The sequence below is a fragment of the Rousettus aegyptiacus genome, unplaced genomic scaffold (genome assembly GCF_014176215.1).
Source record: "Rousettus aegyptiacus isolate mRouAeg1 unplaced genomic scaffold, mRouAeg1.p scaffold_m13_p_8, whole genome shotgun sequence".
In the NCBI taxonomy this organism is placed as follows: Eukaryota; Metazoa; Chordata; class Mammalia; order Chiroptera; family Pteropodidae; genus Rousettus; species Rousettus aegyptiacus.
The window spans coordinates 46,873,260-46,945,348 of record NW_023416311.1 but is presented as its reverse complement, the minus strand read 5'-3'; the positions used below and the strand labels follow the sequence as shown (position 1 = coordinate 46,945,348).

The 72,089-nt window shown below is 35.7% G+C and overlaps 1 long non-coding RNA gene across 1 annotated transcript; it reads left to right on the top strand.

Annotated features, from left to right (window-relative positions):
- The first annotated feature begins 26,535 nt into the window (after positions 1-26,535).
- On the top strand, positions 26,536-70,513 carry LOC107497395. The gene is made up of 4 exons (XR_001593797.2): positions 26,536-26,644; positions 31,290-31,471; positions 63,045-63,152; positions 70,426-70,513. It is a non-coding gene; the product is annotated as an uncharacterized LOC107497395 (long non-coding RNA).
- Positions 70,514-72,089: the final 1,576 nt, after the last annotated feature.

Below are 72,089 nucleotides of genomic sequence, written 5' to 3'. Positions count from 1 at the left end.
AATTTTGTAAATCCATAATCATCAGTCTTTTTTCTGAAAAAGTATTGCATAAAATAGGCTAAACTATCATATATAGTTACACCTAGGGTCAGCTGAATGGCAGGACAGTGGCAGGGAATCTTCGAGTTCAGTCTCTTTATGAAAATTGTTCACTGTGCCTGGAAGAGTTACATGTCAATTCAGCCTTAAAGAACACCTGGAGTTTCTCTGCCAGCAGTATGAAGAATTTTTTTTTTTTTCAGTTGCCTAGCCTCTTCTTCAAGGATAGAAAGAGACACATTTACATAGCTCCTATTTTTCTCTTCACTCCTAAAACAGATATTTTTTATGTGTGAGTAAACTGAAAAGCATAGTCAATTTTACTTGTCTTCTGCCGCACATATGCACACATATGCACACAGTGTCCTTTAGATAACATATGGTGAATTAGTCTTAGTAAAACTGGGTCTTTAAGGAATAAAACAAAAACAAAACAAAAACTAAAGGCACAAGCTTTTTCCAGTTCCATTTCATCAAATTTGCTGACATTTAACTGAACATTTAATTTAAAAATGGGCTAACAACCTTATACTGTTGTCAAAATTTTGATACCATTCATAAAGTTATGTGGGAATGTTTTGATTTTATTTTCCTTGGCCTCTCAACAAAATATCACTATTAAATTTAGCTAGTGAGTGTGATCTTTGTACCTCATTACTCTTATTCCAGTTTAATTATTGTACAAGCTTTTGTAAATGACTCATATGCTCAGTATTTCAAGCAAATGCAACCATTTTTGAATCTCATGAGAAGTGCCTTGTTTGTTGTTGACATTAAGCACATGTGTCATGTCATTAGAAAAAGAAATATACCTAAGAAAACATTACAAAGTTAGTAACTCAGGGCACTGGTCCTCTTGAAATTTCAAACTACATAGTTTCAATTTTTTCTTCAGTATTAATATTGTAGATTATTGTAGCTATTTTCATTTTTCATCCTTATCGTAATGTGGATCACCAAACATTTTCTCCCAACTTACACTTTTTTTTTCTGAGGATATCAGAGATTATTATTCAAGTCATTCAAGACAAAAATTACTTTTACATGAAATATACACAAATATCAAAATAAAAGATTCTAGATAAGTAATTATGAATCATCTAGCTATTAGAGGCCAGATTGCCTCGTATCAGTCATGTCTCTCTTCTCTTTTTCATTGAAAGAATCATTTAATAATTGGAGGTACTTTGTTCTAAATCAACTGATCCATCTTCCAAATTTCAAGCTAGAGCGTACACAAAAAAAGTTATTTAATGTTGAATTCAAAGAGACTAGTTGATCTTTCAAGTTCATACACAGATTTTAGCATTAATTATTTCAATAGTCTGCATATATAGCCCTTGGCCTCATAGGCAGGTTGACACTTCAGTTCAACCTTGAATTTTTTCCAAAGAGAGTAATATTTTTTAAATAAATAATTAGACATAACTACACTCCAAAAAAAAAAAAAAAAAATCATGCACCAGAAACAGACCAAAAATAGGTTTAAAAGTAGGGGATGGATGAATCTGTGGGCCTGTGCAGATTCAAGGAGAGAAACAAGGAGAAGCATCATTAAACTGGGCTGCTTGCCAGTAAAAGGATTCTGACAAAACTCTCCATTGCCTGAGGCTACGCTTAAATAAAACTGACCCATCAGATCTTGGAAGATCAAAAGACTTTTCCTAGGCAGAACCTGGGGTATGCTGTTCACCAGCTCAGTGTTGTGGTCTGGGTCAGGATCCAAGTGCAGGGAAAACTACCCCAAAACTAGAGGGCAGATAGTAATGAATCTGGGGGAAAGGGGAAGGTAGATAGATAGGCAGGAAGGACAACTCAATCATGCTAAATTTAGGAAGGATTATTCCAAAGCCCCTAGGGATTAGCACCAAGAAAATGAACAACAAAATCTATACATGACTTGTTCACTACCAATAAAATAGATTTAGAAATTGTTTTCAAAATGACTCTAATAAAAGTTTTTGAGTTCCTTATTAAAATAGTTTTATCTTTAAAAAGTGAAAAAGTAAGAATGAAACCAAAATAGACATAAACAAAGCAAAAATAGATAAATAAGAAGCAGCACCAATAAGAAATTTAAGACAAAAGCATTTACTTATTTTTAAAAAATCTTTATACTAACACTAACAAAGAGAGTCAATCAATTGGAGGATAACAATAACCAATCCACTCAGAATGCTGCATCAAAAGGTAAATGGATTGATATGGTCCACCAAATGCAAATGGAAGATAGACTATAAAGAAATATAGCTGAGATTTTCTAAGATTTAAAATGCAAAATGTATAAATAAAAATAGGTCCAACCTAGTCATGCCATGGTGAAAAAAACAGAACAATAAAGAAGAGAAAATATTACATCTCAGTAAGAAAAGAAATTATCTTTTTAAAGGAACAAAAATTGGCATAAATCTTACCTGAAAAAGTACTTTACTTAGTTTGTTAAATATCCTTTCCAGTTTTTCAGTTAATCTTTGTGCACATTCTATAAATAATTGTTTATGTTAATGTAGCCAGTTTTGTTTTGATTTTATTATAGCACATGAACACTAGTACTTTTACAAAAATAAACAACACATTTTACCACAGCTAAAATAATGTAAAATTGAATATGATTGTTAAATATGCTTCATCAAAATTAATAATATCTTGAATCTATTACTGGTCATTAGAAACTCAAACATAACAACCTGGAAGGCACAGCAGTCTGAAGATGTGCTTCTTTGATGTAAATTTAATCATTTTTTTTTTTTTTGTTACTTGAGAGCCAATTATTGTGCACGGTTGGTCTATATTATAGCTACAGCCTAGTAACAGTATAGTTTTAGATGAGAAAGTATTTCTAAGCACAACCTAAATATTCAGATATGTATAAATTGGGGGTGGTGGAGAGAAACATCCCCTTAGATTTAAGGGCTCCCTGTTTTAAAGTTTGTTTTTTGGTTTATTTATTTATTGTTTAGTTGTAATAGATCTTTCTCCAGTTCTAGAACTTGTAACCATTAATGACTATATCTTTCAACTGGGAATAAATGCTTTACATTTTTTCCCCCTAAGATAGGATAACCATAATTAAATTTCTTAACAAAACAACTATGCACTCACTAATCAACAGTTTCTTAATATGGTTAATTGTAAAAATAACTATTGGGGGGAGGGAGATTGAGAGTTATTGTTTGACATGTATAGAGTTTCAGTTTAGGACGATGAAAAAGTTTTGTAAATGTACAGTGATAATGGTTGCACAACAATATGAATGCACTCAATACCACTGAACTGTATATTTAAAAGTGGTTAAATTGTAAATTTTATGTTATGTGTATTTTACCCCAATTTTAAAAAAATTAACTTTGGGGAGAAGGTAACAATCGAAATTTTAAAACAACAGGGAAATCAGAGCTGCCTGTTTTATTCAAAGAAGTGACCGTTTAGGATGAGAATTGTTTAACAAGTTCCTGATTTGTGATAGCCCTAATTGATGTTTTAGCTATGCCACTGTTTCCCAGTCTCTGTGGCACTTCTCCAACAGAAAATTTACCTCAGATCAGTACATGTCACCAGTGTTTGTACAGCTCTAGCTTATCTGCTCCAAATTAAACTGAAAACTACTCTGTCATTTCTTTTAACCTTTGAGTTTGAAGTAATTCTAAGAACTTTTCTCCCAGCAACTGTCTCTTCCTCCTGGGTACCATGCTACAACTAGGCCTAATCATAGAATTCTAGGGTTGAAGAATCTTAAAAATCACCGTGATCTTTCCAACATTGGCCACAGCCACTCAAATACAGTCCTAACAAACAGTGTAGATAGTGTTGTCATTTAAAGCTCATTCTCATAATTTTACCCTTCAGGATTTGTTCTAGAAACATCAGCTTCAAATATAAATCTATCAGACTTTGTATTAAGGCACATTTCCCCTTCTCTTGCTTAAAATTGAATGGGGGCAAAAATTAATCACCTTCTTATTAATTTTTTACATCCAGTTTTTGAAGGTCATTGCTAATTTGAAATCAGATACCAGCTGTCTCTTCTACAGCTAAATAACTCTGAACCTTGTTCTTCGAACTTCGACACATATGATTAGATTTCTGTTCTTATAAAGTTAGTGACCTTTTTGTTTGTTCCTTTCTTTCATACTTTTATTTCCCTCAAAATATGGAGGGCATAACACTAAACTACAGGTATGATAATTCTTTTATTAATTTCTGTATTTTCTTATACCCTAGGGTTATGATAATTTTTATGAGAGATTCTACTATAGACTTATATATACCTTAAGAATCATTGTATCTCTAAGAACAATAATACTCTTATTGTTGATATTTACATTTTCCAGTCATTTCTACTATTTGTATTGATTATATTCAGCCTGTTATTCCAGATTTGACCACTAACAATCATCTTTTTCCAGATACCAAATAATTTTTAAATGTAATACTGATCTCAAAGGAGAAAGTGGTATCAGTAACATTTATTGATCGCACATATATGTCAGGATAGCTTAAATAAAAAGAAGAAAGATGGTTTATTTTAACATCTTGCTTAATTGCAACTTTTAAATATAACTTACTGCTAGTAATTATCCACATGATGGATATTCTCAACATGCGATTCTCTGTGTATCAACTTGCTACTCTGTTTTTTTTTTTTTAATCAGGTTACTAAGTAGAGGCAGTTTGAGTATGTATCATATATTAATTGTATATTTTATACAATAGTACAGCATCTATTTTATTAAGCCCTTCTATTTAAGAAAAAGCTATACAAGAGTCAAAACTCTTCTTCATTATTTAGGTATAGTGAAATGTACTCTGTAGTTCTGTCAATTTAGAGAGCAAGTCCTATGTATCCGTGGTTAGGAATAGTTTACTGAGGTATAAAACCCCTCAAAGGAGGGCAAAAGCATGGTAATCATCATAATCGAGACAATTTTAATAGTAGAAATGCTTCAAAAATGAGTATCTTACAGCAGGTAGACTCTCCACAACCTGCAGCTTATAAATAATCTCTGACCTGATCTGGGCTCCAAACATCCCCAGTTAGGAACAGCAAACCGTATCAAGCAAAACAGATAAGATTCCTAAGCAATGATGAGTAAAAGGAAGGGAGAGAGAGCATACCCGTGCCCCAGCAAACCTAACCAGCCCTGTCCCCCAAGGTGATGAAATGTGTGACTGTCGCAAGACTCAGTAATACTGTTATAATTGGGATGTACAGGGAATAGATGCCAGCTGCAGAAACAGTATGTGCTTTGACAAGGAGTGTGTTGCAAGCTGCTGCCAACCTGTGCCTGCTGCCAACTCCACTCAGCTACAAATAGAAATGATGATGCACAGTGGGCCACAGCTCTTGTAGTAGCCTTCACCAACCACTGCTTCAGGACCAAGCAAGATCTAGAATTCCAGCATAGGCATGGCAGTCTTCAAATTAGTTACACAATTCAGAGTAGTACTTCTCAAAAGATGTGTGCAGGTCACCAGCATTAGCTTCAACAGAAAAACTTGTTTATAAATATGCAGATTTGTCACCCATACCCCAGACCTGTTGAATTAGAATCTCTGAGGGCGAGACATTTAAAAAAAATTTTAAATTCCCTAGTGTTTCTTATGAACAATTTGGTTTACAATCCAAGGTCAAGTAAGCCAAATAAGAGATACCAAAGCACAAATCACAAAACCATATAAAGTAGGAGAAAATAATATTGGCTTGCGTTCTTACTATGTTTTGCAGTTTAACAAGTGCTTTTATAGGTAACCTCATTTCTCCACAATTATATTTTACAGAATAGACTACCTAGGAGATCTGAGTTACTTAAAATTAGAAATATAGTTTAAAATTTTTAAAGGATCAAGCATATAATAAAGATATTTTAGTAATGTCTACAGCTCTTTCCACTCTGCTATTCTGACTCATTGTAATAATAATTATGACATGAATAAATAAAAAGAAAAAATGACAGCAGCCCTTCCTGTGTGCCAGACATTGGGCTAAGATTTTATGTTCATTACCACATTTAATTTCCATAACAATACATGAGATGGTTTTATAGCTGAGGAGATTAAGGCTCAGTAGAATTATATTAGACTGCCTGAGATCATAGAGCAAGAAATTATGGTGCCTAGATCCAAATGTTTCACCGACTTTAAAGCATGCGCTCCAACTGCTCTGCCATATAGCCTCCCTAGTCTGACTCACTCAATGTAGCTCTGAAACTTTATTGTTCAAAGCTTAAATCTGGCTGCACTTCCTCACAATAACCAGTGTAATCAGATCTAGCCTGATGAAGTGAATGAACTCAGTGACTCCCTCAGCACTGCAACCTCATATGTTCATTTATTAACAATGTATTGACTTCCCATTTGGTGCCATAGATTGTGCTTGTCATGGGAAACAGAGATACACAAAATGAAGTTGGTGCACTCATGGAATTTACAAAGTGGTGTCAATCTAGAGCTATACCAGTTCACACTAGTCTCTACTTCCCCTGACCAGAAGCCCATGAGCTACAGATTTTTCCACTACTCTTTGTTAATAAAACATGATTCTCCCATGCTCTTGGCTAACCCTTCTCCTGGTGAATTTTAGCAAACCTGAACCTTCACTGCTGATGGTTTGTAATGGGCTCAGGTGCTACATTTACAAAAGGCTATAATCATTGTATCATCATTGTATCAGTCAGGACACTTTCAGTTGCAGAACAACAAATACACGAATTGGCTTACATGAAGAAAGAATTTTTAGACTCATAAACTGGAAAGTTCTAGAGATTTTCTAGGTACAGCTGGATTCGGGTAGTCAAGGAATGTTGTCGGAAAGCTCTCATCATCCCTAGCAGCTTTCCTCTGTTAGCTTTATTCTCTTGCAAGTTCTTGCAACATAATGGCAAGATGGCCACCAGCAGCTATAGTCTCACCTCCTACTCTGTTTGTAAACGGCAAGGAAAGAACTTCTTTTTTTCATAAGTTTTAATAAGAATCCCAAGTTGAGTGCCATTGACTTGGCCTAGGTGACCTAAAAGGTGTAGCACTTTGATTGTTCAGGTCTGAATCATATGCCCCTAGGAAATGAGTTTGGCTCTGCCCAACTACCTTGGTTGAAAGCTGAGAAGAGGTGCTTCCCCAAAGACAAAATAGTGCTATTATCAGAAATAGATGCTGAGCAGGGAAAAGCAATAGATACATATTAAAACTATTTACTATGGACTTCATAGCAATACCTTAATATATAGTACCAGTTCTAGAAAAAAAAAAAAATTCAGTACAAAAAGCAGGAAAATAGGGGGAAAGGAAAAGAAACAGGGAGGAAAATAGAGGAAATAAATATTTTATTTCCTTCAAATATCATCAAATAGACTACTATTATTTTATTTATGCAAAATATGAGCCCTCCACATGGGAGAATGGTCTTGGGTGACCCCAATAAAGTATATCCCAGTAGATGGATCAAACTGACCTCAGCAGAAAGGTTCTGTTGAATGTGATTATATATCTCATATGAGAAAGAAGAGAAAAGTTTAATTCAACAAAATTTTCAGGTACTTTGAAAATAGCAGGTATTAGGTCCTTTCAGGCAAGAACTCCAATTATTATTATTTTTTTATTTCTATTTCGGTGTCCACAGCTTTTGTTTGGGCATGGTTCATGTACCCACTCTCTCTCACTAGTGGTGTGGCCTTGGGAGTTATTTAACCTTTTTGTAAAATAGAGATGGTAAAATAGAGCTGTCTCCTTAAGCTCCTGTTAGAATTAAATGAGTTAATTCAGGGAAAATGCTTAGGATAGTAGTTGCCATATAAAAGACATGTTACCTTATAGTTATTTTAAAAGCATTCTTGGCAGAACTTAACAATGAGATGTTGCATCTGTGTGGGGCAACCACTGAGTTATACAAATAATCATATTTTTGCCTCGAATTGTTCAAATACTTTTATTAATACATGTTCTATATCGTAAGAACTCAAGGTCAGCAACAGCTTTAATCTCAGTATTTCCCTCACAAAACTTAGCATCTTTAAAAATTTTGTTCTTTAGCTTCCACATGTAAGTGAAATCATATGGCATTTGTCTTTGTCTGACTTAGTCCACTCAGAATAATACTCTCTAAGTCCATCCATGTTTTTGTAGATGGCAAGATTTCATTCCTTTTTATGGCTGAGTAATATTCCACTGTATATGTATACCACTTCTTCTTCATCCATTCATCCATTAATGGACACCCAGGTTGCCTCTATATCTTGGCTATTGTAAATAATGCAAACTTAGCATTTCCTGAATGGATGACTGAAAAAAATGAATGGAAACAAATGGAACTATATCTTCTATCTTTACCTTCTTAAATTGTCTTTGCTTGAAGTACCCGTGTTTACTGAAAAAAAGTAGCAATATAAAAGCATTCTCCCTCACTGCAATAAACAAATTTCCAAAGATTATTCCTAGAAAAAGCAAAGTCTTACTCCCAAAAAGTGAATAGTTGATTAGTACAATTTTAGGAGCAAGGACAGGCAGAAAAGAGAGAGATTTTGAATCAGCGAACATTCCTGGCTACCTTGAAATCATCCAGCATAATTTGCCTTTCACATCAGCAAATTTAGAAACCATATATTTTCCTTCTCATTCTTCAGCACCTTTGAAGCAAGACTGGATGCTTGTGAGTACTTATTTCGCCTCAAATCTCACCACATAGGTTGATGTCTACTGCTCAGGGTAGCCCTTGTCTCTGCCAGACAGCTCTCCACATTGACTTCCCAAAATACATAAACGGGAATGCAAACTGCCAGCTCCATAGAATAATATCTGAGGCACTCTGTGAGTACTGACATGCTGCAGAATAGCCACAGATGGCCACCCAGGGACAACCATACAACTGCATAGACTTCCACAGAGAGCAATATGTGACAGGAAGTATAGCCAAGGTCCACATCTACATGCCCACACTAGAATCACATAATTGTGCTGCTGCCAGAAGCTTCCTGAGGAGGGAGGAGATTTTAAGCAGGTGTCCATTTTCAGAAAGTCCCTCCCCTTCTATGACAAAGAGATTAAGATCTAGCTCCATGTATAAACAGCTTTCAGAACCTCTTTCATCCATTTAGGGCATAGCACTGCAGCAAAATCTTTTCTCCTAGTCTACGTAATTTTCTACCTATTAGCATTTTTATACTCTCTGTAGTTAACAGATTAATGGAACTTTCATCCCTTGTAATACCACCAAAAATGCAATGTTACCTATAATAAATTCTGCCAAAATACACATTCCAACCAGTGTCCTTTGTAATGATTCCCCAATGGAGTGTGCTGGAGCATTGATCACAAACTTCATGCCTTGGAAACCTCACTTTCTGGGAGGGTCACTCTCTGTCCGTGGAGTCACAGCTGGATCTAACTCTGATGACATGAAGGCAGACATTGAAAAGATTATGGCATAATTTTAAATATGTATATTTGTGTAGTCAAAATAAATATATTTTAAAATATGTTTATAAAATTAATAATCATGCCCTCACAAGCTTAAGTATTACTTTTCTGTGTCACCAAATGTCTTTTTAGCATTCTAGATACTGTGAATAAATCTTTTTGCCTGCTTTATTATTTCTAGTGTTGATCACTCAAGCAGTTAATGGCCCCAAACAATCTCTACTATAATATTTCATTCTCTTTAGCGTTTTCTTTAATTTTTTTTAAAAAATCTTTTTACAGCTAAAGTTTCCCATCTACCTGGTATGTGTACTTGGATGCATTTGTATTTTATTTTGTATAGATTAGATACATACATTGTGACCTTTTGTTCATTAAGCTTACCTGTATTATCTCCTTTGAATTATTTAAAATACTAAGAAAAATTAAAAGTTATTATATAGCCAATACGATATTCTGAGAGCACTATTATTTTTAACTAATTTTATAGTTTACAAAAACTGAAATCTTTCTCTTTAATATTCATTTTATATTTGATTGTTTAAAGGCCATAGGAAACCTGAAAATATATTTTTGACAAACTATCTGAATAGTCAAATGGATAATGTTTAACCTCATATTTGTTATAAGGGTCACCAATCACCTAACACCAAGTGTAATTTCATGTTCAAAATGCAGCTCTGGAATTCTTTTTAAACAAGTCTTTTGCTCATTAGAGCCACAATTTCCACAGGTATATACAACAAAATTTATATGCAAAAAAGGCAAGATAACATTTTATTTATCCTTTAGAATTTCATGGCATTCCTTGGATGTTTCATTAATATGGTTAGATTTATCCCAGGGAATAAAATGTAAAATAATGACACACATAATTTGCTTTTGAAGTCCTGATGTGAATCACAAAAGATTTCCATGTTAATTGGAGTGTGCTTGTTCAGCACTTTATATGCCAATGCAGCCTTCTCTGAGTTCATTACATTGTTGCATAGGTTTTGAAACATTACTAATATTACACAAGTCAGCCCTTGTTGCAACAGTGATGAGAACTGTTGGAAAAAACCATGCTAATTGAGATTGCTCCATTGGGCACGGTATACCTATTAGGTCATGTCAATTAAGTCATTTCTGGGAAAAAAAAAAAAGAGGTATTTGTTTGAACTAAAATTGGTGTCATTTTTAATTGGCACTGTGAGTTCTGAACTTGAATTTATAGTGAACAACTTTTTACAATAGCTAAAAGGTTAGACACATTCTCTTCTTATGAAGTTTAAGGTGCTTTAAGGGAGGATACTTCAAGCTCATCACTTTAGGTTAGGTTCTATTTTCTTTCTTTTCTAAATAGATTTTTACTTTCTCACTTTTTTGTTAAAAATCTGTTTTCAATATGTAATCCTCTTTTATTGGGAATAGAAAATTGATAATATTAGAGTAGCTGCTAAACTATGCATTTTTTTTTTTTTTAGTGGAAAGGATCAGGATAAGAATAACATGACCACAGTGTTATGATAGTTTATTTAATTTTCTTATTTTTTCAATTTCTACTAATGTAAATATTAGAATTTGAAATTTAAAAGTAAAAGAATTCTGAGCAAAAAGGAAATGGGTGACTACTATTTCAATAAAAAGAAAATGAGGGTTCTGACACTCAATTAATAGTGCCTAGTGAAAAGGAAAATATCATCCATGACACATTCAAAGTCGGTGGTTCTTATAACAAAATGTAGCAATAATAACACCTCATTATTTTTGATGCCACCTATAGTTTGGGAACACTAAAACAAACCAATTTAAAGAATAATATATTAAACTCAATTTAAAGCAAAAAAAAATCACCAAACACCAACAGTTCAATGTAAACTGCCACATTTTGTTAGTTTTTTCCTTTAAAAATGTTATATTTAAGGGAATTTTAAAGGGACTATTTCCAAGAATGAATTATTGCGTTCATATAATGATTTTAAGTACAACTTGAAATTCTATTCTAATTTTATATAGTGTTTAGCTAGTGTTTGGAATTTGATTTATAAAATACCTATTATAGATTTCAAATAAACATATTTCACATAGGTTGATGATTGAAATACAAAAAGAGAGAGAAGGGGGAAAGAAATAGCTCTAAGTTGAATTTTATCATAAAATTCCCCCCTCAAACACCTGATTAGACAAATCTATAGAATAGAGTTAGAATATTACCAGTCTCTAGTGCTTCCCACCCTTCACTTTGCCCCTTCTGGCAAACAAACCAATTATCGTAACAACAGAGCCTTCTGGTACTCTAACCTCGAATCTTGAACCTTTCCTGACTTTGGCTTCTGCTCTGTTCATAGATCTGCTTGAGGCCACGTATATCATCTTTACTGCTTACTAGCTTTGCAGCACTTAACTGCTCAACTTCACCCTATGCTAATTTCCTCATTTGTAAAATAGGAATAATAATAGTACCAACTCATAGGACTATTGTGATGACTAAATGACTTACTTGATGCAGTGGCTGGCATATGTAGGTGTTTGATAAATGCCAGCGACTGTTATTTCTATCATATGGATAATGGACTCTGTATCATTCCTAGATAAATTTTCAAGTAAGCAAAATGTATCCTAAGTATGTCCAACTATTTTGATTTTTGTCTTTTCTCCCAAGTCCATGCCTCCTTACCCTCCATGTTCCACCTCCCTCCCCTGTCGTGTTGGCACTCTGCAAAGAACTGTGTTACACAATCAGGAACTTGGGCCGGGAAATGTGGGGGAGCAGATAGAGCATTGGGTGAGCATCAAAATGTTTGCCACAGTCTGCCTTTCTGCACCAAACATTCCTTTGCTCCCTTGCTTCCACATATGGATCCCATTCAAGCCCTTCTCGCGGGAGAAAGCCGGAAAGCCCATCCTCTTGGCATCCTCATCAAAGTCCATTATCTGTAAGTGATTCGTAGTCATCTCTAAATCACTTTCAAATGTGAATCCATCTGTCCTACAGCCACTCAATGCACAATGATGGAACAGTAACCACAATAAAAGTCCTATTGGAAATAGGACTGGCCTATAGAAATTTTGAAATTTTTCTAGGCAAAGATTATGAGGCCTTTCAGCTAAGAGTATGAGGATATTTCTTAATTAGGGCCAAATTCCACACCTTAGGAAGATCTCCCTGGCTTCATTCTGTAAGATATTTTTTCCTTTTCAGTATCCTCTTTAGCTACAGCCAAAGTACTCATTAGAATAAGCTCCGTAGAGGCTGCACAGATGTCTGTCACCAGCACATAAGAAGAATGGAGCACTAAGACTTGTTTTAAATCTTGACCAATTACAGGGCTTTAGCCCAGGTTCACAGATTCTTTAGCAATATGGTTTTATCCCAAAGAGTGATAGGTTTCTTTGATAAAACAACCACTGTTATTTCAAGGCATTGTCTCATATTCCCTTTAGGTGTTTTTATTATTGTTATTGCTCTTTCTGTTTTTTTGCTTTCTTAACACCACCACCGCCATTAGCCCCTTCCTCTGCAACACACATGTACACACACACACACACACACACGTGCAGACATCCTATATTTCTCTTTCAATTTAAGGGATACTCCATGAGACTGCAGACTTTCTTGTGGAAAACTAAATCTCTAATCTGCTTTTTTCCATGAGCCATTTTGTCCACCTGAATGGTTGTTGTTTTTTTGTTTGTTTGTTTGTTTGTTTTTCTTTTTTTTTTTTTTTTTGGATGCTATACACTTAGTCTGATCTTCTCCCAGAAACAATTTAGTGGAGATTTTCCCACTGCGAGCTGGATGCAGAGGACATCCCCTATGTCTTAGGAGATTATATGTCACAAGATAATAGAAACCTGGATCTCTGAATCATTACATGGAGGAAAGTTGCCTGCATATGGAAACACCTATATCAGATAGTACCATGAGTAATAATTAACTTCTATTGTTTTTAGCCACTGAACTTTAGCGGTTTATTTCTTATTGCAGTTAGCAATTCCCTGCTTCGTACATTCAATAGCTCAGGAATGTTCTAAAAATATTATATTGATATAATGGGTTGAATTGTCGCTCAGTGGATAGCAACTGAAATAATATTTTTGTAGAGTACATATAATGCATTCAATAATAAGCAAAATTTTAAAAATCATCCAGGCTTGCCAAGAAATTCAGCTTATTTGCTGTTCACCTAGTTTTCTGTTGATCAAATTAAAAATTGAATCATAATGGACATTCCTAAAATAAAAGCAAAGCTTTATATTACATCATATAAATGTAATAGCTAAACTGAGCCTAAACCATATGTGATACAAAAAAAGTCACATAAAATAAATATCTGTGTGTGTTTCCAAGTTTGAACAGTACGTAGAGATTAAACATAATGATTTTTTAAAATAGCAACGATTGCCACTAGGACCCATTTTTAGCCTTTGAAGTATTGATGACATAGGCATCTGACTATAAAGCATTTTTTTGTGTGTGTGTTACCCACTTATTGTGTCTAGAAGCAACAGTTTATCACTAGATATGAAGTTAAAAGGAAGAAATTCAAATTACCTTTTAACTATAAAACATAACAACCAACACTGATAAATTCTAAGTTTAACACTAGGACACTAATAGAAAGTGTTGTATTCCCTTTACTCATTCCCTATTTAACTCATGAGATTAATCTGTGCCATTTGATCTTTGGACTTGTTTTAATATTTAAGCATTTTTCTCTATGATAGTTTTAACAAAACCCTGAAAATGAAGGATAAAGCTAGATTTCCAGAGTTAGCTTTGTTTCTTTTTTTTTTTTTTTAAATCAGTAGTTGAATGGGGATACTGGGGGCAGCATGATGTTTTATGTAGGAATAAATTTGGACTTCCAAAGTTTGTGGTAGTGTTTTCCAGGAGATAAAATATGCACTGCTCAGATTGTATTAAAATGTTAGAACGAAGAGCTGATCCACCTTACTGGTGATCAAAGAAATGCAAGTTAAAACTAACTGCACACAACTATTTTTACACATCTCAGAATGGCAAATTTTAACACTCCTCATTTTTACAGTTGAAATGGGTGTGGGGAATGGGTACTAGATTGTATGGTGTTAGCTAAGCATCACTATCCCTCCCACCGCCCTTTAAGTCTCTTTTATCACAGAACAGAAGCCAGGAATTGCCTTTCTTCGATTCGCATGGTTCCAGGTACTATGCTAGTGAGACACACTTGTGCCAGATTAGGGTAGCCAGATTGAGATAAAAATCATCATTCTCCAGAGGTCGTTGCAGACAGATGAGTATGCAGATGTGAGATTCTGACTAGCTCTAGAGACCCACCCATTTTCCTGCTGCTGACTGAGGTAGTTGGTCAGAACTTCCCAGAAATTCTTGGAGATTTTAGCAATTTACTGGCAAGTTCTAAAGAACCACCCATGTGTTTGCTACAGCCAAAAATCATTGCCGGCAGCTATCTAAATCTGCTTCCCTTCAATGGTTATAGAAGCTTTTAATTCCAAGTACTTAAATCTCTTTTATGGAATTCATAGAGTAACATCTGTTTTTCTGACTAAACCCTGATTAATAAAGGCCTCCTCAAAAAGTTCGATGAGAATATAGTTTATTATAACACTTAGAATATTGTGGTACCTTGTCTACTCCCCTCACATTTAGTGTGGGTGACACCTGCAACTTGTTTCTAATCAACAGAACATGGCAAAAATTACAGGATATTCTTGTGATAATATTGCATTAGATGGCAAAAGTGAAATAACTCGCTAGTGTAATTAATTAGTCAACTTTAAGTTAATTGAAAAGATTTTATTTTGGATAGAACTAATCTAATCAGATGAGCCTTTCAAGAGAAGACCTGGAGATTAGAGTCAGAAGAAACAGAGAATCTCTCCTTATGGTCTTGCAGAAGCAAACCAGCATGAGTTCTACAGTTGCAAAGAAATGAATTCTACTAGCAACCAGGTGAGCCTGGAAGAGGCCCCAAGCTTCAGATGAGGCCCCAGCCCCATCTGACACCTTGATTACAGCTTTGTAAGACCCTGGTCAAAGGACCTAGCTAAACTATGCCTGGACTCTTGGCCTTTGAAAACCATGAAAAAATAAATGTGTATTGTTTAAGCCACTAAAATTGTGGTAATTTGTTATACAACATTAGAAAACTAATACAAATATCATTTGATAGTACCTGTTAAAACTTTTAAATAAATCTGTTCTTGACCTAGCAACTCTAATGCTAAGATTTTTTTTTAGGATTTATCATATATAAATATTAACATAAAGAATATAAGATTATATGCATAACTACATTCACTATACTATTGTAAATAGCAAAAAAAAAGGTGAATTAATGACTAGTAATAGGATACTACTGCTAATAACAATGTGATGATTAGCATGTACAAATATATTTACTAATAAGTAAAAGCATGTTGCCAAACAATACTTTTAATGTTCTATTTTATTTTAAACAGTTTATGTAAATGTTTCTATATATGTATTTGTATTCTTGTACATAGAAAACTGTCTAGAAGTATTCCTTTGAATATTTGAAAAATGGTTAACGATGGGGAATTGAATACAAGCAGGCTAAGATGAGGAGAAACCTTTATTATTTTTTTTCCAACAATAGCACATTGTGTAATTTATTTGCAACTGTGTGAACGATTCATCCCTGTAAATGTTTTTAATAGAAAAAGTTGTTAGAACTGAATGATGGAATCTGGAATGGCTTCATTTGCATTAAGTGCCTAGAACAATGCCCTGCCCAAGGTAAGGTCTCAATAAACAATTTTTAAATGAATAAATCAAGCTGTTACATTCAGAACATATTAGTCCAAGAGATGAGGGAGGAGTTAACTAATGTTGGATTTCACCCATAAAAGTATCTGAGTTGCGATAAAATTGACAGCTGACAGTTACTTTCTAGGGACAAATTATAAAAAAGCTTTGTTCATATTGTTCTTGAAAAGCGAATAATAAAATTAAGCTAACTGTTACCGAAATAGGTTTAATTATTAGGTGAAGGGAATTTTTTTATATATTCCTCGAAAAATACTAAAGATCTTAAAGTTTTAAAATGGAGAATATAAACCTTTTCAATTTGACACATACAAGGTTTGGCTCTACCATATTTTTCTTAATATCTCTCAAATAAATTTTCAAAGAAAGGGTGTATGCTGTTATATTTAAAAAAAAAAAAAAGCTTCTTATGAGTACTATCTCAGAGAAGAATCAGATCCTGCGTTAGTCTGGAAATACATGTTGCTACACTCATATAGATCACATTCGAAATACCATGGGCGTGGACAGAGTGAAATTTTAGTAAGACAAACAAAAAAATGAAATCAGAAAATATTTAGCAATCACAAAATGAGCCCATACACTAGTGAAATGAGTTCCACCTTCATGTTCTATCAATTTTTACTTTAATATAAATTCTCTCTTAGAAAGTACCAGCATCTGGAAACAAATGAGCTAAAGAATTAATTTCCACCTTAGGCCCATTAGTGATGTATTCACTCTGAAAATATAAGTTTGGGGGAATTATCAGTATCAGATAAGAAAACTCATAGTCAAGTCATGTCAATAAATACTAACACCACTTTCAGTGCTTTCTCATGAGCCTGGTTATAATCTTCTGGATCCATTAGTTACATTTATGGTCGTTAACATCTTTGGATGTCCATTTTTTTTCTGATAGAGAATCTTATAAATACCTCTCAGAAGGATTATTGCTATTTGATTGATTATTTTGTTTTTTAATTGGTGAAATCTTGAATTTTAATAGTATTTAGCACATCTTTTGATGCTTATTTTTATTTACTTGTTTTAATGCTCTAGGACGTGATTTATTAGTATTAAAGTGCATTCTGGGGCCATCTGCATTAGAACACCTGGCAGGAGTTTGCTCAACAAGCAAATTCCTGTGATCCGATCATACCTGCAAAATCATATCTTCTGGGCAATGAGTTCTAGGAAACTGTATTTTGAAAAAAAGATGCCTGAGAACACTTAAATCTCAGAACCTCTACATTTGTGGTGTGTATATTTGTGAAGGAATCTTTAGTTAAATGGAAAAGAACAAAAAGAGAAAGATGATTAAAAGTAATCAAGATGTCCTTCAGTAGGTGAATGGGTAAAGAAATTGTGGTATAGACAGGCAATTGAATGTATTTCTCAGTGAAAAGAAAAGAGTTACAAACCCATGAAAAGATGGAGAAAATTTAAATGCCTATTACTAAGTGAAAGAAGCCAATCAGAAAAGTCTACATGCTGTATAATGCAATTATCTCATGTTCTACAACTATGGATAAACTAAAAAGATCAGTGGTTGCCAGGAGCTGGGAAGAGGGGGGATGAATAGGCATAACACTGGGGATTTTAGGGCCTTGAAAATATTTTGCTTGATACCACAGTGTTGGATATATGTCATGACATTTTTCCAAACCCATAGAATGTACAACACCAAGGTGAACTCTAATATAAACTATGGAAGATAATGATATGTGTCAGTATAGATTTTTTAATTGTAACAAATATACAACTCCGGTGCCGAATGTTCATAGTGGAGGGGGTTGTGCATATATGGGGATAGGTGGCATATGGGAACTCTATTCTTCCTGCTTGGTTTTGCTGCGAAACTAAAATTGCTCTAAAAAATAAAATTTGAGGAGTTGGGAAAACATGGTGGAGTGAGAGACGTCCCCAGATCTCTCCCATTGAAACAACAATAAACTGAACATCTAAAACTTAACAAAAAACACCCAAACTGCACACCAGCACATCTGAGCATGGGATCTGCATGTAAGAGCTATCCCAAGCCAGAACCCCAGGTGCATCTTGCAGCCTTCAGAGTTCCCTGCAGGAGGAGGAGAAGGGGAGAAGCTGTGGCAGTTTCCCTGAACAGCCCTGCCTGGGAGCGCTGTGACTTCTGCACAGCCAGCGGCAGAGCCAAGTCATTAAGGCAGAAAGCAGAGAAATGGGAAGGGAGCAGAGAGAAACAGTTGATTTTTACTGGCTGTGGTTGCAAAACTGAGGCTGAGCCACGGCCACCAACTCCCAACCCAGAGGGCCCCTCCCCCATGCCCTCTGAGACCAATCACTGTGGAACCCTAGGGGAATCTGAGCAAACACTGTTGAGACTATCGCTGAAACTGAGGGTAACAAGTGTGATTAAATATCTATAAGAAAATAAAAGGGCATTTTTCAGGCGTTATGTAAAGCAGGGATCCATGAGGCTTAGACGCCACCTACTGGAAACCAAAAGAAAAGTGCCTTCTTTGCAGAAGGCTAAAGAGAGATTTTTAAATAATAAATCTTCTTTCTGGAAAAATAGCAGAATACACTTCCATCAATGCCCAGGCGAAGAAATAGTTCATTAAATCTATGAGCAACCAAGGTGACAAGGCATCTCAGAAAGAAAGGGAAAAATCTCCAGAAAATAAGCTTACAGACACAGGAAAATGCGACTTAAATGACAGAGAATTCAGGATGGTACTTCTGAAAAATCTCAGTGAGTTCCAAAATGAGTCATATCAACAATTTCAGGAACTGAAAAAACAACTAGATGAGCAGAGAAAGGAGATTGAAACCCTCAAAAAGAACCAAATAGACCTTCTGGAGAGAAATAATGCACTGTAAGAGTTGAAAAATGAAATAGCAAGCTTGGGAAATAGAGTCAACCATATGGAGAAAAGGATCAGTGATATCAAAGATATAAATCTAGAAATAAATTAGAGGGAAGAAGAGAGAAACTGAAGAATGAAAAATAATGAAAGAGAAATACAAGAACTAGCTGATACCATCAGGAGTGGAAACATAAGAATAATGCATATTATTGAAGATGAGAAAAAGGAGCAAGGACTAGAAAGCATTTTCAGATAAATAGTGGACAAGAATTTCCCAAATCTAAGGAATGAGCTGGAGCTTGGGATTCAATAAGTCAACAGAACGCCCAATTATCTCAACCCAAAAAGGCCTTCACCAAGACACATCGTATTAAAGTTATCAAAAATCAATGACAAAGAGAATTCTCATGACATCCAGGGAGAAGAAAACAGTAAATTGTAAAGGAAAACCCGTTAGATTATCATTATAGTTTTCAGCTCAAACCTTACAATCCAGAAAGGAATGGAATAAAATATTTAAACTACTAAGTGAAAGGAACTTCCAGCCTAGAATAATGTATCCAGCTAAGCTCTCCTTTAGATATGAAGGAGAAATTAAGACTTTTCCAGACATAAAAATTGAGGGAATTCTCCACTCTGAGACCTGCACTACAGGAAATACTGAAAGGGGTCAGTTCACCTAAAACAAAATGACAAAAAGATAAAATACATAATTAAGAGTAAAGTGACTGTCAGTCAAATAGAAGCAGAGGAGTGCAACCCTTACTGAGAAAATTTAGCATTATAAGCTAAAATAATAAGAAGAGAATTGCTATAGCAAGATAGTAATGAACGTTCAGCATTCCTAGGGACAAATTGAGATAATGATGACTGAAAAGGGGAGGAATCAAAGATCCAAATTCGCAAAGGGGAATGAAGATAAGGCACACACAGAAGAAAATGGATGACTGTATATATATATAACTATTCTTTACATATTCATAATGGTAACACCAAAGATTTAGAACTGAGATATATAACATAAAGCAAGAACCAAAGGCAAAACCTATAAAAGCCAACCAAAATAAAACAAACAAACAAACAAAAAAAACAGAAACACAAGGACAAGGAAGCAATGGAAACACCGAGCTACCAGAAAACAAAAGATAAAATAGCTATAAGAAGATCGCATATTTCAATAATCACCCTAAATTTAAATGGACTGAACTTACCAGTAAAAAGGCTAGAGTTGCAGAATGGATCAAAAACAAAACCCAACCATATGCTGCCTCCAGGAGACATATCTCGACTCCTAAGGCAAATATAGACTCACAGTGAAAGAGTGGAAAATGATATTCCAAGCAAATGGCATTCAGAGAAAAGCGAGAGCAGTGGTACTAATATCAGATGAAATAGACTTCAAAATAAAAAAGGTAAAGATACCGAGGGACACTTCATAATGATAAAGGGAATCATGCACTAAGAAGACATAATACTTATTAATATGTATGTTCCCAATCAGGGAGTCCCGAAATATGTAAAGCAATTACTAGCAGAACACTATCATAGTAGGGGATGTAAATATCCAACTGTCGAATAAAGATAGACCATCCAAACAGAAAATCAATAAGGAAATAACATCCTTAAAAGACACATTAGACCAGCTGGACATAATTGATATTTACAGAGCCTTCCATCCCAAAACAACTGCTTATACATTCTTCTCTAATGAACATGGAACATTCTCAAGAATCGACCGCATACTGGGACACAGAGATAGCCTCAACAAATACAAGAGGGTTGAAATCGTACCAACCATATTCTCTGATCATAATGCTTTGAAACTAGAGATCAACTGCAAAAAGAAATCAGGAAGAACCACAAATACATGGAGATTAAACAACATGCTACCAAAGAATAACTGTTTCAGGGAAGAAATAGAAAGATCAAGAGATGCATAGAAACAAATGATAATGATAGTACAACAAATCAAAACTTTTGAGACATGGCTAAAGCGGTCATAAGAAGAAAGTTCATATCATTACAGGCCTAACTCCTAAATAAAAATGAGCCCAAATAAACAACCTAATGCTTCATCTTAAAAAACTAGAAAAGGAAGAACAAACGAAGCCTCAATTCAGCAGAGGGAAAGAATCAAAATTAGAGCAGAAATAATTGAAATTGAAAACAAACAAAACAATAGAAAAAATAAATGCAACAAAGAGCTGGTTCTTTGAGAAGGTTAATAAAATTGACAAACCCCTAGCTAGACTCACTAAAGAAAAAAGAGAAAGGACTCAAACAAAATCAGGGATGAAAGGGGAAATTATGACTGACATTGCAGAAACACAGAGGATCACACAAGAATACAATGAAGAAGTATATAACACCAAATTTAATAACCTAGAAGAAATGGACCAGTACTTAGAAAAATACAATCTTCCTAGACCGAATCAAGAAGAACTGGAAAATCTAAATAGACCAATCAGCAATATGGAAATTAAAGCAATCATCAAAAAACTACCATAAAGTAAAAGCCCAGGACCAGATGGCTTCACCAGTGAATTTTACCAAACATTCAAAGAAGATTTAATACCTATTCTCCTCAAACTCTTCGAAAAAATTGAAGAGTAGGCTATACTTCTGAACTCATTTTATGAAGCCAGTATTACTCTTATGCCAAAACCTGGTAAGGATAACACAAAGAAAACTACAGACCAATATCTCTCATAAACACAGATGCAAAAATCCTAAATTAGATACTAGCAAAGCAAATACAGCAACATATTGAAAAGATTATATACCACGATCAAGTGGGCTTCATCCCAGGGACACAAGGATGGTTCAACATATGCAAATAGATTAATGCAATACACCACATAAACAAATTAAAAAACAAGAATCATATGATCATATCAGGAGATGTAGAAAAAGCCTTCAACAAAGATACAGCATTCATTTATGATCAAAACACCTAATAAAATCAGTATAGATGAAAGTACATTAACATAATAAAGGCCATCTATGACAAACCCTCAGCCAACATTATACTTAATGGTGAAAAACTAAAGAACTTCCCTCTAAGATCAGAAATAAGTCAAGGCTGTCCACTCTTGCCACTGTTATTCAATATGATTGGAGGTCCTAACAAATGCCAATAGACAAGAGAAAGGTATAAAAGGCAACCAAATAGGAAACGAAGCAGTCAAACTGTCACTATTTGCAGATGACATGATTCTCTATATAGAAAACCCTAAAGACTTCGCAAGAACACTACTAGATACAATAAGCAGATACAGTAAAGTTTCTGGATACAAAATCAATGTTCAAAAATCCATAGCAGTACAATACTTTAACAATGAAGTGTCCAAAAAAGAAGTGAAAAAAATAATTCCTCTACACAATTGCAACAAAAAGAATAAAATACTTAGAAATAAATTTAATGAAACATGCGAAGGACCTATATAATGAAAACTACAAGACCCTATTAAAAGAAATCGAAGAAGATACAAAGAAATGGAAAGATATTCCGTATTCTTAGATTGGAAGAATCAACATGGTTAAAATGACCGTATTACCTAAAGCATTATATAGATTTAACGTGATCCACATCAAAATTCCATCGGCATTCTTTAAAGAAATAGAACAAAAAATTAGCAGATTTGCATGGAAGCACAAAAGACCCAGAATTGTAAAAGCCATCCTGAGAAAAAAGAATGAGGTTGGAGGCATCACTCTGCCCAACTTCAAATTATCCTACAAAGCAACAGTAATCAAAACAGCATGGTATTGACAGCAAAACAGACACATAGACCAGTGGAACAGAATCTAGAATACAGAAGTAAACGCATATTTATATGGTAAAATAATTTTTGATGAAAAAGCCAAAAGCATACAATGGATAAAGGAAAGCCTCTTCAACAAGTCGTGCTGGGAAAACTAGAAAGCCACCTGCAAAAGAATGAAACTAGACTGTTGTCTATCATCACACACCAAAAGTAACTCAAAATGGATTAAGGACCTGAATATAAGACCTGAAACAATAAAATGCATAGAAGAAACCAAGAAAGAAACTCAGGAACCTTGTACATAAAGAGGATTTTATGAATTTGACCTCTAAGGCAAGGGAAGTAAAAGGGACTACATCAAATTAAAAAGCTGCTGTTCAGCAAAAGAAACTGTCAGCAAGCTAAAGAGACAACGATCTGAATAGAAAAGTATATTTGCAAGCAGCACCTCCGATAAGGGCTTAATGTCCAAAATATACAAAGAACTCATACAACTCAATAACAACAATAAAATAAACAATCCAATCAAAAAATGAGCAGAGGACCTGAACAGACACTTCTTAAAGGACATAAAAATGGCCAATAAATATATGAAAAGATGCTCAACGTCACTATCTATTAGAGAAATGCAAATCAAAACCACAATGAGATACCATCTCACACCTGTAAGAATGACTATAATCAACAGGACTAGTAATAACAAATGTTGGAGAGGATGTGGAAAATAGGAACTATTATACACTGCTTGTGGGATGGCAGATTTGTATAGCCACTGTGGAAAACAGTATGGAGTTTCCTCAAAAAACTAAAAATTGATCTACCATATGACCCAGAAATCCTTCTACTGGGTATTTACCCCAAAGACTTGAAAACTCATATCCATAAAGATATTTGCACACCGATGTTTATAGCAGCATTATTCACAGTGGCCAGGCCATGGAAACAACCAAAGTGTCCTGTGATAGACAATTGGCTAAGGAAGCTGTGGTACATATATATAATGGAATATTACTCAGCCATAAGAAGAGGTGAAATACTGCCATTTGCAGCAATGTGGATGAACCTTGAAATAAACATTCTAAGCAAAAGAAGCCAGACAGAATAAGTTGAAAATCACATGATATCACTTATATGTGGGGTATAAACCTAAAAGCACCAAATGAACAGGACAAACAGAGACTCATGGACATGGACTATAGTCTAGTGGTTACCAGAGGGTAAGGGGTGGGGAAGGAGGGGAGATGTAGACTGAGTAAAGGGGGTCAAATATAGGGGCTTAGAGGGAGGGTGAAGTGGGTAAAGGGGATCAGATATATGGTAGCTGAAGAAAACTGGACTTTGAGTGGTAAACACACAATAGAGTATACATAAGTGAAATTATATAATTGTATTATCCAATGTTACTCCAATAAACTTAAAAAGATAAAAAAAAATTTTTTTAAGTCTATCTTTAAATAACGATGAACAGGGACTGAATATGGAAATAACATAAAAAGTAATACCACAAATCTTTTAAAAATTTTTTTCTTAAAACTCTTAAGATAATGCACTTGAGTCATTTAAACATAGGACTTCCCAAGTCTTCTGGATTGATCAGTTTAGACTAAATTCCTGTCATCAAATCAACAGAAAACCACATTAGAAGGGCCCTAAATCATGGGAGTAGAACATTATTTTCACTCAGTAGAAAATTTCTTCCTTCTCAGGAATTGAAATTTGAGTCCACTAAAACAACTTCAAGCTTCAACTAAGTCAGCCTGACAATATTATAACAAAACTATTTGGCCATTCTCATATTCAAATTTATTCACTATAGATTCTTCATCCCTTAATTTTTTCTATTCTGAACCATCATGGTGTCTATGTTACTTAAAATATAATTAACTGCTAATAATGTGATGCTTTGTACCCTGAGAAAATGGAGAATCTTGAACTATTAGCTAAAGATCGAGTTCACCATCCATCACTACCACAATCCAATAGGTCCACAGGAAATTGCCATACATGTTTGTTACATAGGTTGTGTTCAGCATAGCAACCTTCTGGTAGTTTCATTCAATCGATAAGTAAAATGTATTTGGTATGTCCTCATGACATACCAAATGTTTCCCTATAAAACTTTCTGGATTTCCTCTAACCAGATGTGCTCTCACCCATTGTATTTTTTACTTTGCTTATGGCACTTCTCACATTCTACCTCATATTAACACTATTGCCCTAGTCTTATTTCTTATTGAAAAGGCCTTTCTTGTAAAGTTGGAGCTCAGTGTCAGTCATCTTTGACCTTCTCTGTCTAGTGCTTTAGACATATTAAGTATGTGTTTAACTGACTTGGTTTTTTAGGTTTGCGGGAGAGACCGTGGGAAGCATTTAAAATAAAGTAATTGTCTTGAACTATTTCAAACTTTTAATCATATACATCAAAATCTTTTTTGGGGGGTTCATTTTCTTGTGACTAAGGTGTGATACTTTCATAATATTTCTCCCATTCTTCTCTGACGACCTCAGCTACTACTTATCAACCAGATACTTCCTAAGCTTTACTTCTGACCCCCTCAAGACTACTTACTGAATTAATGCATCAAAGAAAAGTTAATTTTCTTTCATATTTTGCTATCCTTAAGGGAAATGTTAATGATATTTTTTAAGTACATATATACTTCATTAGAACATTTCATTGCTTTTTGCCTAGGAAATATTCTAGTCTCTCTGAAAGAAATGAATTGATTAACATTACAAGCTTAAAGTAAAAGAAACCTAGAATTTAGTCTAATCTTTCAGAGATTTTTTTTTTAATGAGACCCTGTGCAAGCCATTGAATTGTCTATGAACCTCATCTTCAAAGTAAGAATAGTCGTCTTTACTTGCCTGCCTCACCATGGCAGTACATGAAAAAGTATACCAAGGTGGGCAAAGACTAGGTGAGTGGTAAGGGCATGGGCTCTGGAATCAAAATTCCTGGATTTGAACTGTGATGTTGCTCTTGCTCCTTGTGTGTGCTTGTCTCTGTTACCTCATCTGTAAAGTGGGAGTATAGTAGTGTATATTTCTAGAGCTCGTGGGAGGAGTAAGTGAGAAAATCATTGAAAAGCACTTGGCACTATATCTATTATTCCTCTAATGGTGTGATTTCAATAGTGAATTGGTTAAGATCTTTTAATTTCCCAAAGAACTTTCATCTGCATTACATGGCCCAAGCAAATGAGCAATTTTTAAATTTTCTGGAAGGACCTAAATTAATCAATAATTTTATTAAAAAGAGTTGTCCCTGTTACAGTATACACTCAAAATGTTTTAAATATTGGTAAGGTAGAAATGGTATGACTATTTTTCATATTCAAACTAAATATCTTACAAAAGCAAATATTCAAACTAAAAACCTGGCAAAAGCAAATATGATTTTAGCTCCAAGAGTAAAACTTGACTTTCAACCTATTTCTGTATTTCAATTTATGAAACAACAATCCTCCAGAATGCAATCTATTGACTTCAAAGGGGATTTAACTTCTTTACCACATGTTAACTGCTCAACCCCTATGTGCATCTACTGAGTGAGAGCAGCCCATGTGTGTAGTACAACACACTGCACATTTTTGGTTAGCAAACTCTAGAGCAAAAATATATTCTGCTAGCCTATTTTGACAATTCTCATAATTTGTGGTGATGTTTTCATTACAGTGTGTCACACAGGAAGCCACAAAAGGATTAGACATAGACCAACTCATCCACATTTCTTCCAGCTAGTAATCATATTGCTGCCCACCAGCGACCCAAACTTCCTTCGTGCCAGCTCTTTCGTTTACTGGATAGTGTGGCCGCTAAACTTGGTAAGAAATGGATGCACCACATAGACAAAAATGCCATTATTTGTGTTGTATTAGGCTATGTGATTTAATGTTCCAGAAATATCTGAGCCCACAAAAAGATGAATGTCAAGTACTTCAAAAATATGCCAGTGGGATTTGAAAACCACAGAGAAACTCTATAGGAAATACTAGGAAAGAAGAGAGCAAGAAACAAGTGACCTGGAAAAAAATAAATAGATACCATAAAATTGGATCCATTCTATACCTTCCTTATGGCCTTGTAAGGTGGATTTTGAAAATCTAGAAATCATGTGAACTTTACCCAAACCTGATTTTTTTTTAAAAAAAAAAGCCATAGCTCTTATTGAACTAATAAAAATTGGGTAATATGTTTGCTCACAAAATAGAAAGACCACATTGGAAACTTTATATTTGATGATTTTTTTCCTAGAGTTGCTGAATTACTTTTAGTAGGTATGAGGGTGCCTAATATTTTAAAGACTAATAAAACCGTTTTAAAACTTTGAGTCTAGCTATCAATTTAAGAAGCTATCTGCAATATTTTATTAATAATATTTCATGTTAATCATTACATTTGGTCCAAAAAAGAATTTGACAGGATTAATAATTTTTTTCTTCATAGTTTCTCTTCTTGATGTTTAAAATGGGGTTTCTGGTTAGACCCTAACTCTTTTGATATTTTTCCACCATTAGTGTCACAGACTTCTCTTCCTTTATCCATCCTTAAATACATAAATATATACACATATACGTATTGGACCCTCTTCTTGCTCTGTTTTCTCTGAGTAGTCTTATTCACTATTGTAGCTTTAGCACCTATAAATCATAACATCAAAATGCTGCTTTCTAGTCCTAAGGTCTGTCTTGAATTTCAGAATCAAATTTTCAACTACTGAACACACAGTCATCTTCAAAGATGCTACATCATTCATAAATTCAGCTATCAATTTGATTAATTAAAAACAGTATAAAGTTATATGTCCACATATTCATTTTTATATTACTATAAGCCTATATAGATGCACAAAAGCATGTATACTACTTTTTGTCCTTATGGTTACATCCCGAATACCACAAACAAAAGGCCTTTGTGATTGGACATTTTCTTCTCGTTGCCTTCCATAGTATCTTTTGTATAACTCTATCATAATATTTTATACAGTAAAATAATTATTCATTTTCCTACCTGTGTTCCCATTTACAGTGAGAATTTGATCTGCGATGAGTATTATTTTTTGTTCATCTTGCATCCTTACCATTTAGAACAGTGACTAGCACAAAGGAAAAATTCAATCAATGTTGACAAATGGATGATTCAATTATGCAGTTCATAAAGACAGACTTTATTATCTTTATCTTTTTCACTGTTAGGATTATTTTGTTCAGACCTTATACAATTATAATATTTTCCACCTACATTTTATTCATTGTATAAGATATATTTCCCTAAAGCTTATATTTTATAGTTATATCATTGGTGAATTGTTTGGAAATGTTGGGAGAGTGATGATGTATGTTCTCATATGATTTTCAATGTAATAGTTTAGAGTGGAGAACAGATAAGAATTAAATTCCCTTTGACTATCTCAATGAAGTATAAATACTAGGAGGTGTCTGAGTCCTTAAATGATTTGCAACCTGTCACCAACCCTCTGCATCCAGCCTTCCAATGTGATTTGGAATTCACAGAAGTGACATGGATTATCTTCTCATTCTACTCCTTACCCCAACCAAGAGACATGTTTTTTAAGCCATGCTTTTTATTCTACTTGTCCTCAAAATTCTTCCGGTAATCCTAAATGTAACATTTAAAAATCAACAATAACTATATAATGTCTTTTGTTATTAATTTATTACTTAGGTAATGTGTTTTAAATGCATAGAAGCATTTTGGTGGCATAGTAATGAATAACACTGTTGACTGATGGAGATCTTGGAATATTTCTCAACATTTTGTATTATGAAAATAATTTCCCCAATTTTAGCCTTTTTGTTATAAGTTGTAGTTCCCTGTTGTATTCATTCAACAAATACTGAGCATTGGCTATGTGTTAAGCACTCTTCGATACAGCATTAAAAAAAATTTTTAATACCTCCCTTATGAAGCTTGCATTCTAATGATGAAGACACAATTAGGTAGTTAAGTTTAAAAACAAGCATGTTAAAGAATGAAAAATTCTGGGAATCAAAACTAAGCAGAGAAAGGGGGAAACAGTGCATTCCTACATTTTGTAGAGTCACCAGGGAAGACCTCTTTGTGAGTATGACATTTGAGCGAAGATTTGAAAAAAACAGTGACAGTAGAACTATGCAGATTTTCAAGCAAGCATTACCAGCAGAGACAAAAGCAAATGCAAGTGTGTGAGGCAGAAGTGTACCTGGTATACTATAGGAAACACAAGGAAGCCAATGATACTGGAGCTAAGGGAGCCAAGTAGCAAACAACAGGTGTGTAAGTGTGTATGGTTGGTGAGAGGGGAACAGAAGGAATGGCAGATTGGATAATCCCTTGCAAATCATGTGAGAATTTTGGCTTTACTTTGAGAGATGTGCAAAGCAATGGAAAAATATAGAGGAGAGGCTTTTTCTTATATTTTAGCAGGATAATTTTAGCTGCTGCTTTGAGAATAAACTATAGAAAGCCAAGGGTAGAAACAGAGAAACTAGAGGCATTGTAACAACCCAGGCCAGAGGAGGCGGCAGCTTGGTATGGAGTAGAGGTGGTGAGAAGCGGTTGGTATTCTGGAAATTCTTTGAGGATGAAGGCAATCTTTTTTTCTCAGATTGGATTTAGTGAATAATCTAAATATATAATACCAATTACCCACCACCATCTTCACCTGTAATGGCTTTCTCAAATTTAAGCATTTCATAGCCAATCAGTCAGAGAATTCTACCATTTCCAATTCTAAAACAGTTTCACATGCCCCCTCCTTCCTGCTAATGCTTACTATTCTACTTACCAAGCCTCATTATTTCTTACTTGACAATTGTTATAACCTTTTAATGGGCCTCCACATTTCTAGTTTCTACAATCTCTAAATTATTCTTCTTGAGACTACCAGAACTATTTCCAAAGCACAAATCCATATCCCTACTCTATTTAAAATCCTCAGTAGAACCACACTGCACCAGGATAAGTACCAAAAGTCTTCCAGCTTCATCACTCGGAAATCCAGCCATATATGACTTCTCGCCATTCCTCAGTCCTTTTCCGACCATGTGCTTTTTCAAAACCCCTTGCTCATTCTTTACTCTCTTTTTGAAATTCATTTTGATATTGTCTTTTCTCTGACCCATCCTCACAGGTCTGAAAAAACTCCATTAATCCCAGCCTTGTGTCCCTACGGCACTTGTTTATAAGCACATCAGGGAACCTGCGACTCTGTATTAAGGCTAGTGGTGTAACCTTCTATTCTATCCATTTTATTTAAGGCTTACTATGTAAAAGATGCTCAAAAAGTATCTGACAGATGTGGATACATATACTAAATCTCAAATGTGTCTTATGGCTTCCCAAGCTTTCTTTGCCCTAAACGTAGACTAGGCCAGCCCAGTGTTATCCTTTAAAATTACATTGCAGCATTATATACATATGTAAATTTATCAGGTTCAAACAGAGGGATGCCCTCAGGAAGGAGCCTAAAAAAGTCAAATAGCTCTTTCTCATTTCTTGTAGTTTTTGATTACCCAAATCAATTGTCAATGTAAAAAAAAAAAAAAATTACTTAAACGCTCTTCTCTGCCACCACATTGCTCTTTCTTTTAACTTGTGCTGTGGTTATTGTCTATTTTACTGATTCCTATGTCTCTCTTAACAGTAGTATCCTCATATGTGCTACCATCACACTTCTCATCTACCACTCCTCTCAGTTTTTTTGCAGATATTAATGACTTGTAATTCTGAAGCTACATCTTGAGCTCTCACTTAGTTTCCCAACCTGTATTTCCAACTCCTTGTATTACTCATATGACAACATTTACTACATCTACTTTGTAATCATTGTCCCCATTTCAGCTCTTCCCAATTACCCCTTTTTGTTTGAGGTAACTACTATTCTAATTTCTCAACTTAAAATATTGAGGTTATCTTTGTCTCTATCTTTTAATATATCCTTTACATCTAACATAATAAATCTTTCTTCAAAATTCTCTATTGCCTCAACTCCAGGATCAGCCAAAATTACTTTCTTTCTGCTAGAGCAGCCTAGAATCTTCCCTTCCCTATTCATTCTGTCTATGGCTGAAAGGCGAATTAGGGAGTAATGCTAGCTGTTGTTTGCAAGTAAGTCCTAAAATCCTAATGGTTTAACACACCTGCACACAACTCATGTCATATTCTAATACAGATGTTTCTCGTCAAGTAATCTCCATTTAAGAATTCAAGATCATTCTGTCTCATGGCCCCATCCATATCTATATCCTTAGAATGCTTCCATTCAGCCAACAGATAGGACACACCTGCTTCTTAACCACTTTGACAAAGAAGTGACACATATCACTTCCACTCAAATTTCATTGGCCAAAACTCTGTCATCTAACCATAGAAAGATGGGGATGAATTGAGTTGTGACTCCAGGAAGAGTAGCAAATGAATTTTGGTAAATGCATAGAAGAGTCTGAAACCTTCATCTTTCCAAAACAGGATTCAGAACCTTGCCCAAGGACAAAGTCTTCCCTGAAAGATTGAAGTCTCAGTCCCCAGCCTAAGCGTCCTTCATAATATGATGCCACTGTTCGGATAAAGGATAAGTTGCCCAACCCCTAATCCGGTTATTCTATGGAGATGCCTTTTCTACCTACTTCAAGATCTGACCCTGAAAAACGGTAAGTCTTCCCAATTCTTAAAAGGTTGTTGAACTAGTCAAAGCAATCATGCTGCTATGTATTTGGGTCAGTGGCAATGTAGATATTTTTGCTTAACATCACAGGACACTTGAGAAAAAACAGCCTTGATAGATGCTGCTAAGAAAAACACCAGTCCATTTACTGTCACCTGTGGTGAATTAACCAGACCCTTTCATTTTCATGCTCATTGTTGTGGCTGTCTTGACACTCAGTAACATCAAATGAGAATAACTGCAGCCAGATCAGCCATGCAGTGATCTTCACTCTGAATAAGATGACAGATATAATCAAGTTAGCACAGCCATAGTTTTATTCTTTTTATTCAACTAAGTTAATATAGAAATGTTGAAGAATTAGATCCAAATTTTAGAACTAGATGAACTCAACCCTTCCAGACCACATGAATATGTTTTTCCTTTTATAGAAGAATGAAAGCACAAATCCCAATTACCTGTCATGTAAGGAAAAAAAAAAAAGGAATTATGTCACTATTGGCTAAAGATATAAACACTGCAGCAGGAGATATGCCCCAGCTTGCAGATGCTTCAAACTGCCAGTGCTCTCTGCATTACATTACTCTCTCCTTGCAGCATTAACTCAGAATGCAGTCAAAACAATGGAAGTTGAGAGGAGATATTCTGAAGGCAAAGTGACATACAGCCACACAATCACTCAATTGAATGAACAGAATTATAGTTTTTTCAAACTGGAAGGCTGTCACTCAAAGTGACACCTGGCCCTTTGCTCATTGGACAGTCCATGCATGTAATATAATAGCTCTTCCAATTGTTGGCAAGAAAAGAGCAGGTGGTGAAGGCAGCTATTGTCTGAATTCCAAATACAGGAAAATTTTAGTATTGAGTTCTGTGGTTTACAATACCAGTGGTGTCACAAGTGAGATGAAAAGAAAATAATTATAAACACTAAAGAGGAGAAAAACAAATACATTTCTGATTTTTTTTTTTTCTGCTCTGCTGAGACACATTATTTTTTGGTAGGGAGTGAGGAATAAGAACCAAAATGATTTCCCTAACTACATATCCCAGAAGGAAATGTTATACTAAACCTTTAGTATGACAGAGACCAAGATCTATGTATGTATTTGTGTGTATATGACAAATATTTGAAATTAGCCTTGCAAACGAACTGAAATTCACTCTTAGCATGCAGTCATATCTGTTGACTAAAGCTGCCCGAGGTTGTAATTGATACAGTAAGGTACCAAAACTGTGTCTCACAAAGAATAAACTAATCGTTCATTTAGTCAACCAGTGATTATTGACTATTATGTTGCTCAGAGGCTGTTTTAACCATTTATCAAATCTAGATACTGTTCTAGTACAGGAGATATAGCAGTGGCCGTTACAGCAAAAATTGCTGCCAAAATGGAGCTGAAATGCTCAACTTGGGGACTCAGACAATAGACAAAATAACAAAATAAATAATAAAATATAGAGCATATTAATAGGTGATAATTGCTCTGCAGAAAAATAATGCAGTCAAATGTCTTAGCACAGTTTAACTTTATGGAGGAAGATAAAGATAATTAGAGTTTACTATTGTAAACAGGGTGATCAAAGACTGCGGTGAGAGGGTGCATTTTACCAATATTTGGGAGCAAAGCACTCAAGGAAGAGAGAAAAGCCAGCGCAAATGCTCTAAGAAAGGAGCGACCCTGATATACTCAAGGAAAAGCAAGGAAGCCAGTGAGCTAGAGAAAGAGTGTGCAATGGGGAAAAGTCAGAAAAGTGGAGGTGAAAGTGACCAGATTATGCAGTTTTATAGGCATTTTTTTTTTTTTAATTTGGCTTTGGTTTGAATGATACTGGATGTGAACAGGATCTTAGTTAAGTTTTAAATGGATCACTGTGAATACTGTATTGAGAACAGACGGAAGAGGCAAAGGTGGGATAAGGAAAGCCAGTTAGGAGGCAGTTGCAAGAATGAATTTAAGAGATGATGGCAGCCTGGACCTGGATGGTAGCAGAAGAAGTAGTGAGAAGTAGTAAAATTCTGAAAATATTTTGAAGACGGAGTCAATAGCATTTCCTGATGGAATGGAGCAGATGTGGTGCATGAGGAAAAGAGGAACCAAGAATGATTTCAGGTTTTCTGGAGTTTGTTGTTGTCATTACTTGTTTTTGCTTTTTGGGTAACTAGAGACAGGGAAGACTATAGGTAGAAAGCCAAGGGTTTTGTTTGAGCATGATTAGTTTGATGAATGTATTAGACACTTAAGTGGAGGTGTTAGTAAGCAATTAAATGTATTAGTCTAAATTGAGTTCTGGTTTGGAGATATAAAGTTGGGAATAGTCAATGTAAATGTAATGTTAAAAAGAGATTCCGAGAGAGTGAGTGCGCATAAAGGAGAGGGGAGTTCTAAGGATAAGGCCTTGGCATATCTCAAAATTAAGACAGGAAGATGAACGAGAACTAGGAAAGAAGAGAAGTCATGAGTGTGGTGGGAAAGATATCAGAAGCCAGGTAAAAAATTTACTTCAAAGGTGGAAGATGGCTGATGTGTCCGATACTATTGGTAGCTGCTAATGCCTACACAGCAGGTTACCGCAGTCAGATTGCTTGGTGTCCAGTCTAACCTGATGTATTCTGCAATCAAAGCTAAAGCCAATATTAACAATTAGAAAAGAGAAGCACTAATAATAATACTAATATATTACATTATGTTCTTGCTGTGCACCAAGCATTTTGCAATCACAATCTCATTTATTTAATAGGGTTTTTGATGACTCTAAAAATTTCTATTAAATAAAAGTTATTCCCCCCTTTTATAGACAATATCCTAAGGCTCAAAAGGTTCTTGTGATTTTCCTGAGGTCACATAACTTGGACACAAAACAGGATAACATCACACACTGTGCTTATAACCACTATGCCAGAGTGATTCCACCTCACATTACAGTCTTTATTATTCTGAATTTCCAACTTTTAAAGTATCTTAATAACTTTGAGCACTTTATGTAAAAGACAAAAAAAGTGCTCCAAAGTGAAGATAAAATTTCTTCAAAATTAAACCAACTATTGCAACCCGAATATAGTTGGTCACCCTATGGACCAGTTTTTTGTTTGTTTGTTTGTTTGTTTACATAGTGCTACATTCAAAGTAAATTCAATTCTAGAAATCTTAAAGAACAATATAGGTTTTTACCAATAATTTTTTAAAACTAAAGTATGGGAGTGTCAGGGACAGAGGATAAATAGCATTAAACATAAAATGCTTTCTAAATATCTTATTTGACATGTTTCCCTCACCCTCAAATTTACAACTTCCTTTCATGTAATAATAAATTCTGGCACTCTGCTCCCTGACACTCTAACGAATAAAATTGTCTGCCTAATTTGTGAAGCAGAACAGCATAGTAAAAGCACAAGATGAGTTGCCAAGCCCAACTGTGGAATGTTAACATCTCTGTACCTCAGCTTCTTCACCTGCAAAATGTAATAATGACAGTATTTCACTTTAGGTTTCTTGTGTGGATTAAATAAGTTATTATATTTAAGCATTTTAGAACAGTGCTCAACACATGGCAGGTACAAAATAAATGTTAGCTAGCATGTATTGTTACGGCCTCTCTCTAGTCATAGCTTGTCACTGTTTTACAAAGACTAGCATAATCTCTCTCGGTGCTACCCTGTTACTTCTATTGACACTATGGAATCTCATGCCAAGTTCCTTCCTCTTCCTTTGCTGAGCTGACTATGATTCCTCTCAGTCTCTATGACCCTTCGAAGCTTCTCTTAGCAAGTCCAGGGGCAAAACTAAGCTTTCTGAGGTGATACCATCTTCCTGAAGAGTCTGTGTTTCTGGTAATGTAAGGAAAAAGGTATTTTCACTTAATTATTTCCCTCATGGGGCTGACAGTCATTAGAAGCTCTTGAAAAACAACAACAACAACAACAACAGCAAAGATGGGATTCTCTGTTCTCTCACAAACTTCTGACCAGCCTGAGCTGCTGAGGTCTGCAAAACTCTAAAGAAAAGGTAACTGGAGAACCAAAGCAATTCTGCTTATGATCACCATGCCACTCCTGCAACAACAAAAAAGGGACATTCTCCAATCTGATCAGGGTTTGCAATCTGTTTGTCCCTGCCTAGGAACACCTTATTTGCTGGGGATCAGACTCCATGAAACTGAAGCATAATCGTATTCCAGCTGCCCAAATCATGCCAGCATCTCTTGCCTAAAGTTAAGTAGTTCTTCATGTTCCTGGAAGTTTGCTAGAGTTGCCTCTTTTTCCCCTAGAGAGAATTGCGATGGCTCCTTGGTTTGGGAATAAAATGCAAAAGATTGCCTATAAATCTGCTTCAAGTTCCAGGTTGACCATGCTTTGATTTACTGCCCCCTGGTGGATGACCCACAGTTCTAGCTGCTTCAATCTAAATACTGAGATCTGAGTATTTTCTTCTTGTTGATTCATAGTGTCAACTCAAAACATGAATCTCAGCTATTCTCCATGGCAGCTCCTGGTGAGTTTGAATTTCTGAATGACCTGAATGCCTTTAGACTTGCACTGAGTCAGTGGTGGTATTTCCCTGCTCTGAAGCGGTTTGTCTTTGTTCCATTTCTAACTATGTTTAGAGACCTTGACTCCAGTCCCTGGCATAGCACCTCCTGCTAATTTCTCAAGTTTTTAGGAGAGCTGGCCTCTACCCATGGGCTTATATCCCGCTTAATTTCAGTTTCACAGTTGCAGCCATGTCTCTAGGTGTTTGTCCTTGGCCAGGGAGGTAATACAAAAGCATTGAAGGAGCCTAAGCATGGCTGTCACTGAGTTCCGTTCCCTTTCCAAGAACAATTTCCTCAGTAAATGGGTGTCTGTTGAGTTTAAGTTAAAACTCAGTTTTCAGCCTGTTTATCCACGAGGGAATTTTTAAGACTTCTGTTTATACTTAGTCATTAATTTCAAACCAGGCAATACGATGCCACAGAACAGACGCCGAAAGCACCATACCCACCCCTACCAGGGGACTATTCCCTAACAAACCAGATGCAGCAGCCATCTTTCCTCTTAAGGAATTGTAGCCATCATACAGCCTGCCTTAAACTTATCTCACTTGAAAGCTTTATCTTTAAAAGCAAACCTTAGCCAGTTAGAGTCTGGCCAAGAATCAATGACATAATGAGTGATCTGGCTTATACAGAATACAAGAAAATTGTTCTCTCCTACTCTTCCCCTTTTTTACCTTTAGTTTCTCCCCCAGCAACTCACTACTTATCCCCCATGACCTTACGTTCTAGCTGTTGGATACCCCTTCTAACTTTACTGTTTTCTTACTGATGTCTCATGACCTACTCATCGAGAGGCTTTATCTTCTAGAAGGTAAGAGACAGTCAGCTCTTCTTCTCATGATACTTTTGGTTAATCCGTCATCTAATAACATACTGTTGAATCTAAGTTCTAGCTGGACATTGTGTATATTGATACTAATCAGTTCTTCCTGCTTCTGTTCTAGTTTTAAAAATATATGGCTTACTCCTAAGTCTCTCTTAAACCTTAGCATCTATATTTTTCTATTATAGATACATGCTGTAGACAGACATAATAGAAGAAACATTCCTGTATTCCATATTTTATAAAATTGCATAATACCACATTATACGGTTCATTCAATTGAAATATCCATGTAGTACAAATTTCATAGGTACTATTTCCATATAATTCCAAAACAGAGATGGTCATAGTAAAGGTATACTTTTAACTTAGTTCTAGAGTAATGATTTGGTTCTAAAATCCTATATGTAGCCCACATGTAGCTGACTTCCACTTGGACCAGTCTTCGTTTAACATTACATTAATGAAATAGCAGCCTGGCCACAGAAGCCCTGAAATATTATGTAGATCTTGATTGTGAATTGCCTTTAATAAGTTATGTGGAGAACTTATATAAAATTCCGCAGAAATTCTTCCTAAAAATTCTTTTTTGATATCTCTCTTTAAAACCCTGGTTCTCTCTCACACGGAAGTTTCCTCATTCTTTTTGCTCACTTCCAGCCATGTTTGTCTACCTTTTACTCCGCCCAACATAGCTTACACATCTAGAGTTCCCAAAATATGTATCTCCATAACATCTGTAGTCCCAATGGAACAGGGTTTGTGTTCTGCTCAGAATGCTTTTCTTGTAACAAACAGCTTTCACAGGAATATGTTGAATACAAATACAAATTCTCTACCTTGTTAAACTTTCAATTTATGAAATGTAAAATCATTCATTCAACTACTGAAATTATTCTGCAAATAGAAATTATTTTCAGTCACTTCTTCTGAATGTATTTTCTTATTAAACTACAAAATTAATTTAATATGGCCCTAGATAGGGGAATAATTATAACAGATAATTGGCAACAGGTCTACTCTATCATTGGAAATATGAATGAATGCAAAAGCTGTTTTAGATGAAAAGGCAATATTAGAATATGATAATTACATCTTGCTTAGAATATTTTACATGTGTGTATGTATTTTACCATATAGAGATTCTCTTACTGTATTGATACCTACATTTCTATTTGTTCACTTACATCTTCACATTTGGGAATGCTTATGCCTGATGCTGTATTCCTGACTCTTTATAGGTTTTCGTGCCCCTTTAGGCCAATTTTCAGAGACTAATGTATCTCGTTAAACTAGGTCTGAGACTGAGGTCTAAGAAGAATACTAAGGACTTTGATGGGTTGTCACGAAAACCGAACTGTGCTGAGAAGTTATAAATCTTCAACTTCCCTCAGGCTTAGATAGGACTGATTCCTGGAAGAATCGTCAAAGTCACCAAGCTGTCCTAAGCCCTAAAAAGTACATTCAAAGGGCATCATCCACCAAAAATGTAAACAAGTATAACACACATTCCAGGCATATGCAGTTCAGGCACTAATCGTCTTGGATAAATGATAAACAAATGATGAGTTACATGTAAATCAACAATGTTGTCAAAACATTGCCCTTTTAATCCCAGATAAATGATGAAGTTTATAAAAGGAGATTTCTGAGGGTCATAGAAGATTGTTTAAATATACATTGAGAGTGGTTTAAGTGCTAATCCATTGCCATTTATGTAAACTGCATTTCTATCATCAGTCTTTGCTGCATAAAATTGCCTCATCATTTTATAAATCCATAGACCTAGTTGAAACTAGTCCCTGCTGAAAACAAATTTTTCACATTAAGCTTGAAAGTTTTAAACTCTCCTCTACATACACAGTGACATTGTCTTGAAAACTTTGGCTCAAAACACGACAAAGTTTAAAGCACTTCACAACTTTTATAGGCTGTCACCTTCTATCCAATTCCAAAAGATCTAACAATACAGAAATGCTTCCACATCAAGATGTTTCACAAGATGCTTTATAAATGAATCTGGATTCTACTGAAGATGTTACACATCTGCTTTACTTTACTAGTGAAGAACACAAACATGTTGATGGTTTCAGACCAAACCCTTCTTGCAAGCAAGAAGGAAATGCAGAATGTTCAGTTAATTCCTAAGAGGAAATCCATATGTGTTATTTGCTTTCCATGAAAGGACAGGTCCTCTTGCTGTTTAATTGATGAAATGTTGTACACAAAACTGACAGTGATTAATACCATTCTAAGATTCCATTTTAAGACCTATAAGCGTAATGCTCTGGAATATGTTCTTTGACATTTACATTGCTATTTGCTAGGTATAAAATCTAGTTCTTGCCTTAAGCATTTATATTGGGGGAAAATGTTAAGTAATTTCAAATGGCAACATCTTCCTGGGCAGCCAATGTTTAAAAAGCCAGGATCCAATCACTTTTAATCCCTGATTTCCTTATAAATCAAACAAACATTGGGCTACAAATGCATCTAGAAATATTTATCAAGGATCCAGAGGATATTTTGTATGACTACCCCTGGATATGCCTCTTCCCATGAAGAAGCTAGATGGGCATAGAATGCCCCAAATTCAAGGGGCACGTAGTAAAGTGGATGAATTCTTAGCAGGCTCATCCATCCATGGTCCTCTCCCCATATACGCACATAGAACTTGTCTGGAAGTCTGTGCTCCAGTGAGACTCCAGACAATAAACAATGACTCTCACATTTCCTTATTTGATACAGCCTCAAAAGGAGGTAAGGTTCAAGCCCAGGTTTTCTTTTGTAATCTCCAGCATAGAGAAGGATATGCAGGGCTTGATTTGTCTTCAAAGGATTCACAGTTCATTATATTTAAGCTTTCCACAGTCCTGGGACCTCTCAAATCCCCTCCCCACCCTAGTGCACAACTGCCATCCTGAACCACTTATATCTAACAGAGATAACAGTGTCTCTCTTTTGCATCTGCCTTAGACATTATTCTTGAAACCACGAGCATTCAGACATCAGAAATGTAAAAATAAGCCAGCCACTAGTGCCTGAGTGTCTTAATAAGAGAACAGTGTCCTTTTCTGCTCCATACTTCCTGTGCCTTGCAGAAGGATGAAGGCAGACACCACAAATGCAGATATTTTTAGGAGCCAAGCAGGTAAGTATAGTGGAAGAAGAAAGCAAAATGACACAGGCACAATGTTAAAGGTTCCTAATGCTACTTTTAAAAAGCAAAATTGCAAATAGGATGAGGTTGCAATTAACTCTGGCCTCAGTGACTGGAACTCATAAAGCCTGTGGTAAACATGCCCATCTAAAAGGGTCAGCAATTATTAAGCTCCAATCCAGTTGTTTTGCAGGCAAGACTAAAATTCCAGTACTGCCAGACCTTATGGTTTCCCAAGGAGCTGGAAATCAAGATTTTTATGTGCGTTCTCCCAATTACTAAATTTCAAGTGATGACAACTAAGTCTACCAAAAGCAGGGGGAAAGCAATCATTTGGTGGAGTATAAATGTTAAAGCTAAACAAAAGCTCATCTGTGGACCAGATCAGGTCCAAAGGCTGAGAGTTTGCACCTCTAGGTTTGACAATGCTCAGAAAAATGTTTCCTGATTTTAGTCAAGTGCAAGATTCACTATAACTTAAACTAAGGTTTTGATGCTAAGAAAAATTACAAAAGCTAACTCTGGAGATCTGCTATTCCACTCTACGCTGGAGTCTCATCAGAGCCAGACTCTGTAAAAACCTAATAGATGCTAATTCTCTTGTCATCTATCATTTATCTTGAACACCAGAGGATGGAATTCATGATAACCAATATAAATACCAATAACCAGCTGCAAATCAATTCATCTTCTATTCAGTAATCTCCAATATCCAGAAGGTTTTAAAGACATAGAACAAATCATAAGAAAAAATGAAAGACAGTTGGGTTGGTGATAATAAAAATCAGAAATGGCAGTGAAGGCCCAATAAGGATTTTGAAATTTGGAGAAACAGAAAGCTTAGTTTAGGGGGAATGAAAGCAGTGATATGGTGGCAATTTAAGCAACTGAACAACTCCATAGCACTGATGGAATTCCAGTGCTTTCATGGGCCACCAACTAACTGAAACTTTCTCCTCCTCTAGTTTTCAGGTATATAGGACTGTTTATGATCCACAGCATGTTTGTGTTTCCAACCATGTCCTGCCTTACTGCCCAGTAGTCCCTGAAGCTGATACATATACATACGCCCTCACCCTACACACAGTCTGAGTTCAGGGACTCAGAAATCAGCATTCCAAAAGCCAACAGAAGTCTTTTGTGCCAGTTTCAGCTCTATTCTGAAGATGCTGACCAGGGGAAAAAGTAAAATCCTCCATCCAAAACCCTCTTCTTGCTAATAGGAGGGCCAGCTGTCTTGTGCCAGCCCCTTTATGGTTTGTCTTTGACAGATCAGTATCAAACCAAATAGCTATAGGCCAACCAATTAAAAAAAAAAGTAGCGACTAAGAGATTCATTCTTGCTGCTGAAAACTTAAGCAGACATGTGGGTAACATGAGTATGACAAGCTGGCAGCCCACAGTCTTTTTGAAGTGAAGAGCAAACAAGTCGAGGATTTTTATAATGCAGGCTTTGTCCAGTAATTAAGCCAGAAGCCTTACCAATACAGCTGCTTCCAAAAACTAAAACACATGGACCAAAAGCATTGCAACTTAAAGCAAACAAGATTCGCAGCCAGGACCAGCATTCTCAACAGCTGAATAATAGACACACTCTGCCACTAAAAATAAAGTAGTGGCTAGATTTTGAATGTCTTGCAGACAGTAAATAATGATAGACAATTATAAACTGTAAAAAGAACAGCTAAAAGAGACTATGATCAGTGTTGAAGTAACAGCTACAGAAAGTTCTCTGAAGGTGGAATGTGAGGGTCAGAGGGCACCTGGGAATGAAAAACAAAAGTTATGAAAATAATGCTTAAAATAAAAGAATAAAGATACCATAATTATTTTCTTGGTTAATATGTAGCACCTATTACCCTCTACCCTTACTCTCAGGAAATATTTTATATATCTCACAATTTAGCAAAGATAAATGGACTTGCATAGTATAAAAATATGCAGTTCTAAAGTCTTCCTTCAAAAGAAAGGTTACCAATCTCCATTTTTCATTTCTCCTTACAAATTTATCTCCCAGCACCTTTTCAAGAGGCCACATCCCCTAATAGCATATCAGCCTTCAGCCCAGTTGGATTTGAGCCTTTAAGCAACATAAAAAGTCCTATGATTTCCATTGAAAGGAATCGTTCCTGCCATAACACTAGATGACAAATATTGCAAATAAGTAAATCAATAAACTCTCAAATGTTGTGGTTGGCCAAACCCAAAATACTAGAGAGTGACTAATCTGAGAAAGCTCTTGAGTTCCTCCTGTGAAATGGGTCAGTGATGTCTCTCATCAAGAGGAGAAACTTGAGCTTCCAACAGGTGGTCTGAAAAAACCTTAAAGCTTCTGGGCAACTAAGTGATGTGCACTAAAGAGTAGGTAAATTAGGAGGGCATGAAAAGCTATTCCAGCCAGAAGTGCATTCTTCTGAGGGTGTAATTTGTGTTCATATATCTATCTATAGGATAGATTCCCCGTTACAGTAATTATTATGAATTATAGATAAGCACTCTGTGTATAATGTTCTGTTCTCCATTTCCTACAAATCAAATTACCTAGGGTTATATTGGATTGTGGACATATTTAGAAAACCCTTTTATGGTTGTTTTAAGTTTCCTTCTGCCAAGAGGCTCCAATCTCTCCTTTGACTAGATTCTCCTGAAGTGCCTGCCCTGTAAAACAGGGGTCCCCAATCCCCAGGACACAGAATGGTACCAGTTTGTAGCCTTTTAGGAACCAGGCCACATGGCAAGAGGTGAGCAGAGATGAGCCAGCAAAGTTTCATCTGTATTTGTGATTGCTCCCCAGCACTAGCATCGCTGCCTCAATTCCACCTCAGATCATCAGGCATTAGCTTTTCATAGAAGCTCTCGTCCCTAGCACCAAAAAGGTTGGGGACCACTTCTATAAAGGACTGTGTGATGCAGACGAAGGCTGGAACTGACTAGGCCCTGAAATCACTATCCAGACCAGCATGGAGCTGGAGCTGACTGGGAAACAGTGGAAGCACCATAAAGTGGCACATACGTACATACTAGATGTTTAGGAATTACTTGTTGAATGTCCACCCTGGTTATTATCCCAAGGAGGCTGCCAACAGAGACAGCATCTGCTAAAAAAAAAAAAAAAAGAAAGAAAAAGAAGAAAGAGAGAGAGAGAGAGAGAGAGAGAGAGAGAGAGAGAGAGAGAGAGAGAGAGAGAAAGAAAGAAAGAAAGAAAGAAAGAAAGAAAAGAAAGAAAGAAAGAAAGAAAGAAAGAAAGAAAAGAAAGAAAGAAAGAAAAGAAAGGAAGAAGAAAGAAAGGAAGAAGAAAGAAAAGAAAAAGCTTCTAAACTGAACCCCTAGGCAATGGTAGCTCTTTTTCTTGGGTGCTTGACAACGGGTATAATGAACAGTACCTGCCATTTCAGTGGAGAAGAGAGATGGACCCACAAATTAGGCTACATCTACATACTATTCCTATTATGAATTAATCTCCAAATAGATAACTCCTTGATCAGCTTATCAAGTCTAATTCTGGGTAACTCTGGATCCCTTTAGATCATAATAATGAGCTATGTGTATATGTGAAGGTCAGAAGCCTGACAGTAATCTGTAAATTCTTCAAATCTAAGGAGTCGCAATGACCAGAGCTACAGAGAAAAAACAACTCCCAGGCTAAAGCCACCCAGCGTTGCCTGCCCTTTCTTTAAGATCCTATGCTTTAGACATAAGGTGTTCTCATCAAAACTTATGTCCCATCCCTGAGGACTATTTTATATGCAATAGCTAGTTTCCACATGAAATAAATCTTGCCATGACATTAATGACTGGAAGAGATACTCTATAATAAAATAACTAACACTTATTGAACACTTACTGTATGTGAGGGACTATATTATATGCTATACATGTGTTATTTAATCTCAGCAACCTAATGAGGTTAGCAGTAGTATTTATCATTTCCATCTGACAGATATAGAAATTTATACAGAGAGACTGAATGCCAATTTCTTAAATTTGCCCTTAAGAAGTGAGTTCAAATCCAGGCAGTATGGTTGTAGAACCAGAACACTTAACCACCTTCACAGCAGTTCACATTCCGTAGCATAAAAATGAATATTATCTGAATCATACTCTAAATATTGTTATATTTGGCCAGTAGCTCTTGGATTCTCCTTGTCTCTCATCTGTAAAACTAAGGGATTGAACTACCTCAGTGGTTTTCAAGATTTGGTCAAGACTGCTTTGGGCCTAATTGGGGTAGAAATAGAAGATGAGGGTAGTAAGACTCTGTTTCCTCATCAAATTTCAACTCCAGTACTTTGCTTCTGTCTTTTTATAGGTTAGATTTAGGTATAAAATTTCTTTTACGGGGATGTTCTGAATCTTTAAACATTTTGAAACCCACTGGTCTAGAATAAAAATCATAAGCTGCTGACCTATGGGCCAAATGCAGCCTGCAGATTTTTTGTTTGGCTGCAAAGATTTTGTGGTGTTTTGCTTTAACTTGAGGTATACACCAAAATTTAAATTTTATATTATTTTACATAAAACTGAGACTTTCTTGAAAAATTTGATATATAAACATTGGTCTTTTGCCAAGAAACCATTGTGTGAATAGCCCTCTGGATGGTATGTGCATTCTGCAGTTTACTGCAGCTCTCACTAAGCCCACTTCATTCAACACTCTACTAACCTGACAACTGTAGATATTTGAGTTTACAGTCCCTGGTCTAGATTATTTTGAAAGTCCTTCCTAGTCTTAAATATATTCCACTAGAACTTCTAAGCTAATATAGTATATGGGTAAAGGGTTCATATTTAAACTGTTACAGATGAGTGAATTTTTCCAGAAATGCGATTTTAACAAAGTATAATATATGTAATCAATATTCCTCAGTGCTTCCTACCTCTGTCCCCCTCATCTTCACCTCCATCTCAGCCATGCGTGTGTGTGCACACACACACAGGTTCAATAGAGTTTCAATAATTGCTCTATATCTTGAAAAATGGTTTTCTATACTACTCAGTAATATTTACATTTTGCCAAAGAATCGAGCCCCTAATTTCTCGTCCCAAAGAAATGCATTTCTAATGTTGTATTTTATCATGCTGTGATATCAGGAAAGCCCAGAAGAAATTTTGGGGTTAAATGATCCTGTTAGTAAAGCAGTTTGTTTCCAATAAGTATAGACTCACTCTGGTTACCTTACTTATTGCTTATTATAAGGATATTCGAGGACAAAAAAGAGTATCATGGAATACCCGTAGAGATGAGAAGATTTGGGAATGAGAAAAATCCATCATCATTATTGGCCCCTTAGTAGCAGGACTTTGGTGATATCTTGCCTTTACGGTGACCACTGGGCTCCCTCTGACTGCATCTGTTCCTCCCACTGGTACCATTTAGCCACCTTACCCTCTATTCTTTGCCATTGCTGTTTCAGTTTCTGCTTACTCTGTTTACTTATACCATAAATTTATTCGTTTTTCTTGCTGCCACAGGGCCTCTTCTTGTGGTTCTTTTTAGCTTATACTCCCTCCCTAAACCAACTAATTGACTCCCTCCCCAGATGCCCTAGTTCAAATTCCTGAGCTAGAACATCTGACCCAACTAATCACCATTTTGCCTGTTTGGACAGTTTTTCATGCCAAACCATCTCATAGGATACTGGCCGGCCAAGGGATTGGTTAGGGGCAGGACCACCCTGGTCCAGTCAGATAGGCCTGTAGAAAGGGGACTCATGGCCACCCAGGGCGGCTCCCACAGCCCACTTGTGGGTAAGGCACTTTCCCTTAGAAGGAAGCAATTGGTATGGCAGGCACCATAATAGACCTGTCCAATAGGATCTTTGCAATTCAAATCACACTAGTGTGTCTATCTCTGAGGAGTGTTTCCCTCTGAAACACAAACCAAAGCTAAGATTTTATAGCTATAGCATTCCTATTCATGTGGAACTTAAGCAGAAGTCTGCAGAGGATCTCTGGTTCTTACATGCTCTTTGATGACAACTAACTCTAACTCAATAAGACATAGTCTCTCAAAGCATGAACCTCAATTGTTTTGGAGGCATCCAAACCAACTCTTTTATACATTATTATCAAGGCTTAAGTGCTAGTGCATTATACTGACCTCCAAAACTCTTTTATCAAGTCTATTCTCATGGCTTCAAAGACCATCTATATGCTAAAAAATGCCAGTAGTATTAAGTCCAGCCCAGGTCTTTCTCCTAAACTTCATGTCTGTCTAACCCATCTCCACCTAAATGTTCTATAGTTATTTTATATTTCTTCAAGGTTGCTAAAATTCAGCATGTCAGAAGTAATTTTGCCAGTCTTTCCCAAGTAACCTACTCTTCTTTAACCATCCATTTGCTTAAATAATAAATCGTGGTGTAACTCTTTATTTTTATATCTCCCAGACTCAGATCCAATCAATGATTATCATTTCTGTTGAATATTACTTCCCAAATATCTCAACTATGTCTCTAGTGCTCAACCTTCACTAACTTAGTAAGCTAGTGATCTCAGAGTCTAATGATCTCTGTAGCCTTTAGTCCTTTGTATAGCAAAGCTATTCCCTCTAACTAGAACTCTTCCCATTCAATACCCCCATCTAAACCCTAAATTCCTTTCTTGGGCTAATTTCTACTCATCCTTCGAGTACCAAGTTGATGTCTTTTCTTCCTGGAAGCCTCCCTGACTTACCAATTCTGGGACAGGGACCTATTCTGTGTGCCTTAGTGCTCTTACCTATCCCTTACTGCATCAGCTTTGTAATTGTTTGTGTGCACCTCTGTAATCTCCACTCAACTATTTGCTCTCTAAGAAAAGACTGTCTGCCTTGTTTAAACTTGTGCGCCCAGTGCCCAGTACAGTAACTGACACATAGCACTTGCTTGATAAATATTCAGTAGAGGAATAAATGCCCTACTCTATAAGACCTATATGATTTTAATATATTTTTCTTTAAAATTTACCCAAAGAATAAAGTTATGATTTTGATAAAGTGTCAAAGACAGTTGGAAACAACCAAAGACAGGCACAATCTTAGACACAAAACAGAATGAATAACATACAAATAGAAAGATGTAAAAAACAAATGAAGATGCAAGTCACAGTCATGTAAATCACTAAGATAAGCAGGATACAAATTCTGTACCTAAATGTATTTCTTAGCCCATATTTCTAAGGACAGTAGCACACCATACCCCTGAGAATTATAGAATACCTTTTTTCTTTTACCTTTTTTCTTTTTCCATTGTTTATGCACTAATTCATACTTCTGAAACTCAGGTATTCAAATAATAAATAACCAAGTATTGGAAGGAAAGTTACAAATTATAGTCATATGTCACAGTCCAAGCAAATGGCAGCCAAATTTCCCTATATAAATTGCAGAATTCTCTTATGATTTCACAAGATGTATTGAAAAGAAAAACAGTAAAAAATAAATTTATTTTTTGCTCGGCTAATATAGTATATGGGTAAAGGGTTCATGTTTAAACTGTTACAGATGAGTGAGTTTTTCCAGAAATGCAATTTTAACAAAGCATAATGCCACTGAGATATTAAAACTGAATTTAAAATTTTTAAAATTACATTAACACCCTCAGAGCAAATCATGCTAATATCATATGTTTTAAATAAATAATGCTACACTTTAAGTAAGTTACTTAGCAACAAGAAAACAGATTTCAAAAGAAAACAATAGAAAAATAGAGCTGGTCAAAAGAATTTTTTGGAACAAAATGGCTTTTAATTGACTGAAAACTATAAGCTAATAATAAAGTTTTTATGTAGGTAACCCTTTTGTGTTATTTTTATGATTTTTTTTTTTTGCTATGGCTATTGCTGCTAATTATTATGTCCAAAGTTATCACTTTAAGAGTGAGATAATAGTGAATAATTCATATTTTTTCAGATCAAACTGTTACAGTTTATTGCTGAGAATAAATACAATATTTGAGGCAAAAATCTTTTTTTAAGTGACAATTAATGATTGCTAATTCTCATTATCCTTCCAATATTTTTATGTAAGAGAACCCAGCATACTGATGAGGGACCACCTCAAAGAGAATATGTGAGAAGCAAAATCTGCATCCTGATGCTTCTATAAAGAAGTGGATGGACACAATAATTTTGCCTTGGGCCAATTAAAGGATAACTATTTGTAGGTAGGCAAGGTCAGGTACTGGCCCTAACACAACACAGATCCCCAAACAGTCCATTTCTCACCCCCTGTAAGAATAAATCCTCCAGTAGCTACTACTTAAATGTTATATGTGTTCTGATCATTCAAAGACATGAGTTTTATCATTTGCATATTGTTTTGCCCTCATCTCAAGTTCAAAAAAATAAAATGTATTTTGCCGTATCCTAATGTAGAAACTCTAAATGTAGCCAGAAAAAAAAAATAATAAACTTGTTCTGGCAAGGCCATTTGGGGATTATTAGTTGGCATCTTTTATCTTTAGTCAGAAATAAGTGAGCATCCATTCGTAGCAGTTCTTATAACATTATCTCTGTTTGCATTGTTATTATGCTTATAAGTGCTTTTGGAATCCATGCTAATCTTAAGAAAAAAAAAATCAAAGATCTCTTTTTTACTAATTTTTTTTTCTAAGTCAGGAAGCAAAATTCTAAAAGTAACATATTTTCATAGAATATATGAGAGACATTAAAAAAAATCCAAGTATAAGTCTTTGTGAAATATATTTGTGATCAGTGGAATTAGACCTTTTCCTAGTGTCCCAGTGACTATCAAAACAGATGTGTGATATCTGTGTGTGTTGGGTGCCTTTTTAAAGCTTTACATGGTTTGCTTGTCCTTGTACAGCTCAGTCATTTAAAAAATACTTTGAAAGCTAGCCATGAGAATTACAAATCATTTTTCAAAGGTATGTACAGCTCTGCAAATTACAATGAGTTTACAGGTGCAGTCTTATTCCGTGTAACCTAGAGATGAAAGAGTTATCAAGGACACTGATGCTCACAGCCGCGTCGATGCAATCCTCATGAATTCAAAATTGTGACAATAATCTCTTTCATGGAAATAGATCCATAAAGTTTTCAAGCAAGTGGCATCTGATTTCCTTCTAAATGAAGAAGACTGATAAAATAGTGTAAGGGCACCAACAGCAGTGGGCAGCACGAGCAGAAAATAGAAGCAGTGGTGCTCATTCACTTGATCACGTGCTGGAACTTGAAGGTATTAACTGGGATGTATGTGGTGCTGGTCGCTTTCTCATACACTGGCTCACTTAAAGCTCATAGCAACCTAATAGAATAGTGTTCTTTAAAATTAAGGAAGGGTAAGTACAAAAAAATGAAATGACTAGCCCAAGATCACCATGCTAACAAATATCATAGCAAAATTCTCACTTAAAGAGGAACTAAGAAGAGGCACTGAGCTGTTATGTTTAATACACACACACACACACACACACACACACACACAACTTATAAAATCAACACATTTTCAAGGCTCAAAGTCATTATTAGCCCATTCTTCCCATCTGTACTTTTTAGTGCATGAGCTGTTCTATTCTGATTCTGCCATTCTTCCTTTTACTGTTTAAGGCTTTCCTATATGTTGATATGAACCTGATTTTCTCTTTAGCTGTTCCCTAAAGCTGACCCTGGCAGTGGACACTAGGCTTGTATATGTTTCCCATCCTCTCTAACCTCCCATTCTTTCAGCTTCTTTTTTCCCTTACAAGCACCACTGTCCATACTTCTGCCCCATGCTGATACAGCTAAGCGCTGTTAATGAAAATTCAGGAACCCAGCTGACCCGGTCTAATAAATTCTATATTGTCACACTGCCTTGATTACTGCAAAGCAACATAACTACTACACCCTGACCACAGATGGCTCTCAGATCAATAGCTCAGGTCTTGACCCTTCATCCTCTCTAATGACATATTTTGTATTGTTTAAAAAATAACTCTCTTTGGTGATTTGCCATGATCTAAAACTAATTATGACAAAACTAAGCCTAGAGTCCTCTTTCTCAAATTCTTGCCCAATTTCAAGTTGCCCACTGTGGTCAAGGGGCACCATTACCCATCTGGGTACCCAGCAGTATATGTGAGGTCCTCTTTAGTCCTTCTTCAGCTCCTTCTCTCTCACCTGCCTCCAAGGTCCAGCACCAGTTCTACAATTCATTTTTTCTAATTTAGGGTCCACATGTTCACATCGTTACCTTTCTGTTCCTTTAGCTAAACCACGACCATCAGCATTCATACTAGAAACCTATAAACAAATGTCTCGATTTCCAGATTCTCCTGATCCCTTCTACTCATCACACAGGCACAACTGCTCTTTCCTCATACCTAAAATCTTAGCATAACTGGGAGGCCTTTATTGTCTTCCCCCACCTACTTCTCCAGCCTGATGTCATGCCACTTGCTATCTCATTCACTATCCTTTCTCTTCCTATCATGTTCCCTAATCTGACATGCTCTTTCTACCTCAGAGCCTTGGAACATTCTGTCACTTTTCTTGGAATGTTTATTACTCTACACTAGTCAATACCTGCTCAGCAGCTTCCTCCAGCCTACATTCTAATTAGGTTCTCTTTTCGAACCCTGTACTTTTCTTCCATTGCCCTTATCATAGTCTGTGAGTATCTATTTATTTCTGAATGAGCACTCCAGGTTGTTTCTCCAAGTAAAGGAAAGAACATTTGCAAAAGAACATAGAAGAAAAGAATGGTGGCCCATTTGTGACACTAGGAGTAATCCAATATAACTGAAAGAGAGAGATAGCATGACACTAAATGCAAGTGAAGAAGAGGGTGAGGCCATATCATGGAGCAACTTTGTAAGTCCGTGGAAAGACATTTGGATATTAACCTAGTAATAATTGAAAGATAATAAGGAGTTTTATGCAGAGGAGTAATATGATCAGACTTGCATTTGTAGATCATTTGAAGTAAGAGGTAAAAAATGAACTGGATGAGAACAAGAGTGATTATTTAAAGACAAATTTGAAAGTTTTTGCAGGTGGCTTGGACTAGGAGCACGGCCGTGAGGGTGGAGAAGGATGGATAGATAACAGAAATATTCCTGCAGTAAAATCAATAGGCTTTACCCACTGATTGGAAGTAGGAGTGAGGGTGTAGGAGTTTCAAGAACGAGTCACAAATTTCTTCCTTAAGCCAATGGATGGAGAGACGCAGTATGGAAGAGGAGCAAAAGAGAGAATATTGATAAGTTTTATTTTAAATAGAATGTGTTTAGGAATCTTCCAGAGAATCCAAGTAAATATATCAGTAGGCAATTGGTCTACTGGGTTGTATATGCAAATTTGGGAATATTTGACATATAAAAAATGTTCAAAGTTGTGATGTGCCCTAAGGTTGTAGAAGTAGTGTAAAATGTGAAGAGGAGATTGTCTAGGACATTCTCATTGCCTGCATTGTTCAAAATCAATCTTTCTGCCAAGCCTTATGCCTTCAAAACATTTAAAACCTTACTCAAAACTCACATTTTTTATGAAGCCTTCCCAGATTCACATTGCCTTTGTCCTATCATTCTAATAACACTCATTACCCTTGAAAAAAGTTGTCATTGGCTGCATATATGTTTATGGGAGTCTCCTAATGCCAGTATTATGTTGCAAGCTTTCAGAAGACTGTCTTCTTATTTTTTCTTTCATTAAATATTTACACTATTCAATTGATATTTTTGACAAGCCAAATCTATACCTGCTAGTAATATATACCTATTTAGGTTTATAAATTTTGAGTTTTCTATTGTCATAGAGCAATTTTAGTAAATTATGTAAATGTTTTTGTTTTTGCCAAATTAAATATGTAACTAAAGAAGATATAATCATATGAGTTAGTCAAAACAGAGGGTTAGAATTATAGCTAGCCAACGCATTGACCAAAGAAGAACATTAAGGCAAAAAGGCTGTCAGAACGTAAAGCCAACCAACATCTTCTAGTACCATTTCCAGTTCCATTCCATGGATGAGTTTAGGAGCTTTTAAGTATCATTTACAGCCTTGTCTCTCATAGTGCATAATTTAGCCTACATAGAGACTTTCCCATACATTTAGGCTTCCCTAAAAATTGACAGTTGTCAAAAAGCATTGCTGACAAAGTGATGTTGAGCACCCTCATTAGCTAGAGCATGTACCCTCTAGAACACACCACTAGAACACATCACTAGAGCAGTGCCCACTGGTAGCTTGGCAGAGGGTGGAGGTTGGGGGAGGGGGGTTTTGGGGTTACCAATGGCAGTCCTCCAGGCCAGTCTTCCAATGAAGCTTTTAAGTTCCAGTTCATTTTCTTAGACTTCCCTTTAGCTGAGTGGTTGGAGATACCAAAAGGAAGGACGAGTACCTCGAAAAGTTTTTGATCAGATTTTCACATCATCCAACATTAAGTCAATTAGTGACCTTTTCTTTCTGAATGGCAAATGGTACATTTCCAAAAAATATTCATTGAATGGGTCAAAGAATGAAGTCAACATGAATTGGGTATGTAAATACGTACTGCCTACCACTATGTGTTTGGGCCTATTTTTATTGACACAAGGATAATTTGTCATCTGTATGCTAAAGATGAAGGAACTGAAACTCAAAGAAGTCAGTTAACTTGATCAAGTCTCACAGCTAGTAAGTAAGTGAAAATTTAAGCACAAATCAAAAATTTTCTTCTGTTTAAGACTTTCCATATCGGCAAGGCGAGGTTATTGTTCCAACCATTAGAAAAATATACTGGTTAAGAGAAATTCAATGGTTGGAAGGATAAAAGTCTCTCACACTCCCATCTTTGAGCTACTTAGCATTGATCAGTGCAGCCACAGATCACATGAGAGTCTGCGGCAGCTCACATTACACTATAGGCATGATTTCTCTTAAGTTCTTCCCCCTTTATAGTAACAGATGATGTTCTACACAAATATATATGAAGCTACTCAGTGAATAGATGATAACTACTAAATAAAACCGTACAGTCAGCCCAGATCACTGAATCAGATTTTCAGTTTTTCATCTGTTTCAAGTGAGTTGCATCCTACAACCTTATGTATGTGTATGATAAGCAATTTCATATCCTAGATTGGCTTTAATTCAAGAAGAATGTCCTAAAAATATCTTCCCTTATCAGAAGTTCTATTAATGCTTCATGCCAAGGTATTCTTTCAAAACAGAATGTCTCCTAAGAGGAATTATTATATAAAATTTCTAACCAATTTAAATAAGTGGGTTTTACAAGTCACTTCCTGCGAGTGATAGAAGGGACATAGCAGTGTCCACCACATGGATTATGGTGTCTTGGTTAAGAATACAGAATAGTTAAGGCAGGCCCATATCCAAGTGCCACTCTCTACTGCCTATTAGTGTTATGGAGTGTGTAAGTTACTTTATCTCTCTGTGCCTCCATTTTCTCATTTGTACATTTTACAAAAATACTAACCTTATATTCTTGTAAATATTAAATAGTGATAATAATTTTATGACAACTATGGCTAAATCTATTTAAACTTGTCCTCTACACAGTAATTTCATAATTATAATTGGTGCATTTATTTAGGGAAGAAAAATCTATGAAAATAGGAATTGCTGATATAAAAAGATAAAGAAAAATGCAAACATATTTTCATCTTGGCAAATAAGTGGTGATTTTTGTGGGTGTGTGGTGATGATAATGAATATCACAATACAGTGGTTTATATTCTGAATTAGTATTAGGGTTTTATATACATAATTATTTTAATAATATGAACATTCTTACACTAAAATGTTGCTGAAAAATTCAAAATGCTAGTCTTCCAGAATGTAGATACTTTGAAAATCTTTAAAACCAGACTCCACCACTGTATGAGTTTCCTAGGGCTTCTGTAACAAATTACTACAAACTAGATGACTTAAAACAACAAAAATTTATTCTCCCATAGTTCTGGTATCCAGAAGTCCAAAATCAAGTTGTCAGCAAGGCCACACTCCCTCTGGAAGCTCTAGGGGAGAATCCCTCTTTGCCTCTTCCAGCTTTTGGTGTCTGTCAGCATTCCTTGTGGCTGCATCATCCAATCTCTGCCTCCATTTTTACATCTTCTCTGTATATCTGTGTCTTCTCTTCAGTCTCTTAACAGGACTCTTGTCACTGGATTTAGCGCCCACCAGATAATCTAGGTCGCATTTACAGATTCTGAGAATTAGGACGTGGACATACCTCTTTAGAAGCCATCATTCAACCCATTGTACCAACAACATGTTATAATCTTGTAATTTTAAAAACAATAAATTATAAAAAGTAGTAGCTCTTAGCTATTAAGTAAGTCTATATCCATTCTTTCACCTGTTTAATACTGACCAAGTGCCCTCTTCCTGCAGACAGTGTTTTAGGCAGTGGATATACCCTGGAGAATCGAGCAACCATGGTCCATGCTGCTGCCTTCATAGAAGTTATAGACTAGACCGAGAGACATTCAGTAAACAATTTAATATATACTTAGAACATATCATGGTAACTTATGTGGGGAAAAGAACACAGTACCATACAAAGGATAGCTCTAGGTAGAGTATCCAGAGAAAGCTGCACTTAATGGTTGATTATGCTAAAACTTTGGATATGAAGGACCCAGACACACAAAAGATTGTGAAGCAGAGAACCTCACAGAAGGAAAAAAAAATTATGCAAAAGCCTTGAAGCAGTAAAGCGTGGGGCAGTTTCCAGGAATTAAAACAAACAGTGTCAGAGAGTAAGTGAATGAATATAGGAAAAAGGGCAAGAGATGTATTTAGAGGGTTAGACAGAACCAGAGCATGCATAGACTTTTAAAAAATTGATTTGTATTCTTAGATAAATAAGAAACTTTTGAAGACTTTTTAAAGTAAAAACTTGGATTTTTTAAAGATGACTCGATTTGCTAGGCTTAAAATGGATCAGACAGGGCAAGAACAGAAATGGTGAAGTAGTTCAGACTAGAAGCAGTGGCAGCTTAGACAAAGGCAGCAGTGGTGGATGAGAGAAGGACGTAGATTGGAGCAACATTTACAAAGTGACATACATAGAACTTGGTTAAAGATTTGATATGATGATAAGAAAGAAAACTGTCAGTTCCAGGTACCTGGCTTGAACAACTAGATAAATACTAGAAACATATAGTAAGATGGGGAAAGCTGCACAAGGTGTAGATTAGGGCATAACAAGTCATATTAACAGCAGTTAGTACACACATACATTTAATGTGATGGTTAATTTTATATGTCATGGCTAGGTCATGGTCCCAGATATTTGGTCAGTACCAGTACAGATGTTGCTCTAAAGGTGTTGCTCTTAGGTGAGATTAACATTTAAATCAGTAGACTTTGAACAAAGCATACAATCTAAGTGAGCCTCATCTAACCGGCTGAAGGCCTTAAGAGAAAGAGACAGATCTCTGAGGAAGAGAGAACTCAGCTTCCAGAATGCCTTCAGACTCGACCTGCAACATCAGTACCTCCATGAGTCTCCAGCCTGCCAAACTCCCTGCAAACAATAGACTAGCCAGCCCCCACAATCACTTTAAACAATTTCATGGATAGATAGATGATAGATAGATGATAGATAGATAGATATTCTATGTATATCTATATATTCTGTTCTTTGGAGGACCCCACAAAAATATAAAAATACATTTTTTACATTACATTATTGCTAAGTACATGTGTACATTCTTTGAACTAATATTTTAAAGGGTTTTCTAATATTGTAAAATATTTTTGAAAATAAGACTTTTCAATGACTACATAATGAAACTAGGTGAATACATAATTGTTAACTATTCACATACTTTTGGATATCGAAATTATAATGATATAATTTTGTAAAACAAAGTGTACTTGCATGTGTGTATATAAACAATACTTGTAGAATATATTCCAAGTATTAGGATTTTGAAAACTTTTTGATTGGAGTACCTGTGAGATATCTAAATGGAGATATCAAGTAGGGAATTAGATATGCAAGAACTCAGAAGAGAGGTCTGAACTGAACTATATAGTTCCGATTTTTCAGCATATAAATAAATCTTAAAGCCATGGGAATGGATAAGAAATTTCCAGAAATTTCCAGAAATTGTTCTAATTGATTTGTGTATCTCATTTTACTTAGTTTATATCAACTCTATAAAATGGCCATTATAATCCCCAATTTACAGATGTGGAATCAGGACTCAGAAACTCAAACCTGGGAATGACTACCTCCAAAGCTGATGCTCTTAATCATTGTAATATCATTATATTTTTATTAATTTCAGATCATTTCATCAGGGTTTTTAAACTGTTTTAACTTTGTAAATAAAAGACTTGACAAATAGTTAAGTAAAACAGAAAAGCCTTTTTGGAAACTAATTTCTTAGCATATACAAATAGCCTAAATTATCTTAATGCCATTTGACACAGTAATTCCACTTCTAAAATCTACTCTGAGGAAATAGAGGGGAAGATAAAGATGCTTTGCAAATGAATGGTCATTACCAGATTACTAAGAATCTTGGAAACCTGTAACAACCTAAATATCCAAAAGTATGTGAATAGTTAACAATTATGTATTCACCTAGTTTCATTATGTAGTCATTGAAAAGTCTTATGTTCAAAAATATTTTAAAACATTAGAAAACTCTTTAAAATGTTAGTTCAAAGAATACACACATGTATTTAGCAATAATATGATTTTAAAAAATGTATTTTTAATGTGCATGGAAAATATACCAAGTATTAAGAGTGCTTACCTCTATGTTGTAGAATAGTGAATAATGTTTATATTCTTCTTCATACTTTAAGGGCTTTCCTGATTTTTCTGCAATGACTATATATTACTTTATACACAGAAAAAATATTTTTTGTTTTATTTCTAATAAACACTGAATTTCAAAATCCAGGAGCAAAAACTGTATACTTTCTATTCTTTAACAAACTAAGCTATTTAATATATTAGCTCCAGCTACAGCATGTATTTGTATTTTTATTTGAAATTTTAATGAGTTTAAAAATACTGATCTAGAGAATTTCAAGAATTAATGTTTATATTGTGCTTTGAGATCACTGGATAAAAGGTTCTGCGTAAATGCAATGTATTATTATTTTGTTATTAAAGTAAATTGAAGGCAAAGCATATAATAAAAATTTCCCTGTGGCAAAATTTGAGGTCCATGTATGGTTCCATAGTGCTTAGATCACATTTAACTGTGAAAGTACCAACATTAAGATGAAAGTGTTTTTGCTGTGGTCTGGAATCAGCAGTGATTATGTACTGTACAGCATTCCATTTTTAATCACTTATATTTCATAGTAGATATTGAAATTATAAACCACAAAATTTTATAACAACTTAATAGGTACCAAAATTAGAAAAATGAAAAAAAATTTTTTTTCACAGGACTCACACAGCTAAAGTTTCATTTGGTAAAATAAATATTAAGAACATATTGATAGAAATGGAATTTTTAAATCTCAAACCACCATCAAACCTTCAAGGTGTACAATCATACTTTCAGTCAATTCCTATTATTCACATTTGAAGTGAGTAATAGAGGTTATCTGTCAGTCAGGTTCTCAGATCTTCAATAATCAAGAGATCAGTTAATGAGATACAAGTGAGAAGAAAAACCAGGGTATGCACAAAAAACTATATCTATCTAGTAATAGAGAAGATCAGGGAAGAAGAGGGGAAAAGATAGCTTGCTTTGAAGATGGAAAGGGAATTTAGAGTTTGTGCTGGGGATGCCAAAAACAGCTTCAGGGTAACAAAAGAATTGGAGAATTTAGGAAGGACTTTTTAAAAACCTAATCAAGGAATTGCCTTCAACATGCTATGAAGGAGGTAGGTAGACATTGGAATTCATTTTTTGTTTTGCAAATAATATTTAAAAAATATTTTTCAATTACAATCGACAGTCAATATTATATTTCAGGTATACAACACAGTGATTAGATGTTTATATAACTTATGAAGTTATCACCTCGATAAATTCAGCACCTATTGACACCATACACAGTTATTACACTCCATTCCCCATGCTATACTCTACATATATTCCCCATGCTATACTCTATATCCCTATGATTATTTTGTAAATACCAATTTCTACTTCTTAATCTCTCTCCCTTAACCTATTCTTCCACCTACCCCCAAATTCAACAACCATCAACATGCTCTCTGTATCAATGAGCTTGTTTCTGTTTTGTTCATTTATCCTGTTCTCTAGATTACACATATAAATAAAATCATGATATTTGTCTGTCTTTGTCTGACTTAATCCACTCAGCACAACACTCTGCAGGTCCTTCCATATTATTACATATGGCAGGATTATTTTTTTTATGGATGAATAATATTCCATTATGAATATGTACCAACTCTTTATCCATTCATTCACTGATGGACACTCAGGTTGCCTTCATATCTTGGCTATTGTAAATAATGCATCAATAAACATATGGATGCATGTGTTCCTTCAAAGTAGTGTTCAGGGTTTCTTCAGATAAATGCTCAGATGTGGGAAAGTCTATTTTGTATGGTATAAGTATTGCTACACCAGCTTTTTTGTTGTTGTTTTCGTTTTCATGAAATATCTTTTTCCATTCCTTTAGTCTGTGTGCGCCTTTCAATCTGAAGTGAGTCACTCGTAGGCAGCATATGTAAGGGTTTTGGGTTTTTGTCCATTCAACCACCCTATGTCTTTTGATTGAAGTATTTGATCTATTTACATTTAAACTAATTGTTGCTAGAAATGTAGTTATTGCCATTTTATCATTCATATTTTTAATTTTTTCTTCTTAAGTAACTCCCTTTAACATTTTGTGTAATACTGGTTTGGTGGTGATGAACTCTTAGCTTTTTCCTCTCTGGGAAAGCTCTTTATCTGTCCTTCAATTCTAAACGATAGCTCTCCTAGGTAGAATAATCTTGGTTGTAGGTCCCTGCTTTTTATCACTTTGAATATTTTGTGTCAGACCCCTGGCCTGCAAAGTTTCTGTTGAGAAATCAGCTGCCAGTCTTATGGGAGCTCCCCTGTGGCTAACTAACTGCTTTTCTCTTGCTGCTTTTAAGATTCTATTTGTTTTTAACCTTTGGTATTTTATTGATGATGTGTCTTGGTGTGGGCCTCTTTGGTTTCATCTTGTTTGGGACTCTGGGTTTCTATGTCTATTTCCTTTGCCAGATTAGGGAAGTTTTCCATTATTTTTCCTTCAAATAGATTTTCAATTCCTTGCTCTCTCTCTTCTCCTTCCGATACCTGTATGATGCAAATATTGTTACATTTAATGTTATCCCAGAAGCCTCTTAAACTGTCCTTTTTATTTTTTTTAACTTTTCTTTTTGTTGTTCTGATTGGGTATTTTCTGTTACCTTATCTTCCAAATTGCTGATTTGATTCCTTGCTTCATCTAATCTACTGTTGATTCCCTCTGATGTATTCTTTATTTTCGTTATTGCAGTCTTCATTTCTCACTGGTTCTTTTTTGTTTTGTTTTGTTTTGTTTTTTAATCTCCATTTGTATGTTTCTTATCTCTTTGTTTAAGTTCTCACTGAGATCATTAAGCATCCTCATAACCAGTGTTTTGAACTTTACATTTGGTAGATTTCTTGTCTCCATTTTCCTGGAGCTTTGTTTTGCTCTTTCATTTAAGATATGTTTTTTGCCTTCTCATTTTGGCTACCTCCTTGTGTTTGTTTCTATGTATTAGGTAGGGCTGCTATATACCCTGGTCTTAGTAGAGGGGCCTTATGTAGTAGGTGCCCTGTGGAGCCCAGTGGTACAGTCTCCCTGGTCACCTGAGTCTGTGTCCCTTGTATGGGTTCTGTGTGCTCTCCTGTTGTAGAGCCTTGGTTGCTGTTTGTACAACAGTGGGAAGGATTGATCCTCGGGCTGATTTGTTGTGAAGACTGGCTGTGACTACAGTGGAGGAGCTGTTGTGGTGGGATTGACCCTACAAAACAGGATTTGCTTTAGCAGGTCTCTGGTACCTGCTCCTTCTGCCCTTTGGGTATGTATTTGTGGAGGTGATTGGGTTGCGCTGTGGTGTAGTCTGAAGCTGGCCACCAGGTATATTGATTCTGGGGCCTCTTGGGAGTGGCTGTAGTGCATGCCAGGTCAGCTGTTGCCTATGCCCTTGGCTGCTTGGTATGAGCTACAAAATGATCTGCAGATGGTTTCCACTTGTACTTGGTTTGGAGGTGCCTTGGAGAGACTAAGCTGTGAACAAAGGCCAGTTGCTGCTAGTGCCAGGCTTGGGCCTGCTTAGAAAGAGATACAAGGCACTCCGAGGCTAGATACTGCTTGTTTGGCATTTATGAAGGTTTATTAGATTTTACAAACATCCACAGAATAAGCCAGAACTGGCTATATGGAAATACCACTGGAAGAAGCTTGGGTAGGCCCACAAGTTGGGTACGGCAAGGTCTCAGGGAATCACCAGGGCAGGGCAAACTATCTTAGCCAGGTTGATGGAGACTCAGATATGGCACCTGCCTACATCTTGCTGGGTCAGGGGAAGGGTCAACAAAGAAACGATGCTTCTGCCAGCACTGCTGTCTTAGAGAGAGCTTCCCCTCTAACCCTTGCCCTGAAGCCAGATAATCCAGTTTCTCCCCACCCGTTCATGGCTCCTTTCAAGCTACTGCACCAGTGCTGGAGCTCAGAGCGAGTGAGTCCATTATCAAGCAAGTTCATGCCTGGGTGCCTTAAGAGGAATGCTTGGTACTCCAGCTGCCCTTTGTCTCACTCGGCCACAATCTCAGCTGGTTTTAACAGCCAAGAGTTGTGGGGACTTCTTTTCCTGGCACTGGTGCTCTGAACTGGGGAGCTTGGAGGTTGGCTGAGACCCTTCGCCCCTTTGGGAGGACCTCCTCAACTGTGATATCCCTTCCAGTTCTCAACCACGACATGTGGGTATAGGACCAACCCATTCTGTATCTATGCCCCTCCTAACATTCTCAGTGTGGTGGCTTCTGTATAGCCTTGGTTATAGAACCTCTCTTTAGCTCGATTTCAGGTGATTCTCACTGGTGGTTGTTCTGTAGGTTAGTTGTAATTTTGATGTGGTTATGGGAAGAACCAACACAGCATTTACCTACTCTGCCATCTTGATGGAAACTCCAGAATTCATTTTTTAATTATATTTGTTGGCTAGACATTTTTCTTTGAATATGATTCTCTGTAGAAATTATGCTACCAGGGGCTCCAAGATTTATTTGAGTAACAAAGGAATATAATTGACCAAAACAAAGATGAGTTATAAATGTAATCACTCAAGTCAAATGTATAAGTTAAAGATCTTTTTCCTTTTATTATACAAGGCAAGAGAAAATAGTCCCATGTTTTAAGAGCTTAATTCTAATATTGGTTTACAAAACCATACTTGCCAAATTAAATTATTAGAATTAGTCAACCTTGAAAAATATGATGAGCTTAGGCAGCCATTTTTCACATCACATGAACTATTCTTTAAGATATAAAAACCTTCAATAATACATATTTTCTTTGATGTTTTTCAGTTGCCTAAACTGAAGTTAATGTTTTTTAAAAATTAATAAAACAATGTAAATTATATATAAGCCATAATATAATTTTGAAAAGCAGCAAATTAAATGTTTTAAGATATGAAGAGGTTAAGAGAGGAGTTCTAAATTTTAGTAAGTATTAGAATCATCTGGAGAGTTTATTTTAAATGTAGATTCCAGGATTTAGTACAGTTGTGAAGATTCTGATTCAGAAGGTCCTATGTGGAACCCAGTCATCTGGCCAAGTAATTCAGAAGCAGATTGGAAAATCACAGTTTGAGAACACTGAGTTAAGGTTTAATTCCAAATAATTGGAGAAAGTTTAGGGTATACTAAGCTACATATGATATTTTTCAGCAATATTTTACATACATAATATCCTAAAAGATAATCAATTTTAAGCCAGTTCTAAATTCACATACACAATTTCAGATCCACATATAATTTCCATGCAAACTTTGGCTAGCTCATTCTTAAACTTGGCCCTGCATTTTTAACTTCAGAAACCAATGTCCATGTGAACTGTTTTTATAGCAAATTTATTGTGGTAAATTATTGGCATAGTGTTGAATAATAAAACTGAGGTTATAAAAAATGTCATTACTTACATTAGAAAAGTTGAAACTCATTTACCTCTGCTTTTTCAACCTTTACTCACTGGTTTTGTCCATATGCATAAAACTAAAGAGAAATATATATAATTCTGTGAATCTGAGTAATGGACTTTTGAGTCTAAGTAAGGAACACTCAGATTTTCCTTAATATCTTTTCCTTGTAAATTGTCTATTTAATTTCCTTCATACCTTAATTTACACAACTGAAGTACAGACAACCATTATGTTTATCAATGGCTGGAACGTGTGTTACAGAAAATAATATCAGAATCACAAAGTTCTGTCAGAAAAATTGCTGCAACTTATCTCCATATGCACCACAGTAGTTCAGTTGGTATTCAAAAATTCAGACCTCAAAGCATTACATAGGTTTCTCTTTTATTAATGAATCCAAATGTTTGGTCATATTTCAATTAGAAAACATTAACACCAAACCGAGCACATCCTAGACTGGAATCTAGTCCTATTCACTGCTGTATCTCAGTGCCTAGAGTAGTTATGACAAGTAGTGGGAGGTCAATATGTATTTGTAAGAGCACATTAGTAAATTTTTGTACTTCAGGGTCAAAGATTGTATAGTTTGGGAGGGTCAAGTAGATTCACTCTTCTATGTGCAAGGGGATGACTATCAGTGATGTGTGAACAGAAGACAGTAAATCATATCAAGTTGTTATATAATGTTTGCAGTCATTAAAGTCTCTCAGAGTATGGTTTTACTTGTTTTTTTTTTTTTTTTTTTTTTTTTGCTTTCATCGCATAGGTGATCTGGAGTAGGTTGATAGTATTTCGAAGTCTTTGTCAAAACTATCACAGTAAACTTTCAGCAGTATAATAGTCAAATCTATGTCTCTGTGAGGGTTACTCACAGAGGATATATGAGCTCTGTGGTAAATTCACTTAGTTTACCTGAAACCTCTGAAGGATTTTAGAACATTTCTCTCTCTTCCTTATAGGGTCAGACATTGCACAAAGTCATGGGAGCCAAAACACATCATTACCTTCCAATATGTTCCTTAAGGAAGATGTGAGTCAGACCATGGATGAACTTAGAAAGAGATAAGGTGAGTTCCAGATGTTGTGAATCAGGCAGAATCAATTTAGCCTTTCTCTTGAGTATGGACTCACTAACAGGAAAGACTTTGACAAGTGGTAAAACAGGATGGTAAGCAGGGGAATTTTCCAGATAAGACATTCAGAATGTTTTTGTCATTTGAATGAAATGGTACAAACTCTCAAAACATCAAACATCAAGATTAAACAGAGTACATACAGAAATACAGAGTGAAACAAAATATAAATCATTTGCAATTTACCATTCTTGCATTATTCCCTTATCAGTGTTCCCCTTCATTGGCATAATAATTCAAATTTTCAAAAATAATTTGTACCCTGGTTTTTAATTGTAAAACAATTGATTACCTTATACAATGTTTAAAAATTGGGCCATGCTTGAAATTTAATTGTATTTCTATATATTTTGATAAACTAAATATATATTTAGAAGAACATTGTTGGATTCAAGTTGCTCTTCTATGTTTATTAGTAATCATTTTAGTTTGGTAGGACATCCAAATATACTTCTAACCAAAGACTTGATCAAATGATCACATTTGAACTTTCTGTGAAAATTCAATATCATCAAAATTTTCTTTTTCTCTTTAAAATTAATTTTGGAAACTTCATTAAAATGGTAAAGTTATAAGTTGACAGCTCTGCCACATCCAAACATACAAAAGTGATTTAAAAAAATAGAATAAGAGAAAGATGAAAAAATTATAGCTAAGCTCAAAATAAAGCAATCATCTCTATGGACTAGAAGCAAAGAAGTCATTGGGGCAGAAGCAGCAGTCATTCGGGGTTCTGTATCTAGAGAGAGGCAGGAATAATAAGGAATCTTCTCTCTGCTTAAAAAGAGGGTCAATATAGGTTTCTATGCCTGGGAAACGAGGCTGAAAAAATCTAGAATTGAATATTATCTGAGCTTATGACTTATATAAAATGTCATGCCTGTTATGAGCTGATTGTGTTCTCCCAAAATTCATGATCTGAAGGCCTAACCCACAGTACCTCAGAATTTGTTTGGAGAGAGGGTCTTTTAAAAAGAATTTAAGGTTAAACGAGATGATTGGAGTAGGTCTTTCCCAGTGGGAAGAACATGTGAAGACATTTGGAGAAGATAACCATCTAGAAACCAAGAGGAGAGAGCTTCAGAAGAAATTAACCCAGCCGACACATTGAACTTAGCCTACAAGACTGTGATTTGGAAACACTTTATCTTCACATGGTCTTCCTCTGTCCATATCTGAGTCCTAATATCCTCTTCTTATAAGAACACCATTCATATTGGATTAGGGCCCACCCATATGACCTCATTGTACCTTAATTACCTCTTTCAAGACCCTTTCTCCAATTACAATCACATTCTCAGGTACTGGTGGTTAGACCTTCAACATATGGATTTGGGGGGGCACCCAGTCCAGCCTGTGGCACTCATTTATCTTCAAACATCGGAACCTTCCAATACCAGGTTCTAGCAAGAACGATGGAACTCTCTTGTAGTGACAGAAGCAAAGAGCTGTTGGAGGAGGAGGCCAGAGTGGGGAGGGAGCTGTCTAAAACTCAGCGGTTGCAGAGACCTGACCCCATGGGAACATAAAAGCCCTTTGGAGAAGCCCTAACTCACAAACTACATTAAACTTCACCTTAGGAAAATTTGGGAAGATGGTTACCAGGGAACATTTAAATTTTCTGTGAATTCGAACAAATGGAGGCTCAGATTGAACACACACACACACACACACACACGCGCGCGCGCACACACACACGTGGGATGTGAAGGGATGGGAGAGATGGGAAAGGGAAGCATGCCAATCATCATCTCAGAACGTGAGTGCAGCTTTTATTGCTAAAGGAGAAAAACGTGAGAGGTGGAAAAGCTGAGAATGTGTTTTAAGAGATGCAGAGCCACACTACCTTCTGAACACTGCTTAGCAAATTTGTGCTACAGATTCTGCTTATGTTTAAGGCCAATTAGGTATGCAAGAGGAATGTTAAAAATAAATATTTATTTTAGTGCAATTCCTATGTCCTATTTTCAAAATCCTATATAACTTTAAGAATTTTAAAGTAAACACAAGCAAAAAAAGACATGGAAAAGTCTTATGTATGGCCTTATTTCTTAGATAAATTCAGCCACAGGAAGACTGCCATTGCTCACAGAGCTGCTCCCCTGATAACTAATCAATACTTTTAAGTCAAATGTACAAATGCAGCCAATGAAGAAGAGGCTCAAACATTTATTTATTTGTTTATTTGTTTATTCAAATAATGCCAATGAATATACAAGAGCAAATGAGAGAGATGAGGTGCCTGCACAAATAGGAAAAGTATTTCTGTATGTTCCAAATAAGAGTAATCTAAATATGGTTTAATAGAGGACTATTTACAAAATCACAGGCAGAGTTCAGGGAAACTAATGAGCAAAAGTGCAGTACTCTGCGTTCAGTAACACACAGCTGTCGCCATCATAAATTCAAAGGGGTAGGGAAAGGGAAAATAGTAGAACTAAGAAGGAGACAGCCTTGTGGAGAGGGCCACCTTGAAAGAAGCTGTGACTTTTAGTCCAAGAGAGTAGTCAGCCCCAAGGGAATAGTCAGGAAGGGACCTAGAGGAATAAAACCTCCCATTCTCTCTCCTCCCTCTCTGTGTCTCATGCGAGGGCACCCCATTAACCAAATCCAGCCTGAGGTCAGAAGACAAGGGAGCCCACTCATCAAGCCCACGTAGGTCAGCCTCCAGGGCCGGGAACAGGGTGAAGCAGAGTGGAGGCTCTATTGGAGATAGGAATAGAAGATGTCTGGCCAAGAATCCTATCTCTACACTCCATCTACTTGAATCCAGAGGAGCCCACTCCCTTTTACACACACCATGTTGGACCTCACCTCAATTAATGGCCTCTCCAAATATTTGATGTTTTATAGTAATGGCAAGGAACTTCACTTTCAAAGAATTTGGACACTCATAAATGAGATCAACACTTACAAATTTCAAAGCACTTGCTTCAAACACTCCCAAAGGGTCTCTTTTGAAAGGCTGGGAGTTTTATTCTGGCAAGGATTGGTGATAATAATAGCTTAGTCAGGGGTGGCTCTTGCAGCCTGTGCCTGGTTAGGAATACTTCAAAAACTTAGATTCTGAGATGAAATTTAGTCTCCCACTAGAAAAGAAAGCCTTTAAAAATTACCAAGGCTAGTAAAATGAACCAATATAAACTGTTGTATCATTTCTCCATGCCAACATCAACATCTCCCTCACCACCACCTTTCTTTCTTATTACCCCAACATTATCTGCCCTTGTTTTGAGTCAATTACTAAAAATTTTTAGAGTATCCATCCTTTCCCTTTGTATATTTTAAATGTCTTGAATACCCTTTAATCTGTAAGTCACAAAGTATTTTATAAACTTTAATTTTCCAAACAAATATGAGAGGTTAAAACATAATTATCCCTTTTCTCCCACTTGTTTAAATAAAAGAAACACAGAAACGATAAGAAACCACACCCTTGGTCTCAGAGTAAGTCTGTTGCAGAATGGGATTCAACTTGCCTAGTCACTCACAATCTTTTCAGTTTTATACCACTGAAAAGAATATGTCAGTCTTTTATTTTCATTACCCTACCCTGATAATTGAAGAGACTCCTCAGAAAACTAATGATTATAGAGCACATAATACGTATCAGGCACTGTGCTTTAGATCAGTGATTTTCACACCTCGTTGCACATTCAGAGCCTCTGGAGAGCTTTAAAATATCCTGATGCCCAGGCTGCACCCTATGCCAATTAAATCATGAGCTTTGGGCATGGGGCCCAGATATAAGAATTTTTTTAAACTTCCCATATGATTCTAATGTGCCATCAAATGTGAGAAGCAGAATTTTAAATCCCTACCATTTAAAGTGTAGTAGGCAGACCAACAGCATCAACATCATCTGAGAGTTTCTTAGACATGCAAAATTTCATGTGCCACCCCAGGCCTACTGAAGTGGTGTTCACTTTAACAAGCTCCCCAATGGTTAACATGCACATTGAAGTTTAGGAAATACTGTTTTAAATAATCAAATAAGCAAATGAGGTCAGTGACACTATCCCTGGTTATAAATTAAAAAAAAGAAAAAAAAAAAAAAACATGTTCAGGAAGGTCAAGTACACCAGGTCCTTGAATGACAGTGTTTCATTCGTTGTTTGGTATAACGATTAAAAAAATAAATTAATTAATTAATTCCCCTCTGGGGCTACTGTCAGCGTGGAGTTTGCACTTTCTGCATGGGTTTTCTCTGGGTACTCCAGTTTTCTCCCAAAGATGTGCACATTAGGTTCTTTGATGTGTTTAAACTGTCCCAGTCTGAGCAAGTGTGGGTGTGGGTGTGAGTGGCCCTGCAATGGAAGCGTGTACTGTTCAGGGCCGGTTCCCACCTGGTGCCCTGAGCTGCCAGGATGGACTTCTGCCACTCATGACTCTGAACTGGAATAAGCAGGTTGGAAAATTATTATCTTACTTATTTTTATTCTTTCGTAAATGTAAATATAACTCACATTTATTTTCACTATTTATTATTAGAGATGATTTGGGTCTTTATGTAGAAGTTTGGTTATGTTTTTGTAACCCGAAAGCTTTCAAAGGAACTTAACTCTCATTTATATCAATTAGCCTATGGTGAAATTGGTTTCATTTTAAGCCGTTAAGGTTAAAGTCACAGTTTCGAAGAAGCTATCGATGACATTAAGTGAGGACTTAACTGTAATAATGCACAGCTTCTAATATGGGTACAATTGACTTAGAAGTTCATGAGTTTTGACCACACGAATTTAAAACTGAAGAAGAGTTGCAGACTGTTTTCAAAAGCTCATGAAAGTTTTGAAACCTCACCCAAGAATTATTGCAAAGGGGAGAAAAAAAAGGTATGCATTTGGAAGGGTTTATCATCCCAGAAGCCCTCCAAGAAAACCTGCAGATCTAAGGACCACAGTTTGTGAACCACTGTTCCCTTCCATTCCCCTTCGCCTATGACTCCATGTCTGTGTGATGTGAGTACTTAATTTCTTTTCAATTGAAAGAAGATGTATAAAGAGAATAAGCTTTATCCTAGATGGATGGACACACGCACACACACGCACGCGCGCGCACACACACACGCACAGAGCATTCCTCTAAATAGCCCAAGTACTCAGAATTTTACACGAAATGTCCCTTTGGAAGGCACGTTGACAAAAGGTAACATTGTACGTGGGCTCTTTTACACACCTGTTAGCAGTTGAACCTAATTGTTCAGCATCTGGTACTGATTTGAGATTCTTTCACTATATCTCATTATTCCTTTTCCATGATCTTTTCTGGTTTGGAGCTGCTGCTGCTGCTGTTTCTGCACAATGTATCAATATTTAAAGCTAAAAAGACATACGTTATAAGAACTCCAGAGAGAGACATAAAAATTACTTCTTTACCATTTCGTAGTCGAATTTATTTAAACAGACGATGGTGATTATTAAGTGTGGAAAAATCTAAGGGCAAGAAAAGATTTAACTAGTTGACTATCCTTTTTTTTGCATCTTTTTCTAAACTTGAGGTACTTTGGCTAAATGCATAAACATCTGATTTAGAGATATTTGTGGATTAGAATGACAAGGAATATTGTCATGAGTAGAGAAAGATGCCTTTCCTGGGTTGGAAATTCTCTGAGGCTTAAGTACATGTGCACAAGGATTGCATCATTGAAGCAAGATGCCCTTGATGGAAAATTTCAGAGAATAAACTATTTTTGGAAGAAATGAGGAAGATGATAAAGGCATGAGATTTTAAATGTATAGAATAAAAAGAAAGAAATGGTTATATACAAAAAATACAAACACACATATGAGATGATCACATATCAAGTTGCTACTTAAGAGTGTTTATTTGCAAATCTAACATGGCTTTCCTTGAGTGTGCTATATAGCAGCAAGATGAATGGCTACCTTTGAAACCAAAATGCCATCTGAGGTTGAGCTATTAGAAGCAAACCCAGACTAAAGCATTAAACAGTCATGAATCACATCTTAATAAATAAAATCAACATAGACATCGTCAATTATATTTAAAATAGTCCATAAAGAAAGATGATAAGCTATCCAATAATTTTATCCATGTAAAAAATATTTTTAAAAGCATATAATGAACTTGTTTCTTTAATAAACCTGGGAAATGCAGTATATTCTCCTAATTATTCTGACTTGGAAGAAAAATATTAACTCTGCAGCCAAATAGTGCAACAGAACACATATTTAAAACAAACACCTAAGAAACTGAATTACACTGAAACTAAGTAAAAATCAGGCTTATATTCGTCTTCTTCTAAATGAATTTTCATATTTAAGGACCACAAAGGCCTAATAATGGAACAATTTTATTTATCAAGCAGGACCTCCAAGAAGAGCTATAAAGTAAGGCATTCCTGAAAAAAAAAAAATTTGAAATGACTTAGATTTCTTAAATCATTCAATGGCAAAGTTTATTAAGCTATTCAATGCTGTGACCACATACTTTTATAGCATGGATCCACATTCATTTCTGCCTACATAGAAATCTCTCCCCCCGCCCCCTTAGACATTTACTGAATGTGAATTAATCATGCTGCCATGATATATTTTTCCAGTTTCTCCATGCCTGAGCCATTCTCCATATCATTTTTTAATCTCTACATTCACCAAATGACTGGTACTGCCTCTGATCCCAGAAGCTTGGCTTACATGTAATGCTCAGGCTGAGAGCAAAGACAGTGAATCAATGGCATTGGGATGGTGTTGGAAAATACTTTAACTGTCTGTCCTTAAATCTCTAGTTAGTATTACACATTTCTTCTTCAGTCGAGAAGAGCAGATGTGTCACTAGAGGTTGTATGTTTAACTGAGATCAGAATTTTCACTCTGTAGTTGATAGTTTGCTTTGTCATGTCAACATATGCATCATATTATTTTGCACACATATTTAAAACATTATAATAAACAATTTGCATGAATATTTATAACCCCAAGTTTAATATTTATAATTGCATTAATACGCATCACTATTGATGGAGTTAGGTTTGGATTTACCTATTAGTGCTCTTATAAATCTCATTAATAGACTGTGATAGAGGTCTCCTTAGCAATGTGCCCCAGTGTGCCCTCAAGTAATTCTGCAACTGTAGCAATAGAAAGCATTAAAGTATCTTGAGACAATTTTCCTTTAAAATAGTGTCTCCATTGCTTGCCAGATATTTATTGAAACACTGTTTATGTCTTTATCTTTCTTAATGCAGAATTGGCAACGATATTGGCTTCAGAAGGGAATTATTGTGTAGGAAGAATGCTAAATGATAAAGAACATATTCACTTACTCTTATTAAGGTGAGTAACATATTTTTTATAACAGAAAAAATATATGCTGACTTAAAGATTATGATCTTCAGTAGAATTAGATAAACATTAACATCAAGTTCACAGTCAAAGTTGTATTTTTGGCTGACTCTTGAGTTTTTGCTGTGTGGAGGAGCATATATTTTGAAAGACTGAATGAAAACAGAAGATTGATGACATAAACTATAAATTCAAACCCATACCTCCTTAATTTATACCATATTCTCCTTCCAAATCAAATATTTGAGGGATGATGAACCTGACCCCAACCAAGAAGCAGCAATGTGATGTAAAGAGTATGAGTCAGACTAGACTGTAGTCCTACCTCTGCCACCATCTAGCTGTATGACCTTGGACAGGAACCTGAGCATTTGGAGAGTTCTGCTTCCTTAGTGTAAAATGGTGCTTGTAGGATTAGATGATCTCTTAGGTCCCTTCAAAGCATCAGCCATTCTGTAAAGCCTTAAAGTAAAGAACCAAGCAGCAGCCATTCTGCCCCCACTTCTTACCTGGCTACTCGTAGTGTTATTGTAAATCTCATATGAGGCAAGATTTGTCAGAATTTTTGGAAATGTAAAGAGTACGAAGCAATGTAAGACAATGAGAGACAAGGCAGAGGTGACATTCTGTAGCTAATTATCTCTTGATTCATTAGCTTTAAGTCTTCGTACCCTGCTACTTCTAACCTGGGTCTGTTTTCTTTATCTTATGTATCTTTCGTATCTTTCGTTTATTGCCCCACACTCAGAGTCGCAACCTCAACCCAAATCAGGACACCTTTTTAACATTATAAAATTTCCAGAGGCAGTATATGATATTCGTAATTTCTCAAAATATATATAATCAACAGTTAACAAATGTTTTTTAAGTATCCAGGGATGTAATGGAGTATAAAAACAGATTCATGGAGCTTACTCTAAAGTGGGGAAAGATATATCATAAAATAATCACATAGGTAAAAACAAAATACAAAATAATAAAGAGGCACAATGAATTTAGCAACTTTAGTGAACTTGTATTTTATCAATCATAATATCTCCTACATGCATCTAAAAAATAGCATATGCATGTACGGGCATGCCATTTGTTCAGATTGCATTTGATGCTTGACGCAGGCCATTTTCAATAAAACGTCTGCTCCAGGGTAGGAATTTCTGCACTACATGACCATTGTGCCCCTGGTGAGAATTCAAGCAGATTGAGGGCAGAGGTCTTGCATATTAATTAAATATTTGACAAATAAATGTATTGAGATTAATAATTGCTTGCTGCTACCTCAGACAAACCCAAAATTCACTTCTCATTCTGTCGTCTTCACAATGCTAAATGCTGACTAGAGCCAGAGCAGATTAGGGGTGAAAAATGTGTTCTACACAGGTCAAGCTAACAGAACCTCCACCATTTTATATCTATACTCTTCGGTGTACATATCTTCTGCCAAGCAAGGGGACACAGATGTGGAAGAGGTGTTTTAGCTTTAACTACCTCGGCCCAGAACTCTAACCGTGTGATTTAATTATTCCATGGCATCTCTCTTCCCAACCACATTGACCTATATCTTACGCAC